This window comes from Bolinopsis microptera, chromosome 10, assembly GCF_026151205.1.
Source record: "Bolinopsis microptera isolate Bmic1 chromosome 10, MBARI_Bmic_1.0, whole genome shotgun sequence".
NCBI classification, from domain to species: Eukaryota; Metazoa; Ctenophora; class Tentaculata; order Lobata; family Bolinopsidae; genus Bolinopsis; species Bolinopsis microptera.
The window spans coordinates 2,231,003-2,282,059 of record NC_087081.1 but is presented as its reverse complement, the minus strand read 5'-3'; the positions used below and the strand labels follow the sequence as shown (position 1 = coordinate 2,282,059).

The 51,057-nt window shown below is 36.2% G+C and overlaps 4 protein-coding genes and 1 non-coding gene across 5 annotated transcripts; 3 read left to right on the top strand and 2 right to left on the bottom strand.

Annotated features, from left to right (window-relative positions):
* The first annotated feature begins 424 nt into the window (after positions 1 to 424).
* LOC134822407 (sulfotransferase 1C2-like) lies at positions 425 to 1,428 on the top strand. Its single transcript, XM_063833453.1, has one exon. It carries the CDS (start codon positions 477 to 479, stop codon positions 1,362 to 1,364), a length of 888 nt encoding a protein of 295 aa, XP_063689523.1. The 5' UTR covers positions 425 to 476; the 3' UTR covers positions 1,365 to 1,428.
* A 3,024-nt stretch (positions 1,429 to 4,452) lies between these two features.
* On the top strand, positions 4,453 to 5,340 carry LOC134822219 (sulfotransferase 1A2-like). The gene has a single exon (XM_063833126.1). The coding sequence runs from the start codon at positions 4,453 to 4,455 to the stop codon at positions 5,338 to 5,340; it is 888 nt and encodes a 295-aa protein (XP_063689196.1).
* Positions 5,341 to 11,269: 5,929 nt separating this feature from the next.
* On the top strand, positions 11,270 to 12,157 carry LOC134822218 (sulfotransferase 1C2-like). Its single transcript, XM_063833125.1, has one exon. It carries the CDS (start codon positions 11,270 to 11,272, stop codon positions 12,155 to 12,157), a length of 888 nt encoding a protein of 295 aa, XP_063689195.1.
* Positions 12,158 to 22,951: 10,794 nt separating this feature from the next.
* On the bottom strand, positions 22,952 to 35,525 carry LOC134821978 (sodium- and chloride-dependent transporter XTRP3-like). The gene is made up of 16 exons (XM_063832813.1): positions 35,420 to 35,525; positions 31,483 to 31,589; positions 31,281 to 31,362; positions 28,871 to 28,983; positions 28,184 to 28,281; positions 27,856 to 27,948; positions 27,520 to 27,655; positions 26,632 to 26,742; positions 26,318 to 26,451; positions 25,440 to 25,545; positions 25,021 to 25,112; positions 24,784 to 24,896; positions 24,420 to 24,579; positions 24,093 to 24,270; positions 23,673 to 23,836; positions 22,952 to 23,464 (listed from the first exon to the last, which is right to left on the bottom strand). Exons 1-16 carry the CDS (start codon positions 35,505 to 35,507, stop codon positions 23,347 to 23,349), a joined length of 1,893 nt encoding a protein of 630 aa, XP_063688883.1. The 5' UTR covers positions 35,508 to 35,525; the 3' UTR covers positions 22,952 to 23,346.
* Positions 25,180 to 25,268, bottom strand: Trnay-gua (transfer RNA tyrosine (anticodon GUA)). The gene is given in 2 exon segments: positions 25,180 to 25,215; positions 25,232 to 25,268. It is a non-coding gene; the product is annotated as a tRNA-Tyr (tRNA).
* Positions 35,526 to 51,057: the final 15,532 nt, after the last annotated feature.

Below are 51,057 nucleotides of genomic sequence, written 5' to 3'. Positions count from 1 at the left end.
GGCACGTCCCCGGCACCCGGAAATTACAGCTTCGAAAAGTACCATATATTTGTAATAAAAATGTAAGGAATATAAATTCTATGGGTAGGACGTGAAATTAACTTTAAGAGGAGAAATAGGATACAAATTGAATCATATAATCAAGTTTTCAGTGTTATTGTTTGGAAACGCGTAGCATATTCCTACGTGATCGTGTTTATGAGAAATAATACCGATTATGCATAATCTGATTTAGATATCTAGAAAAAAACTTTTTCTTCTTACAAGGTCCTTGGTTTATTCTGCTTTTGACGATATTTCAGTTTGAACTTTGAATAGTGCTGCCGTATTACTGCTGCGTTAATAAATAGTATTATAAATATGTATTGCAAATTGCAATTTTATTTCTAAAAGGTTCTTTAAGATGTTACTCTCAAATATTACAGAAAGCTCGACATTCGATCCAACACCTGCAAAACTACAAAAATTAAAGAGTTATGAATGGTCCTCCCCCTTTCGGAAAGCACGACATATTCCCAAACCAAGTTTATAACAACATTGCAGTGCCTCCAAACTGCCCACCTGAAAGATGTGCTGCTCTCCATACTGAGGCTTTTACACCTCGACCTGACGACATTGTGGTGTCCACATTCGCCAAAAGTGGCACCACTTGGCTCCAAAACATGGTGTACAATCTTGTGGGTTGCCCCAACGGACCCATAGTCCGGATTACTGAGACAGTTCCTTGGTTACAGGATTCATGGTCAGTAAAGTTGGAGGATATTGAGAAGATGAAGGGACCCCGAGTGTTCAAGACTCATGATTACTGGAGCTGGATGCCGGAGAAGTTGAGGGATACAGCTCGTTTTATTTACTGCTCCAGAAATCCTAAAGACCAAGCCGTGTCATACTTTCATCACATGAAAACTCTGGAGAAAATCTATGGTAAAATATGTGCTGAGATGACATTCAATGAGTATTTTGATCAGATTTACACCAAAAAAGATGTGGCCGAATTTGGTATGTGGGAAGATCACAATATAGAATGGCTCGAACAGTCAGCTAGAAAAAACATCCTGTTTGTAACTTATGAAGATCTGAGGGAAGACACTGAAAGGGAGTTAAGAAAAATGATAGAATTTCTGGGTCTATCTGTGGACGAGGAAATAATTGCCGAGACTCTCAAACAGGGTGGGTTTAAGCACATGCAAAAGAGCAGCAATCTGAACTACTCTTGGGCTACTGAAGGTTCGAAGACAGGATTGGTACGAAAAGGTCAGGTTGGAGGGTGGGCCGAATATTTGAGAGAAAAGCAATCTGCTTATTTTGATGGACCAATTAAAAGGGTTATTGAAGCTGGTGGTAACGTGAGGTGTAACCTCTAAGAGTTATAAACTCGAGAATTTATGTACATCGAATCTTTGCATGGCAAATGATCTGCAACTTGATCAGAACATATTGTTTTACAAAATTATACATGAAGTATGAAGTAATGTGGTATAAATTAAAAATTCCCAACAGTTGTGTTTTTATGTTATCGATAATATTGTGTCTTTTAAGGGTAAGTTGAAGAACTATTTCAATTTGTATGATCAGTTATAGCCTGGTTAGGCTATTTCTAGTGGCTATGTCTTTTTTTGGATATTTTTTTGAGTATCCATTTTTTGTTTTTTGGTTTTAAACCAATGTGTCAATAAAATCAATTATATTGTATGTATACTTACGTATACCATTTTTTGCGACAGTTAATCTGATATTTATCTCTAGAAACACACTTTTTTAGAGATTTTACCGGCGTATCCTCTAAAAAGAAAATCATCTAATTTGTTCAATCTTAGGGAGAGGCGCCAACAGGCAAAATATGGGAGTGGCCGGAAGGTATAAGCTGAGTTGGAACTTGAAATTAATTTTTGTGGTGAATGAATCTAGGTAGCAACGGATAAAGACTCCCCAAAAATTATTCATTAACATGTTGAAATTATGAACCTGTCATGTGGTCACCGTCCTGTAAAACTAAAAGTGTTATCTGCAGCTGGGGGTGAAATAAAACCCTACGTGAGTGATCTGAAAGTGAACTGGTACACACTACACACCTAGCAGGTCGTAAAAATTATCGATACCGCAGAAATCAAATTACATTTTCCTGTAATATATATACAATATAATGACGAACACTTGTAAAACACATGTTATTGGGTTACAACGTTGAGTTTTGTGAACTGTGAGTGCGGAGCAGCGAAGGAGTCTTTATCATTGACACCATAGCAACGTTTGGCCACCTTATACATCCAAACCCAATAACTTATTTCCTACGATCTTGTTGCCTTTGGCTGACTCCAGTTATATCACGTTTAGATTTTTCCTTTCTAGTTTATGTGTATGTTACAAAATACAATTCTATTTCCACGTTTGGTAGTGAAGGTAACGATTTATTTTTTTAATTGTTCTTTTTACAAGGTTTTTAGTTTATCTTACTTTTAACACTTCATACGATGTTTTAGTTTGAACTTTGAGTGCTGCCGCAGCACTGCTGCGTAATTATTACTAGCAGGAACCCGTCTAACTCTAAAGTGGTGTCACTGTCAAGACTCAAGAGACTTAAATAATTAGTACCTATTTAATTCGCTTTTTTGACACCACTTGGGGTCCATATTTTGGGCACTAAAATTCTTATTCCTTGGCCTATTTTTATTTTTTCATGCTGATTTGAAGGCCATTAAATCTAAAGCATTTGAACCAGTCAAAAAAGTTTAAGTTGTATATCTTTTACAGTTTTTGCGGGAAGTCGTGTTAAAGTTGATGCCGTGGTGTCAGTAAAATGATACGGATATATATACATATATAATATATATCGATACCCGCCATCAGCAAAACCAACCCTGATGATTTGAGCCATACTGATGAGTCCCAATAAAACGAAAAACTGTGTCTATGGATAAATATGCTCGCCTAGTTTACTAAGCTTGAGCACTCTAGGGAATGAATAGATCTATACCGCTCAGCTTAAATGCAAAGCTCCTAACTCGTATTGAGTTTGTAGAGCAGTCTGGTACCTATGTAATTCCCTAATCATTAATGGCTTAGTGGCTCAGTGGCGTGGTTCCGGGCCAGTAATCGTAACGTTGCTGGATCGATACCCGCCATCAGCAAAACCAACCCTGATGATTTGAGCCATACTGATGAGTCCTAATAGGACGAAACACTGTGTCTATGGATATATTATATATATATATATTCTAAACAAGTTTTCCCTATAACTAAGTATATATCTTGTCAGAGTTATAACCTCATTTATTTAATGGAGTGTAAGACTTGTAAACAGTCGTATGTCGGTTATACTACCTCAAATCTCCCTAAGAGATTCTCTAACCAAAAGAGTCACATAAAGAAAGGTATAAGAAGTTGTAAATTAGTTAACCATTTTTTAGATATTGATCATGATTTAGATTTTAGTACCATAGCCTGCTATAATTCCTCACTTAGTAAGCACCTTTCTGTCATTATAGTAGACGCTTTAGTATTTGAGCCTAATATTAGTAAAGCAGACAAAGAAAAGGCTATGGAAGCTAGAGAGGGGTTCTACCAGACCCAATTGAAAACCCTTGAACGGTTTGGGGGTATGAACACCCTTGATAGTAACCATCTACTTTTTAAATCTGCCGGAGCTTAGTTTTAGTTTTAGTATATTTTGTAGATTTTATTTAGTTATACCATTATTCCAGAGACGTGCATATTACATTTTTTACTTAAGTATAAATTTTACAGGTTTTTGTTGTGATTTTAAGTAATTTTCCGAGAATCAGTTATCAGTATTTAGATAAGAGATAAGATAAGAGTACATTTTTAACGGCTTTCAGTTTCTTTTTTAAATTTCAGTTCATCAGATTTTCCCACTGCTTTTAGTTTGTATTTATTCTCAATTGTATATGATTCGTATTTGTTGTAGTTACTTTAATGATATAATTTCTCAGAATTGATGTAAATAAACGATGCAAAGACTTTCGAAGATCTAATCACAACCGCTTTTTTTTATTGTGTAGAAGTCCAGCCATGAAATATATATATATATATATATATATATATATATGTATATTGTCAGTCAGCCACAACTGTCAGTAAAACAACGCCTTGAATTCAAATGTCGGTAAAATGTACCTTTACAGTCATCCTCAAATTATTTGTTATATAGTAGTGTTGAAAGTATTAAAACTGTATAAATATATATATATTGGTATTGTTTTATACATATCATGAAACGGATCGTTTGCCCGCCAATTTGATTTGTTTCAATTGTTCGAATTATGTATATATATACATATTATACTGTCTCGCTTTATATATTAATATGGTAAGATTGTAAATTTGCATTGCAATTTAATTTCTGAAAAGTTCATTCTAAAATATTACAGAAAGCTCGATAAGTTGATATCATATTCGATCCAACATCTGTAAAACTACAAAAATTAAAGAGTTATGAATGATCCTCCCCCTTTTGGAAAGCACGACATATTCCCAAACCAAGTTTATAACAACATTGCAGTGCCTCCATTCTGCCCACCTGAAAGATATGCTGCTCTCCACACTGAGGCTTTTACACCTCGACCTGACGACATTGTGGTGTCCACATTCGCCAAAAGTGGCACCACTTGGCTCCAAAACATGGTGTACAATCTTGTGGGTTGCCCCAACGGACCCATAGTCCGGATTACTGAGACAGTTCCTTGGTTACAGGATTCATGGTCAGTAAAGTTGGAGGATATTGAGAATATGAAGGGACCCCGAGTGTTCAAGACTCATGATTACTGGAGCTGGATGCCGGAGAAGTTGAGGGATACAGCTCGTTTTATTTACTGCTCCAGAAATCCTAAAGACCAAGCCGTGTCATACTTTCATCACATGAAAACTCTGGAGAAAATCTATGGTAAAATATGTGCTGAGATGACATTCAATGAGTATTTTGATCAGATTTACACCAAAAAAGATGTGGCCGAATTTGGAATGTGGGAAGATCACAATATAGAATGGCTCGAACAGTCAGCTAGAAAAAACATCCTGTTTGTAACTTATGAAGATCTGAGGGAAGACACTGAAAGGGAATTAAGAAAAATGGTAGAATTTCTGGGTCTATCTGTGGACGAGGAAAGAATTGCCGAGACTCTCAAACAGGGTGGGTTTAAGCACATGCAAAAGAGCAGCAATCTGAACTACTCTTGGGCTACTGAAGGTTCGAAGACAGGATTGGTACGAAAAGGTCAGTTTGGAGGGTGGGCCGAATATTTGAGTGAAGAGCAATCTGCTTATTTTGATGGACCAATTAAAAGGGTTATTGAAGCTGGTGGTAACGTGAGGTGTAACCTCTAAGAGTTATAAACTCGAGAATTTATGCACATCGAATCTTTGCATGGCAAATGATCTGCAACTTGATCAGAACATATAGTTTTACAAAATTATACATGAAGTATGAAGTAATGTGGTAAAAATTAGAAATTCCCAACAGTTGTGTTTTTATGTTATCGATAATATTGTGTCTTTTAAGGATAAGTTGAAGAACTATTTCAATTTGTATGATCAGTTATAGCCTGGTTAGGCTATTTCTAGTGGCTATGTCTTTTTTGCATATTTTTTTGAGTATTCATTTTCTGTTTTTTGGTTTTAAACCAATGTGTCAATAAAATCAATTATATTGTATGTATACTTATACCATTTTTTGCGACAGTTAATTTGATATTATCTCTTTAACATTATTTAGTATTTTTTTGATTTTATAAGACCCGTGTTTTGATTTTAATTTTCTGGTCCGATGAAGAGAAAAAGTTTTTTTGAGGAGAGCCGCTCAGACATGGGGCTGGGCACCGTATTGACATTGTGTAAATTATTTAGTTATATTTAATACAATATTTTAGGGGGGGGGGGGGGGGGGGCGCCAAATGTGGGACAATTTGGAAAAACTTAACTACGGTACTACTAGTACTACTAGAAAAACTGCGCGTTTGCTCTAGAAACACACTTTTTTAGAGATTTTACCGGCGTATCCTCTAAAAAGAAAATCATCTAATTTGTTCAATCTTAGGGAGAGGCACCATCAGGGAAAAATATGGGAGTGGCCGGAAGGTAGCTGAGTTGGAACTTGAAATTAATTTTGGTGGTGAATGAATCTAGGTAGCAACGGATAAAAACTCCCCAAAAATCATTCATTAACATGTTGAAATTATGAACCTCATGTCATGTGGTCACAGTCCTGTAAAACTAAAAGTGTTATCTGCAGCTGGGGGTGAAATAAAACCATACGTGAGTGATCTGAAAGTGAACTGGTACACACCGAGCAGGTCGTAAAAATTATCGATACCGCAGAAATCAAATTACATTTTCCTGTAATGACGAACACTTGTAAAACACATGTTATTGGGTTACAACGTTGAGTTTTGTGAACTGTGAGTGCGGAGCAGCGAAGGAGTCGTTATCATTGACACCATAGCAACGTTTGGCCACCTTATACATCCAAACCCAATAACTTATTTCCTACGATCTTGTTGCCATTCATGGCTGACTTCAGTAATTATATCACGTTTAGATTGTTCCTTTTTAGTTTATGTGTATGTTACAAAATAAAATTCTATTTCCACGTTTGGTAGTGAGGGTAACTATTTATTTTCTTAATTGTTCTTTTTACAAGGTTTTTAGTTTTTTGTTTTGCTCTTATGAGTGGGTCAATCATTTATTTTTAATTGTAGTTGACGAAATGAGAGTCTCCACTCAGTGTGTTAAAACATAATTCTTTGTCGACGTTTCGGCTACATGCCTTTGTCATAAACAGGACGCACTGAAAACTTACATAGCTGCAAAGATACAATGTTAAAATAATCTATTAATACTACGAAATATAACAACAAAAATAACATCTTGAAACCCAACAAAGATCACAAATTTTTCCAAAAGAAACATAAAATATAACGGCTAAAAGAATCCACACCGCAACAAGCCGTGAACAATTCCTCATAGTACTACAAACATTTTACCAAGATAGCTCCTTCATAAAACTGAGTAATCAAAAATTATCTAGGTTATCTAGGTTAATAAGTTCAATATTACATTAACTTCCAAGTATATACTCAGACAAATGAGTATTTATTTCTGGGTTTTCACGTTTTATTAGAACCGACTGCAGTCGGTTCTAATAAAACGTGAAAACCCAGAAATAAATACTCATTTGTCTGAGTATATACTTGGAAGTTAATGTAATATTGAACTTATTAACCTAGATAACCTAGATAATTTTTGATTACTCAGTTTTATGAAGGAGCTATCTTGGTAAAATGTTTGTAGTACTATGAGGAATTGTTCACGGCTTGTTGCGGTGTGGATTCTTTTAGCCGTTATATTTTATGTTTCTTTTGGAAAAATTTGTGATCTTTGTTGGGTTTCAAGATGTTATTTTTGTTGTTATATTTCGTAGTATTAATAGATTATTTTAACATTGTATCTTTGCAGCTATGTAAGTTTTCAGTACGTCCTGTTTATGACAAAGGCATGTAGCCGAAACGTCGACAAAGAATTATGTTTTAACACACTGAGTGGAGACTCTCATTTCGTCAACTACAATTAAAAATAAAAGTTTTTAGTTTATCTTACTTTTAACACTTCAGACGATATTTTAGTTTGAACTTTGAGTGCTGCCGCAGCACTGCTGCGTAATTATTACTAGCAGGAACCCGTCTAACTCTAAGGTGGTGTCACTGTCAAGACTCAAGAGACTTAAATAATTAATACCTATTTAATTCGCGTTTTTGACACCACTTGGGGTTCATATTTTGGGCACTCAAATTCTTATTCCTTGGCCTATTTTTATTTTTTCATGCTGATTTGAAGGCCATTAAATTTAAAGCATTTAAACCAGTCAAAAAGTTTAAGTTGTATATCTTTTACGGTTTTTGCGGAAAGTCGTGTTAAAGATAATGCCGTGGTGTCAGTAAAATGATACGGATATATATATACATATATAATATTAATATATATCGATACCCGCCATCAGCAAAACCAACCCTGATGATTTGAGCCATACTGAATACTGATGAGTCCCAATAGGACGAAACACTGTGTCTATGGATAAATATGCTCGCCTAGTTTACTAAGCTTGAGCACTCTAGGGAATGAATAGATCTACCGCTCAGCTTAAATGCAAAGCTCCTAACTCGTATTGAGTTTGTAGAGCACTGTGGTACCTATGTAATTCCCTAATCATTAATGGCTTGGTGGCTTGCAGTGGCGTGGTTCCGGGCCAGTAATCGTAAGGTTGCTGGATCGATACCCGCCATCAGCAAACCAACCCTGATGATTTGAGCCATACTGATGAGTCCTAATAGGACGAAACACTGTGTCTATGGATATATATACTTTCAACACTACTATATAACAAATAAGTTGAGGATGACTGTAAAGGTATATTTTACCGACATTTGAAGTCAAGGCGTTGTTTTACTGATAGTTGTGGCTGACTAATAATATATATATATATATAGATGAGTACACTACTCTCACAAGCATCTCGAGTCTCTCGGTGATCCTGCCTCCACACCACACTCAGTCTGGACTCCCTTCCGGCCGACCGAACTATTTTCCTAATATCTCCTAATATAACTTTGATCGAACAAGCCTAAATTCATGATGCACTATAAACTTGATTGAGACAGAAATTTTAGACAATTTATCTGCTTACGTGTAATTTCAAACTCTTATCAGTTACCATGTCTTTTATCTAATTTTTATCAGCAGATTTATAAATCTGCTGTTCATTTGTAGTTATTACCTTGCTAGTTATGAGTAAATTTTTGCCTTCCATCAATTGAGTGCAGCTTTCAGTTTTAAAATTTTCAGTTTATTCAGATTTTTCTATATTGCAAATTTTTAATAAATCATGTTCAGATTATGGTGATAATGGATGTAAAGGTACTTCAACCGAATTAACAATCCAACCGTGTGTATGACGTGTCCCAGTAGCCAATCATAATATATATATATATATATAAAATATCTAGTAAGGGATAAAGTCTGCAGACGTGCTTCAGTAGGAAGCACAGTTAACAATTTTAAGACCAGATGGCAGAACCACAAATCACATATTAGGAAAGCGGTTAGGAGTTGTGAAATTTCTTGTCATTTTAACGATAACCAGTTTCATAATCTTACCAAAGAGCCCTTAAAAACGTTTGATAATGAGTTATCCGATCAGATAGAGGTTATTATTTTTGATAAGCTAGATTTTATAAAATGTTTAACCCTAGAAGATAGAAGTAGAGTTGCTAAAGAAAGAGAATCATTTTGGCAAAACCAGCTTATGACCCTCAGTGATTTTGGAGGACTTAATAAACGTAGCTGCTCTTAATGAAATAAAAAATTGACCTTTATATGATATGTTTTAATATTTAATGTTTCCACAGACACTTGCATTTTGTTGTTTACTTTCACCTCTGCATCTTTTGTTTATATCTTATGATTGAATGAGACGTACCCACAAAATTCCCATCTATGGCTTAGTGGCTCAGTTGGTTAATCCGGGCCTGGTATTGCTTGAGGTACCAGGTTCGATTCCCGACTCTGCCACTAGCCGTGGGGTGAGCGTCGTCGACGCTCAGCTAAGGATCCTGAGTGGTCTATGTATTGATCTATTTTTGTCATGTTTTTAATTTACTTCATAGAACAGTTATTTTAATAAACTTGCTTTCAGAATGAGACATGTAAAGATTACACAATCGATAGCTTAATGTGAATTTCGTGTTTTACTGTTTCACTGAATGTCTCAAATATATATATATGAACCAGACGCTGCAATATTGCCGGCTGTTCGGGAGGCTGACAACGCAGGGTGCCATGCCTGTGGAAAATGCTATGTTTGTAAGCAAAGTTTCCTGTCCCCTTGTTCCAAATTTAGTAGTCACCATTCCAAACAAGTTTTCCCTATTACTAAATATATAACTTGTCAGAGTAATAACCTTATTTATTTAATGGAGTGTAGAACTTGTAAACAGTCGTATGTAGGATATACTACTTCTAATCTCCCTAAGAGATTTTCTAATCATAAGAGAGTAAGAGCCACATTAAGAAAGGTATCAGGAGTTGTAAGTTAGTAAATCACTTTTTAGATATTGATCATGATTTAGATTTTAGTTCAGTAGCCTTATATAACTCTTCACTTAATACGCACCTTTCTGTTATTATAGTGGACGCTCTAGAATTTAAACCTGAAATAAGTAAAGCAGATAGGGAAAAGGCCATGGAAGCTAGAGAGGGGTTCTACCAGACCCAATTGAAAACCCTTGAGCGTTATGGGGGTATGAACACCCTCGATAGTAACCACATCCTTTTTAAATCCGCTGGAGCTTAGTGTTTAGTTTATTTATTTTATTTAACATGATCTTAGCCTATAAACCCGTGTTTAGTTTACAATATTGCTATCAGAGACGTGTTATATTCATCACTATTTTAATATTTTTACTGCTTGATTCAGAGAAATCTAGCTTTTTCCGAGAAACTAATCTTTAATAGATTTGATAAGATGTAGATGTACTCAGCCATTCTTTTCGTTTGATTATCACTCAGTATTTTTTAGTTTTGTACCGTTTTGAGTTACATAGTTTTGTACGTATTCCTAAGACTTGTTTTCCTTTCCTAGTTTGTAAGTTATTTTAAAGATTTGTGTATATTCCAGTTGCTTTTAGAACAATTTTATCTCAGATAACGATGTTTAATAAAATGATGCAAAGAACTATTTCGAAGATCTAATCAACACCGACTTTTAATGTGTAGGAGTACAGCAACAAAATATATATATATCTAATCAACACCAACTTTTAATGTGTAGGAGTACAGCAACGAAATATATATATACATACATATATATGTATATTGTCAGTCAGCCACAACTGTCAGTAAAACAACGCCTTGACTTCAAATGTCGGTAAAATGTACCTTCACAGTCATCCTCAAATTATTTGTTATATTGTAGTGTTGAAAGTATTAAAACTGTATAATTATATATATATTGGTATTGTTTTATACATATCATGAAACGGATCGTTTGCCCGCCAATTTGATTTGTTTCAATTATTCGAATTATATATGTATATAAAGATATAATATACATATACCGTCTTGCTTTATATATTAATATGGTAAGATTGTAAATTTGCATTGCAATTTAATTTCTGAAAAGTTCATTCTAAAATATTACAGAAAGCTCGATAAGTTGATATCATATTCGATCCAACACCTGTAAAACTACAAAAATTAAAGAGTTATGAATGGTCCTCCCCCTTTCAGAAAGCACGACATATTCCCAAACCAAGTTTATAACAACATTGCAGTGCCTCCAAACTGCCCACCTGAAAGATATGCTGCTCTCCATACTGAGGCTTTTACACCTCGACCTGACGACATTGTGGTGTCCACATTCGCCAAAAGTGGCACCACTTGGCTCCAAAACATGGTGTACAATCTTGTGGGTTGCCCCAACGGACCCATAGTCCGGATTACTGAGACAGTTCCTTGGTTACAGGATTCATGGTCAGTAAAGTTGGAGGATATTGAGAAGATGAAGGGACCCCGAGTGTTCAAGACTCATGATTACTGGAGCTGGATGCCGGAGAAGTTGAGGGATACAGCTCGTTTTATTTACTGCTCCAGAAACCCTAAAGACCAAGCCGTGTCATACTTTCATCACATGAAAACTCTGGAGAAAATCTATGGTAAAATATGTGCTGAGATGACATTTAATGAGTATTTTGATCAGATTTACACCAAAAAAGATGTGGCCGAATTTGGTATGTGGGAAGATCACAATATAGAATGGCTCGAACAGTCAGCTAGAAAAAACATCCTGTTTGTAACTTATGAAGATCTGAGGGAAGACACTGAAAGGGAGTTAAGAAAAATGGTAGAATTTCTGGGTCTATCTGTGGACGAGGAAATAATTGCTGAGACTCTCAAACAAGGTGGGTTCGAGCACATGCAAAAGAGCAACAATCTGAACTATTCTTGGGTTACTGAAGGTTCGAAGACTGGATTTGTACGAAAAGGACAAGTGGGAGGGAGGGCCGAATATTTGAGTGAAGAACAATCTGCTTATTTTGATGGACCAATTAAAAGGGTTATTGAAGCTGGTGGTAACGTGAGATGTAACCTTTGAGAGTTATAAACTCGAGAATTTATGTACATCGATACTATTACTAGAGTCTTTGCATAACAAATGATTTGTTACTTGATCATGAAGTAATTTGGATACTTGTATAACAGACAGTCTAGTTCTACACAATACGCATGATATAGAAACTCTATAAAAGTATAATGGAGATTGGAGCTCCATTTTTAAGATTTCAGCCCGTTGCGACGAACCGCTTATAATCGCTAAAAAAATCAATTATATGCGGCGGTTTAAAAAAAAAGCGCTCTTAAATCGCTTAATAAGCGATTATCAGCCCTGATCAGAAAATTTCATTTGTGGGAACCTGCCGTTAGTACTTACGCCTGATATTTGGATTTGATTTACGTTAAATAATTGATGATTCAATTTTAGACCTTTTGATTAATGAAATGTATTGATTAATGAAATGTATTGATCAATGAAATGTATTGATTAATGAAATGTATTGATTAATTAAATGTATTGATTAATGAAATTTACTAATTCAAAATATACCTGTCTGCTTTCCTTTCTGACTCTCTGTAAGGTGGGAAGATAGTGGAAGATGTAGACCACTGAATTCGCAGCCGCATTTAGTGCCGGTAGAAGTAGATCTGAAAAGATTGGGACCTGTTTTAATTGTTTAAGCGTTGCCTCAAATATTTCGACTGTTTTTCGTAAATGAGTTATTATCGATTAAAGAACGTTAACTGTTTTGATATTTGATAATTCTGTCCTGATAACTAAATGATTCAGGATGTAGTGAGTCAGTACTGAGTCAGTACTAACCACTGTTTTATCTATTACTATTCTCTTTAATCAGTGCTTACTTTGTAAAGTGGAGACAAATCAATTATCGATACATTTAACTAAAGAATAAGTTTTAGATCGTCAATTCAGAAAATATCTTTGTGTTCACTCACCTGCAGCTACCCTTTCATAAGCAGGGTAGGGTGAAACATTGCTGGGAGGGTTAGGGTACTTTATCAGATAACAGAACTGAAATAATATCGTTATTTTATGTTCAATAAAAATTAAAATAAAGTGTTTACCCCTAATTCACTGGTCATTTGAATTTTAAAATCCGGTTAAATGATCAGTTTTGAAATACGTGATAAGATGGCATAATTATGTGTAATTATATTATAATATAGTTGGCATGCTCACCAAGACTCCATTCTGCAGAGAATAACCCAGGACATTGGAGACTACCAAGAGAAAAGCCGTGACCAAGGTTCTCTTTCCAGTTTCGTCAATATCGTAGCGGAACTTTGGGCTTATATTCGAGTGATTGTCAACTGATCGGAGGAGGATTGCCGAGCGATGTGACTTAACAACTGCTATCCCTGAGATTATATAATTATTAATTACATAATTACATATCCCTGAGACAGATTACACAATATAATATGGTCATGACTCATGCGAATCATAATCCAAGGTCCCATTGCTGGCTACATGGCTGCTAACCTGTTACCGCCACCACTTCATAGTAATAGTATACACTAAGTTCGCCGGTCAATGTTGGGTATAATACTCTTGTATACACTAGGTATAGTAGTACTAATAATACACTAATAGTACACACAAATGATACAGGACATGAACATCTCGTGGAGCTACAATTGTTTTAAAGCCATGTTTAAAGTACTTGAAGCACATTTAGGTTTTTATGAAAACAGAATCATTGGCATACCCAGTAAAATGTTTCCACAAATGGTTAGAAGAAATGGAACCAGCGACAGGATAAGTCGTATCCACGCGTACCAGAATATTGTGGGTGATTCGTGGTCCACAACAGCCTTCAGAATTCCTAAAATGGTTTCCGTTAAATTTTGTATGGAATAATGATTAATTGGTACCCAAGACAAAACTTATTAGGTGATTGAACTAGATACTGGTATGGAGGTTTTTATACCTGTGCAAGGATTATACGAGAAATCGTATTGCGGGGAGAAAAGGAGCGCCTCGAGACCGAGGTTGATTGCAAAACATCCCAGTATTGCCAACAGAGTTTTCCGAAATGTCAACAAATATCTGAGATTGGAAACATGTCAGCGATCAAACTTTACTGAAAATGAATTATCGACTTTATATCATCTTACCCAGATTGGGAAAAATCCCTGAAAACCACTTAAAAATCACTAAAAATCTCTTTCGCATATTTGGAAGATATAATTTAATTTAATTACCTGGATTGGAATGGGAGCAAGTGCACGAAACCTCGTATAAACGTGAACAGCAGGGTGATCAACTGCGCTATGAATGGAAACACCTAATTTAAGTTGATATGGTTAATTAGTCAGAGAGTAGATGTGCAACATACAATCACACGATGATAAACGATTTAGTTGTTTTGATTTCGCTAATTTAGATAACAACAGTAACCAATTAAACTCCACCGACCACTACAAAAATTAATAATTCAATTGAAAAACTCCACTTACGTTCATGATGAAGCCCCCTATCCTAATCCCCCAGAGCAGGAAAGGTCCAACGTTTGGTTTTCTGTGCTTAAACAACATCATACCACACGTAAATGTAGGGATTATCTGCGGAGGTAAAGTTTAGGGACATAATAAGGATATTTAAAATGTAGTTTAGGGACATAATAAGGATATCTAAGATGTAGTTTAGGGACATAATAAGGATATTTAAGATGTAGTTTAGGGACATAACAAGGATATTTAAGATGTAGTTTAGGGACATAATGAGGATATTTAAGATGTATAGTTTAGGGACATAATAAGGATATTTAAATGGTTCAAGGCGTTTATTAGTGGAATCAGTAAAATTAAGGGAGTATAATCCCAGTGGCAGATGTCCTCGTCGTATTTATAACCTAAAACATTGTTATGAAACTAGATAAATTTGTGGTTTTATTTCGAATTAATAAAGTCTAACCTGAGTAGCATCAACAGCTGCCATAGAAATGAAAAGTATCCACGTGACTTTAAGTTGCACTAATTTGTGATTTACCCCCAGTAAGATGATTGAAAAGATGTTCCCGGCGCACCCTGCTACTCCTGAAAAAGTTTTTAATCGTATTATTTTGGGTGTGTTGCAGCCACGTGACTAGAAAAGTTAATTTCACGGACGCTTGCCCCTGATTGATTTTTAAAATGAAGTATGCATGTTCAGCTCTGTGCTAACATAAAGACACAAGTCTGAATTACCTCAGATAGCTGGCTGGCTTAACATCCAACACCTGTTGCACAATATGTTGGTACAGTGTGACATTAACCTATTAACAATTTCAGAACTGACAACAGGATAAGAAGCGAACTTACCAGTTAAAATGAGGAGTAGCCCAAGTGTGACGTCTGCTTCTCTAAAGAAATAGGTCCCATCATAAAGTGAGCCGTTGTACGTTCGGTTAAAACAGGTTATCGACTCGCTCATATCTTTTACTGCTATGTCATCGATTTGTTATAATATTCGTTCAAGCCTTTAATTTATAAATAAATTAAAGCAGCTTATTAATTGGAGTGGTATATATACCACTCCAATTAATAAGCTGCTTTTGAGAGCTTATTTTGTTACACCTGCAAAATGTAGTTCTTAAAATGCTACTGTTACGAGGTGTGGGGTACTTGCCATTTAAAATGTTTAGATGGAACATATTTCACCGTGGGGAGTGTGGAGGTGTACAATATTTGTTTTGGCACGTGACAGCGATGAACCAATCAGCTTCCCGCGCTAAACAACCAACAAAATAATCAAACTAAACAACCAACAAAATAATCAAACTAAATAACAAACAAAATAATCAAAATACTCTCATGTCACTCATGATGACACCGATTAAAATTAGAATATTGACATCACTAAAATAGCAGCCTGCACCTGTAGCACTTATGCTATATAAGTAAAGTTATGAATCAGCAAGATTAACGTATGCCGACGAGTTAATTTCTAAAGTACGTCGCGTCAACATTACAAAACATCATACAGGGCACCGAACATCAACTCTGGGGAAGTAAAAGTAATTTGTAGGTTAACAATTATAATATAAATTGCCGAGATCTCGAATAAAAACCCTCAACTATTTGTTCTGCAGATACGCAGTAAAAGAAATGAAATTGCAGTGATCCGCAAGGATAAAGAGTCGAAGTTACTGTTAACTGGCACTCTTAAAATTAATAGGATAACTCCGACTCTCCATATTTTAAAAGTGGAATAATTAAACTAGGCACTTGAGTTCACACAGTACTTGATGCACTAAAATTAATCAAATCAGATGTGTCCGGCTTAAACACAGAGATTAAAGCTTTAAAAAGAAAAAAGAAGCAACCTCACAAAAGACACATGTTATAGAATACAAAGAGTAGAATTTCAGATTTCAGTCCGATCGTGCCATAAAAATTAAAATAGACACGATTTGCAGAGGCCATGAGCGGCTTTTGAAATCTGAAGCCACCTACTGCTGAAAACACGGACCACAAAGAAATTAGGCTAATTTGGGGAGCTGCCATGATTGTGTCGCGAATAACCGTACTAAACCCTGAAATTTTCTTCTAAGTTCAACCACTCGAAATTTGATACGATTGGAATCCCGTGAGTGAACATATGCAATTTTATACAGTATGTCTTCTAATTCAATACCAATTCAGGTTAATAGGTATTTAATTTCTGAAATTCAAATCTTACTTATAGTATCTTTGAACTTCTTGCATTTCTTCCGTATTCTTATTATACCGGGACTGTATGAATCATTCTGGTGGTCATTTTGAATACTGGCACAATGTTGCACATAACTGCATCTCAAAAATCTGCCCACAAAAATTAAAACATTTTCGCTGAGCCTTGCACAATACAATATGAATCGGCATTATTGAAGAAAATGTGATTGAAAAAGTACAAGCTTAGACAATATAGACACGTACGTACATGAGCTCGAGTTTATTTCACTCTTTTTCAATCAATTTCGTTCGAGTAAATTTCTGATTATATATAAGTCTTATATAGTCTGACCAGAAAAAAATCATCAATGTGACTTATTCACAGTGCAATGTTTCTTTCATTCAAATTTCTGATTGTTTACACAAATCCACCAGATTACACAGTGTAATAATAAATCAAACTTTTCAATCAGCGATATAAGAACTGATTGTCGGGTACATATATAATCGTGAGTAAAATAGGCTTTGAAAACATCATGAATTATAAATCACGAATATAAATGTCTCGATGATATAACCAGATACAACAACACCAAAAATAGTTAACGATTTAGTATGTACCCCTCTATACTTGACTATGTTACTGCTGATATAAAGGCTGAAGTGATGAGGTTCATTTGGAGTGCATCGTCAGAAGGACTTGAAAAAAGCAAATATCAGCTGCTCAGTGCTCCATATTACCAAATTGTGATAGTTATAAGTGTTAGAAATAGCTTCTTTTACAGAACATTGTTTCTGTGTAATGCATTACACATTTTGGCGTGGTTAATAAGGCCTTTCTTTCTCAAGAAATGGTCGTTAAGATAAATAAGATAACATGACTTTTGATGCCACGTGAACACATATCACAGATCAATAAGACAAGATACAAGGGCAGGTCACTCTCGCAAGTTGGGATGGCCTGCGGTGCTTATCTCTAGCTGTATGGGGTTAGTCCTACGAGCCAGAGAGTGTGTATAATATACCAGCCGAATCTGTACTAAATCACAGATCAGTATGATTTAAAGATAATATAACGGGCCCTCAGATTGTTTTTAACTTGAATACGACACAGTGAAAAAGCAGCAATCTGGGAGAGCTAAGTTAATTTCAAAATTCAAAGTCGTATTAATCGAAGCTTATTTTCAGGTTTATTTCTGAAATTTCATCATTGCTTACTTACAGTCATCAGTGGACGCTCGGAGCAATTTTAATTCTAAATCGAATCTCAAAATCTTAAATGTGCACACTGCACCTCCAAAATAGATTATATTTTGAATACAATGCACATCGAAGGTGCACATTAAAGATTTTGAATATTTAAATACAAAATTTCTATATTTTTCTTTTCCAAGCCACTAATTTGATCGCAAATCTGAGCAATTCATTAAAAATTAAATAGATAGATATCACAGTTGACTGGGTAAGGGCGTAATGCATTATAAAATGGTACTGAAGCTTAACCTGTACATTATTCCAAATAAATATGGGGTTCATCTCGCCAATATACCAATAAGAAGCTGTCAGATCCTCGCTTTATATTGGAGGATAATTTGGTGTCATGACATCATCGCGGGGCCGTGAAGCTAGACCTTAATACGTATTGATTTGCTTTAAAAATTAAATGACATCTATTATAGTCCACTAACCATTATTAATACGGTGTTTGCGCCTTGCGGCTGCTCTGAACACTCCAGATCAAGTATTTTAATAATAAAATACTTGACTCGTAATATTAAGTGGACTATAATTATAGCTGTCATGTCATTTAAAGCAAATTGATACGGAAGTTTTAATATATAAATAAAGAAAAGATACGCTTTGAACAAGAAATACGCATTGGAAACTGTCGCAAAGTGCACGTCTAGCCAACTGCCATTATTTCAGCAGTATTTTGAACTAGGTTACTGATATTACGATCGATCGAATTTGGAATTTTATGACAAAGTTTGGCGACTGATTTATACAAGTATTGGCGTGAATGACGTCAAAATGGCGATCATGCCGTTTCGCCAAAGCGTCAGGTAAAATGAGCCAAGAGGAAAATATAACTGCTGCTACATTCTGACAGGTTTATTAAAAGGTTCACCCTTTTCCTCTCTAAATGACCAATATTCTTCCGCGTTAATGACAAATATTTCTCATTTTAATGGCAAGAATCCCCTGTTTATTAATGAAACATATTTGCATACATTCTTTTATTGCACATGTCAATGTATTTCAAAATGATTCCTGACACATGGCTCACTTTTTTTCCCGCAAAGGTATAGCAATGAGTTTTATTGAAACTTGATGTGTATGTCATATGTGTAGAACTAGAACTAGAAGAATTGAAATATTTGGGTATAAGACATAGTCGACATTTTAGTAAACAATGTTTATATCATAAAATTATTCCACTATTTTTAAATCTTATTTTCTGCAAACCTTTTCGTGATTTTGTACGTGACTCATCATTCCTACAACACTACAATCTTCGATCATTAAATTAAAAGTATTTCCCTTGAAAGAGATTTCCTTAGAACGAACGGGAAAAAATGTTTGCGATATGGCTAATTAATTTAAAAAATTGTGAGAGCTTGTAGTCTGCTGGATAAAGTTTGTATAGTCAAAGCGACTAAATTTATTTGTTGCTACCTTATAAAAATGCCTTCGGGATTGATCTACTGAAAATTTCGGTCAAAAACATATTGTATACAAATTCACGCGGATTTTCCACATTTGTACTACTAATTAGTACTAGTGAACAATTTACGTGTATGACTGTAGCACCGAATTGACTACCATTGCTATACATATAAACGATTGGTTGAATTAATATTCAAATTAAAAGAGCAAAAAGCTGTCCAGTGTCTGAGAGGGCAAAATAGGCAGAACAAAAAATATGGGAACTAATCGATATTGCACATTTGCACCATTTAAATGGCCGGGGAAGTAATAAATAGTATTGTAGCTAAACAGATATACTAACTGTATTTAATATTAAAAGCTTTATAACGGTGAGCGATAAATACGCATCATGAATTTAGCCGGTACTCAATATGATCACCTAATAAGGATGATAGGTGTCACTGTTCATGGTAACTGATTATTACATGAAGGACCGGCGATTGGTTTTAATTTTATAATCATGTTTAGGTTGTTATATTTAGATTTCAACAACAGTGCTTGTAGGATCAACGGTTCCTCCGCATGACGCCCACACACAGTCTGGCTTTTCTGATAATCTGACATCGAGGAACTGGAAAGATAAATGTCTAGAACATAGGGATCGTTTTGCAAATATGACGCACGCACTCCTTTAGACACGCCTTTAGAGGGGGGATCAAGAGGCATCCCCATCGCGATACCCATTCCATTGGCAAATTCGGTCAAAATCGGTCAAAATCAAAAAATAGATATTTCTGATACCATATAATAATAAAGCGCTAATACTCTATAAGGGGTTGTTCGCGTATTGTAGCGCGATGCGTTACTGTGCCGCGCCGCGCACTTAATAAGGCTTCTCTGGCTATAGATCGGCGAAATGCGCTACTGTCATGTGCCGCGCCGAGCTGCCATGAATTGACATCGTCAATTAATTCACGTATTACGTAATCAGCCCAGGGGGGGGGGGAGGGAGTTACATTATCTTAAATTTATATTGGAAAATGATCTCGACAAGAAATTTCGAATGGTTATTAAAAGTGGTTTACTGTATAACTATATTAATCTTTTTTATATTATATATAATTATTACTCATCTAATCATTACCTGCCCTATACTTATAGCTTCCACTTGCATAACCTCATTATTTCTTATCCTTCATGTAAATGAGTTTGGTCTCAGTAATCATCTTTCTACCACATACAACAAGAGCTTGTAACCAGCACCACCGACAAAGGATACTCTGAATCTCAACAACTCAGAAGATACTGTCTGCCACAATCATAGCACATAGAGTCGGGCAAACTCTAATCACAGGTTAGTCAGTCAGCCCACACTCTGTTGATATCTCTTTAGGGAGTTTTCAGGTTTCTCAACCTTTCCTAGTTGAGTGTGTCCCACAACCAAGCACACTGCCTAGAAGTCCGGCGTTATGTTTTATAATGATCCTGGACCTAAGTGGCAAGCTGCTCTATATCAACAAAATTCGATCAATTTATACTGCAGCTATTGGACACGGAGATTGGAAAGTGCAATGTTCTTAATATAAGTATTTACTGTCTGGTCATGGTGTCTCACCTTTGGTTGAATAATTTCCCCATACTTCAATCGGGTTTATTAAACGATTTGGATGACTAAACAATTTGGATTTAAATAGTAATTAGTATTTCCATAACGATTATATATCAGATTCGGGTATTGAACGCATTTACTGTTGCAGGTTACTACACGTAATTGTATACCTCTCTCGTGCACGCGAAGCGTGCACTCCGCCCGGGGTTGCAACGTGTCAAATTTACTGCAACTGAAGTTGGCACAAGACATTGGAAGGTACTGGAAGTGGAAGTAAGATATCGAGAGAAATTGAAAGCTTCAAAAAATAGAATATGGCCAAACTACAAACATGGCTCCATTTGCTGTCCTATTTTCATATATGTATATGCTTTATATATAAGCTTTCCTGGGTTTCCTAGACCAAAGCCGCCGCATGTTCGTGAATCGTGATGATCGAAAAAATAAATTTTAAATTTAAGAAATAAATAAGTAAAAGCTAATTTAATTAGCTTTTATTTATTTATTTCTTAAATAATTACGACACAAGGTGCAGATGACAAGAAACATTTATTTAGCTATGTTAATGTATAATTAAGTGTAACATTAACGTACTCTGTCATTGACAAAGTCATGTAACCGAATAAGACTAAAAGCTAATATAGTAATAAACTACAATATTTGATATATATAGTTGTTTAAACGGTAATTGTCAGACATCCAAGAACGTGTCGGTCGCGGTTCAACATATTCAAGTAATTTGCAGTTGCATGCTCGCTTGTAGCACCGCGGAAAATACTATGTACTAGGAGTAGGAGTATTATATAGCGCCGACATTTAAGAATCAATTCACACGATTTGGGAACAACTAAAGAAGTAGGATTAGGAACCATTAACATTTCAAATTTACAAATAAGTTTTTATAACTACAATTCGTCGCAGGATCTTTTTCCACTTATAGCTTGAGCTGTCTCTAGATAAACAATTTGCTGCAAAAATCGTTTAGACTGCTCATTATTGCAGCAGTTAAACTAATTTGCTACGGCCACGAATTTAGTGAACATGGTGCAGTATACCTATATATATATAATTTTGAAGTTAAGTATGGTGTATTACTTGGTAGATATATAGATAGGATTTTTTAAATAGACCGAGGAAGCAAGTTTTGCACTATTTAACGAAATTAGCGCTAAAAACCATCCTACAGTCGGCACGCGCGGCTCACTCACACTGTCGATGGCGCACTACCTATAATTAACCCACATCACATGTTCAATATTAACAGGCCGGCGTTAACAGGGCGGCGCTCAGCCGCTGTCATTACGCCATCTTGTCATTTTTAATTATGAACAATAAGCGGAAGCCTGGGATCTTGAAGTTGAGGTAAATGCTTACTAATACTATAACTATAAAAATAAAAAGCTGGCTAATGAATTTCGACTTTTGGTGTAATTCCATTTCAATTTTAAGCATTTATAGCTAGTACCAGTAGTACTAGTAGACAGTAGTACTAGTATGTAGTAGCCGCTTAACTTTATAGATATGGATTCTGGTGCGGAGGTGAGGCATATTTTTTGACACGTGACATGGCGATTAACCAATTAGCGTCCAATATTGATCGGCCAAAACTCAGAATCACAGTCACTTTTTCATAAAAATATTAGCTTAAAATAACATCAAATATATCTAATGTACATAATCTTACAAATACAAGACGTGCACCCTAACTTTTTTCCGTTGGTTTCAAGTTTAGGGCCGACTCCACGCGTGAGCGCGTTAGCGCGGTGGCTAAATTCATCACGCTTGGCGATGTCTCACGCGTTAAACGCGTGATTGGTACTGTCGAATCGGGCCAATAATTTTACAAGTATGGGACTTAATAATGAATTATTCATTGAATAACTGCATACATAAATATGTGCATTCATAAAAGTTGTGACATCCATTCGGCGTACCATTAACGCTATAAGTATAATAGTCCCAAAAATTGATATGTCTCAGCTCAAAATAGAAATTATAAACCATTTGATCGTCTTAATCGTTGCCGACTGCATATTGCATTAAAGGTAGGGTCACGGAATGTTTATTATAATGCTGAATAACTTGGTCGTGTCCGACATCTACAAAGATATCAATTATAAATTATAATAGTCCTTAAAATGACATCTGATTACGTCATGGTGGATTTGACTGCTGTGAAGAGAGTTGACACTCTGTAGTAAGTGTTGTATTGCTATAAGGGCGTGATCACTGATCAGGGTCCTGGATCAGTAGCAAGTAGGGCTGTAATTCTTCAGATTCTTTTATAGAGTACCTCAAAGTTTTCTCAGAATTGTTTAGAGTACCTCGTTCTCCTCCGGGCAGGATTCCAAGTTAGCTTGGACCTGTTCCTCATTTGTAGTGTTGGGATATATGTGACCGTAGAGAGCTCCCAGGGGGAGGGTTAGCAGTGGTCTGTGGGGGGATTTGTGTTAAAAGTGGAAACAATGTTTGGAGAAGAAATAATGTCAGTAAACTTTAGGAAGATGTATAACTCACACGAGGAGGAACAACTTGTTAAACGGAGACACATTTTATATTTGAAGGAGAATAAACTCATTCCATTTATACACTTGAAGGGAGAAAAGGGAGAAAAAGGAATCAAAAAGAAGAAAAAACTCACGTCAGAAGAAAAAAGAGAGCAGCTACGATACCCTCCGTTGGCAGTTTAGAACTGACTTGCCACTCTTTGTAGTCTATACCATAGTTAAAGTTGGTCATGTTTCCAGTTAAATTATAATCAGCTGAGCCGTTATTTGTCTCTAACATTGAGCCGTTTTCACTTGCCTGTAAATGGTTGTCATGTAAATGCAATTTATCATTCAAAGTGCCCGTTGGGTAATTCTATCAACATTCATTTTCTGGTTAGAATTTAACTTCAAGGTTATTCATTCAAAAATTTAATTATAATTGCAGTAAATATTGGCACTTTCTACTTCTTATCAAAACGTAGTGTAACATAGAAGCAAGAGTCGTGGCAGTTGGCTAGCTAGTATGTGGCCGTGAGTATAAAACTCTAGAAAAAATCTACCAAAGGACGTACCAGTCCACTATTAATCCCCGCACAGCCAATAAACTGACTGTAAGACATGTCCCCAAAGTAGGAGAATAGCGAGAAGCCGATGAGGATGAGCAGGACCAAGGGAGACAGCACCACCCAACATATCTGCCAGTACCATCCTATCTGGTACCCTGTCTTCTCTTTCACTTCTCTCGTGAACCTGCAGGGCAGTTAGAAGGAAGTGTAAGGTACAGCAGTGAGAATTGAACTCAGATCATCAGGATATTTAGCCATTAGACCACCGAAAAAATTTTTAGCGGATGCTAAAATAACATAAAGTGTTCCACTATTTACAGGGTTTAATCTAACCTGTGTATACCGTAGAACCATACAATGGAGACTATCTCTCCCAAAGCAACGAACAACAGGGGGATGGAGACCGCCCAGGTGTCCATCAGGTTAACAATGTACTGTCCACCGTTAGTAGCTGTAGGCAGGGCCAGGAGGAACATAAGGAAACACACACATGCTGAAAGTAATGGAGGGTGTATTCGTGATATATTGTATATCCCTGACCGATGTATAATGTATAATGTATATAGTATAAGGATATGTGTACATTATACAATATACATAATACTATAATACATTGTACATGAGTTTTCGATATTTAGAGTTAAAACTAATTATGATAGTAGTATCAGTAATAGCAGTGAAAAGAACCTGAACTAACCGTTGACACCGTGTTTCTTAATCCTCTTCAAAACGGGGATTTCTTCTCTGAGTTGATGCAACATACTCTCCATCAAGCCGAACAAACTGTCCAATCCAAGTAGCAGCAACATACTGATTACATAATTAGTTAATTGGCATATCAATTACATAATCAGTTATATATTAATTGATTACGCAATTCATTATGGATAATATTGATTTGAATCACCCTGTCAATAAAAAATAATACTTTCACCTGTAAAACAAGACGGCCCACAAAGGCGAGATGTGCATGTTGGCCACTGCTTCAGCTATCGCTACAAATGCCAAACCTGGCCCTGAGCCAAGCTGAAAACATGTAATATGTGTAAGAGCTAAAAATAGATACGTTTTACTAATCAAAATCATCAAAATATCCTCCGAACCAGATTTGAACTGGTGACCTAAGGATTACTTTGGGGATACCATTACAGTCCTCCGCTCTGCCAACTGAGCTACCAGAGGTTACGTGCAATGGAAATTTATATATATCAAAAAAATTACGAGAATTTTGGCACTGATCATATTTCCTTTAATTAAATATAACTGCAAATTTATAAAGCTTATCATTTAATCCATTAACTAATTAACCAATCAATTAACTAATTAACCAATCAATTAACCTCTTTCATTTACCTGATCAAAGTCTGCACCTGTCATGTGTTTTCGGTAGCCTACAATGCTGAAGATGACAAACCCTCCCAATATTGATGTAGAGCAGTTTACCACCGTGATGATGATGCTGGAATAAATTCACATTTTATTTAATTCGCACATCACTAAGGTAATGGGACTACTGTGGACCCTCCACAGTCCACCGGCCAAACCTTGTTAGCAAAGCCGCAGTCAAAGCTCGGTGAACGGTAGTTGAAAGCGCTTAAGGGACATAAGTCAAAGTGGTAGAGCAACACTCCACCTCTGCCTGATCCAGAAGATTTCACCATTTTACCTTCACACAGACATCGAACATGTAACGAGGTGAGGATCAGACCTCGTTGTTAAATTCGCAGTTCGCACATCAGATGTTGGGTGTTGGCTCATGCAGTTCTGAGACACGGACAAAAGGAAATCGCGGCGTGTACGGAATCACGATTTTCCCATTATTTGCGACAAATTTTATGTATAGTTTAATGTATAGCCTGTTAAAAATCGCGGTATCGCGATTTTTGGCCAAAATAATCGCGAAATCCTTTTGTCCATGTTCTGAGATGATTGGCTTACACTATATACGAGTATATATATAACTGCTGCCTCTCAATTTCTAACTTTGAATTTTTCGTCACCATGACTTTTCGTGGTGGTTGTACTATTATTATTCGGACTTTTACTTTTTACTTAAAATTTTTAAATTAATATTCATAGTAATTAATATGATAACTCATGAATAATAATTACGCTGAATTCTGAGCAAATATCCTTGAATATTGTATTACATGGAAGCAAAATTGTGCCATTAAATTTGTATCTCTATAATAGCTTATGAGTTATGATAATGACGTGAACTGTTATCTAACCTGTCTCTGATGACGTTGTCGCAGTTTTTGGTAAAGGAGGCGAATGACACGATAGCACCAAACCCAATACCAAGAGAGTAGAATATCTGCGAGGCTGCATCCGACCATAGACTTAGGTCTAACAGCTTTTTTGCCTATGAGCATTTTAGTGAGGCGGTGAAATGTGAATATCATTGTTATATACAGCTATAAAGACACCTTATAAACAAGGGACAGAAATTACGAAGTTCCATACGGTTCTACTCTGCATTAACATCATGTTTTATGATTTATACAGCATAGAGACGGGATACAACAAGGGAAGAGTAACTTACATCCGGCTTGAGGAAGTACATGATACCATCCTTTGCTCCATCCAGGGTGGCCCCGCGGAACAGAAGGATTATCAGTACCACATACGGGGCTGTTGCTGAGAAATATACCACCTGAGGAGACATAGGTTTCTAGCTTATCTCGCCTGTACAAAACTAACAATAGTGTGAAATATATTTTATTGTAAGACGAAATTGAGGGCATACAGCTGCAATTTTATTATAGATCCGATCGGTGTGAATTGATCTATTCAAGATTAATAAGATATTCAATAGGAATTTAAACTAATCGCTCATCCAACATGATTATTCAGGTAAGCATACAATATCGCTACAGAAAAGATGAGAGAGCTCTTTAGATCAAGATTTAAGAAGGATCATTTAAAGAATCATTCGAAGAATCATTCGAAGAACCATAGTGATCATTTAGAGTGGGTTGCTTTTGGAACTTTCCAGTTTCCACTCCCTACTTGGATTCACCTTTATCTTTCTGATCACTTTTACATATTCATATTTATCTCGCTCATGACAAATCTATGTCATTCTTGGCTGATGCTGGCATACTTACAAACCTACGTAGCCGTTTTAACCGTTCATCTTTAAGTTCCCCTTCATTTCCGATTCCCTTTATCATCTTAACGAATGAATTCTTATAAACATCGAGAGACGCATTATATAGGCCCCATTCCTTGTTAATAATCGCGTCCAATTAAATAAATGAAAATTAAGTATCTGAAATAGGTATTCAACTTCACGAATAACATTTTAATACCACACTAATTCTCGTTGTTTTTGGCTCTCAGTCAAATATGCTAATTCCATGTTCAATGTTGCAAAACAGAAATTAATTAGTACAATTAGTGGATTAGTAATTATTACGTGTTATATTACCTTTCCAGAGCTCTTGATTCCTCTAGAAATACAGATGAAGATGGTGACCCAGGAGATGATCAAACAGACCACTAAAGTTGGGTTGAAGGAACCCAGTTCACGGATATCAGGAGACAGCCGCAAGTGTTCGTAATACCTAATTAGATTGAATTGAGTAATTTAGCAGTTAATTAATTAAGTGTGAAGTAAGTAAATATATAAGAGATCCAATTTTATTTAACTGACAATAAACTTAATGTTTGTTCAAGTTATTTGACTTTATTTGCTGAGTAAAACTTTAAATTTAAACACTTATGTTAAGTTTAAAGCACTTCACTATGCCACAAGTATCCATACCAGTAGTATTGAGTCTTGTCTTCCAGACAGCAGATATGATCCGTCTTACACTCTGACCAAGGTAAGGGATTCACGAAGGACTCGAACAAGTATCTGACAAGTTATTTTTAGGTTAGCAACTCCTTATCTTTACAAAAAGTACCTGCAAAGTTATTTTTAATTGAGAAAATTGAACTTCTTATCAGTTCCTACTTTATCATCGCCGATCAGTTATAATGATCTTTATTCGAGGTTTATTCTAGTAGTAGTTACTGTCTCTGCACTGAATATGTGAAATGCATTGCCATTTTGACAACTTCATTCCACAATAATCTAAACATGTTCTCACCTTATAATCCACATGATAATAGAGTTGTAGTAAACAGCACACAGGAAACACACTGTGATAGTACACCAGCCCACTCCAACCAACCCCTTCTTGATGTGCTGAAAACATTGTTAATGTTAGTGCTGATCTTTGAATAAGGCGGATTTATTTGCTGGTTAATGGATATTATGACTACTTCTGGGAGCTAGCGAACTGTATCGGTCTTGGTGACCGAGATTTGCTGACTGGTTGCAGCAGTGACCAATGAAAACCAAGTACGTATATAAACGATTCCTGTACGACATACAGCAGTTGTCAGTTGTCAAAATTGGTTCCCTTTTCGTACTGACTTACTGATTCAGGGATGAAATCTAAAGTGGTGCGATCAGGCAATTCTCAACGACATATTTAAGCTACGACATTTGATCGATTACTATTAATTTTGTTCATAGAATATCATATTGTTGATAATCTAATTTATGAATTATAGAACAAATAAATCAAAGTTCAAATGGAAAGTTCAGCTTCAAGTTTTATACTATAGCAATTAAACTAAAGCAATTTATGAATTATAATATTATCGATTAAACTAAAGCAATTTATGAATTATAATATTATCGATTAAACTAAAGCAATTTATGAATTATAATAATGATCACTAATAGTTACTAATAATTACTAATAATTTTCACATTTGAAGTCACTCACCCTCATACTACCACTAACACTCTTCTTAAAGTGATTACCGATGTGAAGTTCTAGACAAAAGAGTGGCAGACCCTCAATAATCACCATCACCACGTACGCGAACAGGAACGCACCTGGTCAAATTAGAGGGAGGAGTTTTTAAGTTAATTGAAAGTTCAGTTTTATAATTCAAGTTATTGACCCTCTGATGAAAATATTAGCCGAACTGCCATCACGCAAGAACCTTTTTAATTTACCATATATCCGTTTTCCGGTTTTATAGCTTAAAATATGTCAAGACCATATTTTTTGTCGTTCATGAATCGACAATCGTACCTTGAAATTTCGAATATTCTGTTCGTACAATAAAAATTTGGTAACAATCGAAATGAATAAAGACTATTTTATCAAATTAAATAGAAAATAGTTATCTCAATAGACAATGTCGCGACAAGTTAATTGATATTTTAATTAGCTCCTCGAAAACAGAAAAGGGTTAGATAAACATCTGTTTGGTTTGATGGATCAACTTGAAAATAATTTTGATTCTTGACTCAATGTTGAATTCATGTATGTATATTTGGCAGAAAATAATACCAATTTGCTTCCCTTATAAAGTAAATCGAGTAGGGTAACATAAAATTTTTTAATTTCAGTTCATCCATCAATAAACACATAATCAAAACTTTCATCAAATTCCGTACAATTTCATAAACACAGAACAGGAATTTAGCTCATCCCCTAGCAGCAACGTTATTCAATTTAGCCAGTAGCCTACCCAAAGTAAACATCTCTTCCCGACAATGAATGAAAATGCTCGCAGCGTTCTTATCTGATAACATAATCTTCTTAACAAGCCACTGAAAAGTGTCAAGAAAGAAGCACCCCCAAGAGTTGGGACTATCCAGGCAGTGCACGTCCTTGCCCATAGTGAAGCGTGAGTGGAGAGTGCTTCCTGTGTCATCTACTCTGAGTGTGTGGATAAAGAACCCAGCGTAGACTCGTCCTATGGGAGTCAGATGAGCGTGGACTTTTCCGGATAGGATCAGTTCTACACCCTGTGTTTTTAGGACGTCACAATCTTTCCCAACACACGGATCGTGGAAGAATATATCTAGCTTGTTCATTTTGTCTCCAACTCTCTCTTTAACCCTGTGAATCTTACCCTGTCTGCCAACAAGGGAGCTGCTTGCTTCGTAGGTGTCATGATCCAACCAAACACCATATTCATGATCCTTTGGATGCCACCACTTATACATATCTGAACAATTAACAGTTTCAAACCAGTTCCTCAACATACCCCCTGAAATACCTGACATATCGGTATCTACAGCTACATACCAGTAGTTTCCTCCTACTTTTGTTATTGTGTCACCGTTAAGTATCCAACTTTCAGGTTCCTCATAGTCATTACTTTCTTGTGCAACAGCCTTGGGAACTTGCACATCTCCCAACATTACCAAACTATCTAACCCGTATTCGTAGTTGGAAGAGTTTTGTTTTATTTCCTTCTCGCCACATTGATCAGGTAAGCTGAAAAAGGTTCGCTCGATGTCTTTAGCCATTTCTTGGTAGCAGAATCCGATGTAGATAATGATAACCATTCCCACTGCAAACATGAAGTATTGGCTAAGCGTGGTTGTGGCGTCCTCCATTAGCTGTTCTTGTTCCTTTTTCAGTTCCACTGCTTCCTTCTTCTTAGCTGCTGATGCAGCCTTTTTCCGGTTCATTGCTAGAGTGGAGTCCATTGTTTTTAAAACCTTGTGAAATCGATTGTGCTTTAAATCTTCCGAGAGCCACTCTTGAGCTACTTTTAAACTTTTTAAACAAAGTAAAAAATGCAAAAGGATTGCAGACAGCAGTGTGTCCGAACCAGCTGATACTTTAAAACTACAATATATTACACAGGAATCAGGATTCAGGATGTAATATGCATAATATTAAGAAGAAACACGAAACTGCAATATTAACGTACGTACAGTTTACAATGTACATGCGAAATAAAAATGATCAGCTAGATAGGTATAAAGTTACAAACCAACATGGTGCGACAAATAATGCAAATGTTAAGCCAGCCTGTCATAGAACAAATTGGAACAATTATCTGAGCAAGTGTGGGCTTTACATGTGCAAAGTGCAAACCAGTAAAGGTACTAATGTATCACAATAATACTGCACATCCGCCCAAAATAACTAGCCCCAAGAATGCTTACAGCCCTAGAAATGTATGTGGAAATCGCATAGCAAACAGAAAATGTATTATTTGTTAAAGAAGAAATTTTTTTTCCGGAATAATATGTTAACAGATATTATCCATATGAAGCGCTGTTCCTGCAACACCAGCGATAACCATATCATTGATGACAATCGGATGAATTTACTTATACTTATTGCTTAGTAAATTTTATTTTAAATAAATTGGTTTACTTACCTCCGCCGTGTTTCTGACATAGGTAAGGAAATCTCCATATGTTACCAATACCAACTGCAAACCCAATCAGTGAAAGAATATACTGAAAAGATAACCAATTAATCAATTATCAAATCATGATTTAATCAATAAAAAGGATCATACGATTGAAAATAAACGAGTTGTGACAGATAAAATAGATAAACTGATAGCGATTATTCACCTCTGACTTGCTCCCCCATTCCTCCTGCTTATCGACCTGCTTTACATTCTTCTTAACGAAGCTTGCTCGGTTCTTAAATTGATTGAACCGAGCATTTCGTCCTGTTGCTGAAAAAGTTGAGGATCGAACATACTTCTTCTTACAGTTACTAATAGTTAATTTAGACCGTTTAAAAGCTTGGTATGGTTGTTCAAAAAAATGGCGAGTTTGCACACGTTGGTTCTGGAAAACAAGTTTAGTTACCAGTTACCAGTTTATAGTTACCAGTTACCAGTTTATAGTTACCAGTTTATAGTTACCAGTTATTGCAAAGTAGTTAAACATTATGGATTGTTCGAATCATTCATCAAATTCCTGATTATAAGATGTGTCCAAGGATAACACGGACACAGCTCAATTTCGATAACAACACGAATGTACTACACACTTAGACAACTATTTTCGAAATATTTCTGAGTAGTTTAGAACTAAAAAACAGGTGTCCGATACCGCAGAAAAATGCAGCCATATAGTATAGTTATTGTCGTAATTATAGCACCGTAGTTCAGGATTACATAGCACTCAGCACTGTAAGCAGGAGTTAAACACGTCTGTCAGTAGGTTATGGTAATGGACTATTATAGTTCACTGCAGTGCGACAAATATTGCTGATTAAAATTGGATTTTAGGCTGTTAAGCTTTATTTACTTATCACGCGCCACTTATCACGCGCCACTTATCACGCGTTAAATATCACGCGTTACTTACCGTTAGAACCGCTCATCTGCAAAAGATACTCAACACGAAGATCTCGCTTGTGATTTTGTACCATATTAAACTTTTGGTTATGGCTCAGATCTATTCGTTTCGATGGACGATGTCCAGGACCAAATTTACTATTATGAGAATGCTGCTTTATTTCACTCATACTCAGGGGTCTGGCCGGTGTATCATGTAATACTATGGACTGCATGTTCAGGTGATCACACGTTCGCAACAACTTATAGTTATCGGACAACTCACCAACCAACCAACTAAATACTAACAGCCGGTTATTGTCATATAAATAAAAGTCGGAAGAATTTAATTTCTTCAACCAACAATATCGAAAGATCATGACTTGAAATCAAGGCATGCGCTGGCGGATTATTATAATATATTGTTAGGGCATTATAATTCTATTATATATTTGTATCGTTATCATATAGATCAAAAATATAGGATATGTCTAGAACAATGAAATAGAATGCATTGATTAATTGTAAGTATCGATGGCACGAATATTGATGTTGATATCAACTTTTACATCACAATACGTTCTATTTACCGATGAGTCAATGACGAAACTTAGATTGTAAATCTCTAATTATAGCTATTGTTAGTCAACAACGCCAAACATTCTTTGCCAATAACTGATTTTTTATAGTTGAATTATTTAACTGTAAGTATGGCTATGATTATTGAGGAGACTGCATATCAATCGGAGATTTATCAGATTCAAAATATTTTCAAATCGCTCACCATACACTGCATACATGATAAAAGGGAAGTTTGTGTCTTCTTGGTCTCATTCGTTCTTTCTCACATAATCTCACATCTCTCAACTTGAATGAGGTGATTATAATACCATCGCACGCATATCAGAACTTGTACTTTCGGCTGGTAACGAATCTTTATTTGTTTATTCACTTTGCGTTAACGAATCTATTGTTTTCATTAAGAAATCGATAACACTGTCCATTTTAAAAATGGGATTTCGAAAGTTGTCAGAAAAAAGAAGCTATAGATATAATCTAGAACTGCGTTACATTTACAGGACTTGCAGATCAGAAGAGTGCTATAAAAGCAATTAGATTAAAGTAATTATGAAGCACACTCAGAATAAAATTAAGAGGCACTATAAATGCAAAATTAAGTCTTTATTGTGAGAATTGAAATTGAGCCGAGTTATGTAGGAATTAAAACTTAGATAACAGCGACAAAGCAACAACAAAAAACCAAGCGATAAACTGACATGCAAAGCAGTCTAGCTGTGAAAAGCAGTGCCAAAATATTCGAAGCCATAAAAAATCAAAGCAAAACTTAAATGATAGAAATTCGAGACGTGAAATAATGATGCTAATATTAGACTTACCGTGTCTCCCTAAGAGACGTGAAATAATGACGCTAATATTAGACTTACCGTGTCTCCCTAAGAGACGTGAAATAATGACGCTAATATTAGACTTACCGTGTCTCCCTAAGAGACGTGAAATAATGACGCTAATATTAGACTTACCGTGTCTCCCTAAGAGACGTGAAATAATGACGCTAATATTAGACTTACCGTGTCTCCCTAAGAGACGTGAAATAATGACGCTAATATTAGACTTACCGTGTCTCCCTAAGAGACGTGAAATAATGACGCTAATATTAGACTTACCGTGTCTCCCTAAGAGACGTGAAATAATGACGCTAATATTAGACTTACCGTGTCTCCCTAAGAGACGTGAAATAATGACGCTAATATTAGACTTACCGTGTCTCCCTAAGAGACGTGAAATAATGACGCTAATATTAGACTTACCGTGTCTCCCTAAGAGACGTGAAATAATGACGCTAATATTAGACTTACCGTGTCTCCCTAAGAGACGTGAAATAATGACGCTAATATTAGACTTACCGTGTCTCCCTAAGAGACGTGAAATAATGACGCTAATATTAGACTTACCGTGTCTCCCTAAGAGACGTGAAATAATGACGCTAATATTAGACTTACCGTGTCTCCCTAAGAGACGTGAAATAATGACGCTAATATTAGACTTACCGTGTCTCCCTAAGAGACGTGAAATAATGACGCTAATATTAGACTTACCGTGTCTCCCTAAGAGACGTGAAATAATGACGCTAATATTAGACTTACCGTGTCTCCCTAAGAGACGTGAAATAATGACGCTAATATTAGACTTACCGTGTCTCCCTAAGAGACGTGAAATAATGACGCTAATATTAGACTTACCGTGTCTCCCTAAGAGACGTGAAATAATGACGCTAATATTAGACTTACCGTGTCTCCCTAAGAGACGTGAAATAATGACGCTAATATTAGACTTACCGTGTCTCCCTAAGAGACGTGAAATAATGACGCTAATATTAGACTTACCGTGTCTCCCTAAGAGACGTGAAATAATGACGCTAATATTAGACTTACCGTGTCTCCCTAAGAGACGTGAAATAATGACGCTAATATTAGACTTACCGTGTCTCCCTAAGAGACGTGAAATAATGACGCTAATATTAGACTTACCGTGTCTCCCTAAGAGACGTGAAATAATGACGCTAATATTAGACTTACCGTGTCTCCCTAAGAGACGTGAAATAATGACGCTAATATTAGACTTACCGTGTCTCCCTAAGAGACGTGAAATAATGACGCTAATATTAGACTTACCGTGTCTCCCTAAGAGACGTGAAATAATGACGCTAATATTAGACTTACCGTGTCTCCCTAAGAGACGTGAAATAATGACGCTAATATTAGACTTACCGTGTCTCCCTAAGAGACGTGAAATAATGACGCTAATATTAGACTTACCGTGTCTCCCTAAGAGACGTGAAATAATGACGCTAATATTAGACTTACCGTGTCTCCCTAAGAGACGTGAAATAATGACGCTAATATTAGACTTACCGTGTCTCCCTAAGAGACGTGAAATAATGACGCTAATATTAGACTTACCGTGTCTCCCTAAGAGACGTGAAATAATGACGCTAATATTAGACTTACCGTGTCTCCCTAAGAGACGTGAAATAATGACGCTAATATTAGACTTACCGTGTCTCCCTAAGAGACGTGAAATAATGACGCTAATATTAGACTTACCGTGTCTCCCTAAGAGACGTGAAATAATGACGCTAATATTAGACTTACCGTGTCTCCCTAAGAGACGTGAAATAATGACGCTAATATTAGACTTACCGTGTCTCCCTAGGTTGTTGAAGAAATCAATCCCGGCAGTCCTAGAAGCACTAGGCCTGCCAGCACCATTAACAGCAGCACTAATCATTGCACTAGAAGTAAATAAAGTCGAGGTAACACCAGCAATCCAGTTATTCTGCGTACAAAACTATAAACAAGCAATAAGCATCCCACACGAAGAATTATACTGGCTGGTGGTTTCCCAGTGAGAGCTGATAATATAACTTTATATAACTACTCTAGAAATACTGGCTGGTGGTTTCCCAGTGAGAGCTGATAATATAACTTTATATAACTACTCTAGAAATACTGGCTGGTGGTTTCCCAGTGAGAGCTGATAATATAACTTTATATAACTACTCTAGAAATACTGGCTGGTGGTTTCCCAGTGAGAGCTGATAATATAACTTTATATAACTACTCTAGAAATACTGGCTGGTGGTTTCCCAGTGAGAGCTGATAATATAACTTTATATAACTACTCTAGAAATACTGGCTGGTGGTTTCACAGTGAGAGCTGATAATATAACTTTATATAACTACTCTAGAAATACTGGCTGGTGGTTTCCCAGTGAGAGCTGATAATATAACTTTATATAACTACTCTAGAAATACTGGCTGGTGGTTTCCCAGTGAGAGCTGATAATATAACTTTATATAACTACTCTAGAAATACTGGCTGGTGGTTTCCCAGTGAGAGCTGATAATATAACTTTATATAACTACTCTAGAAATACTGGCTGGTGGTTTCACAGTGAGAGCTGATAATATAACTTTATATAACTACTCTAGAAATACTGGCTGGTGGTTTCACAGTGAGAGCTGATAATATAACTTTATATAACTACTCTAGAAATACTGGCTGGTGGTTTCACAGTGAGAGCTGATAATATAACTTTATATAACTACTCTAGAAATACTGGCTGGTGGTTTCCCAGTGAGAGCTGATAATATAACTTTATATAACTACTCTAGAAATACTGGCTGGTGGTTTCCCAGTGAGAGCTGATAATATAACTTTATATAACTACTCTAGAAATACTGGCTGGTGGTTTCCCAGTGAGAGCTGATAATATAACTTTATATAACTACTCTAGAAATACTGGCTGGTGGTTTCACAGTGAGAGCTGATAATATAACTTTATATAACTACTCTAGAAATACTGGCTGGTGGTTTCACAGTGAGAGCTGATAATATAACTTTATATAACTACTCTAGAAATACTGGCTGGTGGTTTCCCAGTGAGAGCTGATATTATAACTTTATATAACTACTCTAGAAATACTGGCTGGTGGTTTCCCAGTGAGAGCTATGTTATAAGGAACCATGCCTACTCTCCCATGAAACCCGCACTGGGTTATTACATTGTGACTTGTACTGGGGTTAGAAAATGGGCGCTCACTTTGCAAATTATCACTGACATTAGAGATGCCACTACGTCCGGTTAGTTTTGGCTCCTATAGTTCTATTATAATGTGTGTACAGTCATGAATGTCTCAGTCTAATATATGCCCTGGTGTGAAGCAATAGTATGGTATAACTATGAGCTAAACGGTTGTTTTCTTGAATTTAACATCATGGTACGTGTGGTATGGTGAGCATGGCTTATTAAGTCGGGGTTAGAACGATTTAATGTAATGAACCTATATAATTATCCTGACCTGCAGTTCATCATATTGTGCAGATTTGTGATGCTAACAGTAACAGTCAGCAAAACAAACAATGGTTTAAAGTTGACCTGAATCTAAACCGAAAGCACCTAAGGTTTTCTTAACACAACAATAAAAGAAATCATTTAGGAACAGTACTGGGACGGGAATGTCCCCCTCAACATTTTAACCCCTTGGTTTAGGTTAACTACTAACTAGGTTATGTTGAAGAATTGATAATCTGTCGATGAACAATTAACGTAAGGTTAACGCAAGGTTGGCACACTTCTAAGCGTTACTTAAGGCACGATTAAGGCACGGTAAAGACACTTTTGTCATTAGAATTAGAATTATGATCGTCCAAACGGCAAACACAGTTAGCGGAGGACGGCTTTGTTGCTAAACAACAAAGACGATGGAAGATTAAACGGGGGAAGAGGCTGGCGCCGTTCAGTAACCAAACAACCAATTATATTGAATTTCGCCCCTGATTTTGCCGGCCCTAGTGTGGTCGATGTTGGCATGACTACTAGTACTACTGGCAAAGGTCAAGGACGAACTACGACAAATTGAAAGAACGGGTTCCAATATAATCTGTAAGATATACATAATGGCTATAAGTTAAAGTAGTTAAAATATATAAATAGACTGACTGGTTTAATAGGCGTGCGGGTGAGTTGTGTGTACAATTTCGTCATATTATTATTATTAAACTGTAAATGTTGCATATAATACATGGCAGACTGTTATAATCCAACTGTTAATCCAACTGTTTACTGTGTCCATATATAATTGAGCTGGAAACACCCATGAAAGTGTGAATTAGGTTGGAAGCGATGAAATTGTTAAAGAGTCAGTCAATCTGACGGTAATGTTAAGCTTTGCAACCGAACCAATAACCATAAAGCAAATAAGCCGGCCAAGGCGTGCATTTCCAAACCACAAATATCATTTCTGGCTACAATTTTGACACTACCGTGAAAATGTTGTCAAGAGTAGACAGTGACATACTTAGCCGGCAAAACACCAAATAAAGTGGATTGGAAGACGAGAAATTGTGCATATATTTAATTTGTTTCATTACCCGACTGAAAGGTGTGCAGTAGCTGCATTGCACATGCAGCCAGTCAAGAGAGAAAGTAGTACAATTTTTATAGGCAAAATTAGTAATCGATTTATAGCCTGTATCCTGGAAAAGCTTGAGGAAGTCACATTTTTAAAGTTTTACAAGTTTACACGTTTTTAAGGTGTTACAAGTTTTACAAAAATATATTGCAAAGTAGAGATAATGTACGAGACCAAGAACAGGCAATGATAGAACCAAAAAAACCGACAAAAGCGATGCCGATGAACAAATGAATTCTCGTACATACTGGAAAAGTGGTAAATGAAGTGACGATAAATTAGCGCAAGAAAATAAGCAGCACTAATACTTGAGCTAAAATTAACGATGCAACGGCCGGTTAAATACCGATTCAAAAGTTTTTTATAGCCTTGGTGTATCCTGTTCTTGCTGACAAGTTTCCCATTTAATTAAAGTAAATTCATTTTGCTCTTTTCATTGATTATCTCAAAAATTAAGATGTCAAGTGATCAATCAACTTATTGATATATGGAATTGTGATGGTGATGCAGATTGTAATTGTGTAATTCTTTTAGTCACTAAAATGCATGGCACAAAGCCAAGATTTAAGTTATTTGCGGCACTAATTTATTTCGTGGTTATTGGCATTATTGGTAAAATTAGGAACAAACAAAACTGTTGTTGATATGAAAAAATAATTGCAAAAAATAGAGCAAAATCCCGAAATGGCCGATAAATTTTGACAACGTCTGAAATTGCAGTCATACTCATTATATACCTGTGGCCTCCCGGTCGCGCACGTACGCTTTTTCCTCAGCTACAAATACGTATAGTACATTATAATCTACAACTATAAGTATATAGGATCGAGACGATAATTGTAGACGTTGAACTAGACTTATTGACTCTAATTCCAGAGTGTCTAAGTATAACTGCCATGAATAAATATCTAGATTTTAAAAAAACCGAGAAATCTCAGCTTACTCTAATCGTATTAACTTTAAGATTTAGACCTACTGGTTACTATGTCACATATTACAACGAGACTTTATAATATAAGCAAATTATCCATAATACTGACACACTACGGTATAAACTACGATATAAACAAAGCTGGATCGGTCAACTAGACGCGGCGTGGGATGAACCGCTATCCAGTGCACTACAGCAACACTAACACTCCGCAAGCAATACTATAACTAATACTTTGAGATCATGAGTATAGCACAACTCCGCAAGCAATACAATACAACGCACAATATTCATAATATCCCGTTATCCCGGTTAGCTAGTTATCCTTATTACAGAGCCAAACTGGCTTTTGGAAATGCGTCATGATCGTCATGAGTGAAGCTACACTTTTTGCTTTTACAGAATGACCGAGGTGTTAATTTAGTGCATGTTCCGTGGTTGCATATAACTACTAACTAGACTAAATAACAGTCTTTATATAAAAATATAAGTTGTCTGGGGCAATTTTGCCCGAATATTAAATTTAACCACGTACGTATTTACGATTAATTGACATTTACAGTAAAACTACTCGAGTAACTGAGCAAAGGGGTTGATTTAAATACACCACGTACTAATTACAGACAAATAAGAGCACTGTTTCTAATGGAGTAGTGGGACTTTCAGGCACCAAATCTACAAGTGCAGCATATTAAACTACCCTGTACTTATTGGCATAACATCAAATGCCACATTGCCAAAAATGACTGCTATCCTACAGGCACGGTGTCTTCTGCCCTAGGTATGCTATAGCTATAACATTAAAGGCATAACATAATTTAATCTCAATCAACTAATTATATCAATATATTACAATATCAATCATACTTGACGGGCATATATCTCGGGATCCTCGTATATATTTTCTTCAGTATACATGTCTTCCTGGTTATGATCACGTGGCCCCGGAGTCTCACGTTGGGTCTCCATGACACCCCGTAGTGTCGTTATAACTCCACTTGAAACTGAGGAGACGTTAGATAAAAAGCTCTGATTCGTATCGGATACGCCTGATGAGCGTCTCGATCGTGCAGAATTTGAGTTTTCTATTTGATAGCGTGTATCTTCAGCTGGTATAACACCGGAACTTGTAGCCCCCAATCTTACTTCCATTAAAGCGTCATATGTTGAGGAATCAGTCACTGATTCTGATATAACACCGTTTGTTGGATCACGTGACGTAGCGTGATCACGTGACGTAGCGTTATCACGTGACGTAGCGTGATCACGTGACGTAGCGTTATCACGTGACGTAGCGTGATCACGTGACGTAGCGTTATCACGTGACGTAGCGTTATCACGTGACGTAGCGTTATCACGTGACGTAGCGTGATCACGTGACGTAGCGTGATCACGTGACGTAGCGTGATCACGTGAGGTAACGAGATCATGTGACGTAGCGTAATCACGTGAGGTAACGAGATCATGTGGTATGTTGGGAGGTGTTTGGTTGTTGTGGTCTCTTGATGAGGAGGGAGAGTTTGAGGAAGGCACGGCACCATGATAAACTCTCTCTATCTCTCGAACCTGTGCTAAAATGTCCTCATACCTGTAGGTTTTAACTATAAGTATGGTAATGTAGGCTCGCTGTCCGAGATTATATTAATGATTGTGAATGTTAAGGTTACAACTTACATCACAACATATCATAAATGGATATGAATGCATTTTAATTTTAATCTATAAAATTAGTGATCAGAGTTTATGTTTATTTCGTGATAAAATTCTAACTTGGGAGGCGGGGTTTGTTCTTTGTAGGGTGGCAGCTGATCTAAGTCATCGAAATCGTTAGGGTGATCATTACTTATATTCCTCGATAAACCAAACATTGTCAGTCCATTTTCTCGCCCCGTATTGAGTCCCTGATCAAATTGGGGAAATAAAACACCGATGCTTTTACACGTTTTTTTTGTAAAACCTTTAAATAATAAAATATACTTTGAAGATTTGATACGGAAATAATTTTTGATTCATTATCATACACAGTGAACACACCCTATTTTGGATACTAGCGTTGTGTCTGATATGAGCACAGAAAGCAATTATCGCCAGAATTATCGCCAACAGAATTATCGCCAAGATGTACACCATATCATTAACACTCGTTGCACCCGTGCCTGTAGGAAAGACGAATTTTGAATTCGTATCCCCGGTTGTAACAACGCCACTCAAAATTCAAATATATCTCAGTTCAGTTTGTAACGTAGTTTTATATTAACAGAAAACAATGTAACAGAGTCGATGTATTTTAATGTTGCCATGGGGTGGCAAGTCCCCATACATCGTAGCCCGGTAGTTTCATTGCGTCTTAATATGATAGTAATACTATAACCAAATTAGGCATCAAAACTAAATTAATTATTTTAATCTAATTTGATTAATTATTATAATTTAATTTGATTAATTATTATAATCTAATTTAATTAATTATAATAATCTAATTTAATTAATTATTATAACTAATTTGATTAATTATTATAATCTAATTTAATTAATTATAATAATCTAATTTAATTAATTATTATAATCTAATTTAATTTATTATTATAATTCATTTACCATCACCTCCTCTAGGACAACACATCCTAATACCCAAGTTGTCTGTACAACATTCCTCCGTGACCTCATCACAGCACCTGGTTAATTTAGTTTAGAATAATAAGATGCAGTATTGTTAGGAACTTGGCACTGTACAGTATATAACTTTATCAATTATTAAAAACTTATATTTCATGATTTATTCCCGGACGGCTCCAGCTCAACCCAAACTAATTCCACATTAACCAGCATATTGACTTCAAACCATCTAGCGGCACCTCCCCAACGAATTCATCCAGACAACCCTTTTAAGTAACAACCTTCACTCTTCACAGCCAACCAATCACATTCGAGAACCACGAATCAAATGACCATATGACTCTTCTTTCACCTACATAGCCGTCCGTGGGTCTGATTGTAAATACGTCCAATTATTAGGAGATCTGTAACAGACGCATGCAATCCGTGGATCTGTTTGTAAATAGATCCAATTTTATCATCAGATCTGTAACATACGCAACAATTTGAATTCAGTTCCAGTACTACTAAAATTCCTTTGCTGACTTTGATTCCCAAAAAAGTCAACCTAATTTAACGCGTTTCACTTTGAACCCAACAACTAAATAAGTACCTGACTAGTCCTCTAGATGCCGGTAAATTACAACCTCTACAGTCTTATATATCGCTTTGCAATTGCACTTATAATTTTATTCATCCTGTGTTTTGGGATTTCGATTCCACCCCAGAAACAATATGATGCAGTATTATTAGGAACTTGGCACCATCGTCGTCAGTTTTATCTGCCAACACCATCGCAAGATGTTTATCCTCTGACTCGCTTGATCAATGATCATACTTCATAGCCGATCAAATTTAAATTCAGACTATTATTAAGACAGGTACACTGTTCTGTGTGTCTAACGGCATCAATAAGAACATTAGTTCAACTATAAAAAACAAAGTTGCTATACGGTAGTTATTGGAAAGACTATAAATTGAGAAAACTGACAAACAGGAAGAGTTAACAATAGTTTGATGAGGTGCCTATTTGGATCAGAAAGAAGACGGTGAAAAACTGAGCTCTATGCGGGAAAATAGATAGTCGTGGCATTTTTGTGGGTTGCCATGAAGCAGCCAGAGCTTGAGTTATTGAAAACTTGGAGGTTGTTTCATGAGGTGGCCCATTATTTGGATCTCATGCGTTCACTAGTAAACTCTGCCGGGAAATTGTTTATTTTTCCTATTTTGGCACGAGACGAATGAGCCCATTTGTTGATATGAAGTATGGCAGAACGACTGCCAGGTCCCAGCCTACGCCCTACTCAAAGTGTGTGCAGTTATCGGCTGTTAGGATGACAAGCGAAAAGCATATAAGTACAGGAAAATGAATCAGCTGCGACCTCCGTGTTGATGATATTTTTTTTACGTTCTCTAATCTCTGAAGCTTATTTTGAACTTGAATTTCGATTCTGAAAAATTTTATCATAGTTTTTAATTGTTATCCGGTCATGATATACGTTTTCTTTTATCATGCATATATGGTAGCACAAATCTAAGCATTGTCTAAGTCACTATCTGCCCTAGATAGCGTCAAAAATATTAAGCTTAAAATCGAAATCCCATTCCAAAATGAAAGGTTTACCATTCTGCTATTATCGGAGGTTTAATACGCTGATTTATTATAAAGCTAGCGACAATGTTAGTGACTCTTCTGGTTATCCTCACTCTTGGTCTGACAAGTGCAGAAAATTATACGGGAAAATGTAAAAATATGAACAAAAAGATAACGACTATGATAAAAAAAGTTGGAAAACACAAAGAAAGCTTTTGAAGAAAAATGTGCCGTAGGAAGTATGATAAAATTTTATATTTCTCCCACAGGCTTTAAGTTTTACATAATAAATCGACTTTAATAATTGAAGTTAAACTGAATTAATTAGGGAGTATGAAGTAGGGAGTTGAGTGATTATTTTTCTGTTGACTAAATTAAAACCATACTTTCAGTTGATGGAGGGTGGAGTGACTACAACGACTGGGGTGCTTGCTCAGCAGGTTGTGGAAAAGGGACACAGACCCGGTCCAAAACCTGCAATAACCCACCTCCAGCCAGCGGTGGAAAAGATTGTGGTGGTGAAGCAGTTGAATCGAAGGAATGCATGATTGCTGAATGCCCTGGTACTAAACCATAAACTAAACTTTATAACTTATAAGTGGCATTTCTTAAATTTGAATTGTTAAAAATTAAATATGCACAAAATATTCGCACTGAATATACGCATGATGTGCACTAAATATACAAGCATTAATTTGAATGCCCACTATTATAGTTTAACAATTAACACCTTTAACAAAACTTGTACCCCAGCAATATGTGGGTGGGGTGAAGGTTACCAGTGCGACAAGAAAACTGCCTGTTCATATTCTTGTTACAGTGGACAATGCTGGAGAGGATGCAACGGTTAGTTTGATGATACTTAATTTGAGATAATTTAATTTCAATCTCTTGTACCCTCAGTAGATATAATATAAGTAAAGTCCTCGTCACTTGTTTGGTATGATATAAGTAAAGTTCTCGTCACTTAATTAAACCAGTAGCGGTCGCCGTTCCGCAAGTGCTGTGGGTAATTTGAGTACGTTGAGTACGTTGAGTGCTAAATTTTGTACAGTTCCCCAGGTTTATAATATAACGAATAATTTATTTGGGTGTTCAAGAATCGTTCAGAGCATGGTACATGTGTTTGTAAGATAAATATTACCCATTGAAGCTAATAGCTTTCAAAGTTCTTATTGTATGGAATTATACATATGAAGCAAGTAGAGGAATCCACCCTTCGAATGTATATGAGTCGTTATTTCATGTTGAACCCGGATGGGTAACTTTGATAGTTGATATTAGATCATCAGAAGCATCCACTCAGTGCCTACTATAGTAATCACGTGAGCATATTCCTTGCTGTATAGCACATTATTTCATGCGGAATAGCGTGTTAGCCCATGATAATTTCGTCACAGATCAAACTTAACACACCCTATAGAGTTAAGCTATGATAACGTCGTACTGAGGTACACTAAAATTCAATATAAATAGAGGGCTCTTTCCCTCCCTCCCACATTTCTTATTTGCTCCATTCTACACAGAGCTGCCGATCTTAAAGACCTCTAACGAGTTGATGATCTTTAGGGACCTACTCTCTCTCTCTCCCTCTCAGATCTCTATATGTTGCAGTGGAAGCTCTTCTTACCTCTTTATCAGAAGAGTGGAGAAGTTTGAGGACATAGCCATAGCTTTCTTAACCATTAACTTCTCTAGATTTTGTTAAAACTAAAACATTAACTTTACGTGAGTTGATCTATTTCATAAGTTTTAAAAAATTCACCGGACAAGGAGTTCTTGCAATGATAATAATTTTTGCTCTAAGAATTCTAATACAGATAACTCATATTTTTACAAGTTTTTATTTCAAATAAATTCATACGAGAAGGAGTTGTGTGCTACAGCGTTTTCAGGATGCTGCAGTGTTTTCAGGAAACTGCAGTGTTTTCAGTAAACACAAATATAAATCTAGAAGGAGCGAACGAGCTGGCTAGTGACCGCAAGCAGTGGAGAAAGATGATAGTACGACACAAACGAGAGTTCATTATTGATGCAGATCACTCGAATGATTGATGAGAGCTGATCAAGTTGAAGTACAAGTGAGTAAGTTGTGAGTTGTTTGCGAGCTCAGCAGTATAAAGCTCTGATAAACCCAACTTACACCTCACCTATAAACTTATATTCTAACTATTTTATATCTTATTTATCTACAATTCAGCTAGATTTTATCTTTCTAACCTTCCAAAAGGTTAAAAATGTCATATGTTGCTCATATCAATCTATCAGCCCTATGCTACAGCAAAATTGTTGATACTTGAAGCTTAAATATTTACGTTTACAAAACTCAAACATATTTAAAAATTGCTGTGATATGGTTGATGCTAACGGCTCGTTAAGAGAGATCTAAGCCCATCTCCAGTGTCATGAGTTAGCTATATCACAAATTGGGGTTGGCTCTCAAGAAAAGACGGAATCAGGAGAGCATTCTCTCCACCCGTGTCAATGTATGTGGGGACTCCCACTAAAATGAGTTATGTTACGTACAGCGATGATGTTAGAGACCTTCTCTATATCCATCTCTAATATACTGAAGTACTAAGTGCTGTCCTCACTCTCTATCAGAGGAGAGGTCTGAGGACACAACTCTGTTAATCATAGTTTGCGTTTACAAAACTCAAAAATATTTAAAAATTGCTGTGATATGGTTGATGCTAACGACTCGTTAAGAGAGATCTAAGCCCATCTCCAGTGTCATGAGTCAGCTATATCACAGATTGGGGTTGGCTCTCAAGAAAAGACGGAATCAGGAGAGCATTCTCTCCACCCGTGTCAAATGTATGTGGGGACTCCCACTAAAATGTGTTATGTAACGTACAGCGATGATCTTAGAGTTAGAGACCTTTTCATGTCCAATCTGTAATTATACACTAGGTGTTAGTTTCACTCTATCAGAGTAGAAGTCTAGATGGATAAAACTATGATAATTATAGTTCACTGTAACGTTAGTATACCAAGTTTAGAAAACAAACAAGTGATACACAGTGTTTAATGATGAAGCTAAACAAATATCAAGTACACATCATAAAATAAAATGTAATATTTCACATGCGTTAGGTCAAAAGAGCAAGTTAGTGTTTAATTCATAATCTAAATCCATCAAGTCTTTGAGTCAAATATCTAGCTTTTGCAAGAGAACAGTATCTGTAGCGATGTAACTTAAAACAGCTCGGATTATCGAGTTGTGTTGGGTAATTGAAGTCAAACAGAGAATAAACATCAATAACTTCAGTATCTGGTAGGTTTCTAGCAAAGAAACAACGTTCATTTTCCCCTGCACAGTAAATTCTACAATGCTGTATCTCTTCAAGTATTTTAGGATATACCGCTGCAGGGAGACAACAACTCTCGTTATCGGTTGGTGAAAAACCATTCAAATGTCGCTGAGAGAACTTTGCTATTTTCATCTCATCCGGATTCAGGTACATGGTCTCTGGATTCTTGAATTGAAAATGCTGTTCCTGCTCATTGGGAAATATGAGAGTGAGTTCTCTGAGTATAAATCCTCCATTCTGAGTAGTGAAACCCTCAGTAGCTGCGATAACGAATTCAAAGTTCATATTTTAGAAATGACACAATGTTTTCACGACAGAGCCTTTATTGAATGCGACATGTGATTATCATGTGAAAGGGAACTCATTACTAGGATTAACATGTCTTGAGCGACTGGGGAAGTATCGGCGCAAATTCATGAGGCGATATCCAATGTTCCGTTCAGATTCTTGCAACCCCATCTTTTTTCACTTTCTTAAAAGCTCTGTCTATGAATGAATGGTTGAATTCGTTAATGTACCGTCCGTAGAATACAATTTCTGCTGAACACATTTGCAACCACAACCGACCAGCGTTGATATAATTATTTTTGTCTTTCGAAGGGTCATCACAGTGAGGTAAAAGCTCTTGCACCTGATCGTAATAAACTTCTATGTCCGTTAACATGGGTCCTCTTACTTCCTCAAAGTGAATTTGCAGTTTCTCTAAAAGTCCACGTTGATGACAAATGTGTAACAGAGGGCTTTTTATTTTTGATTCACACGCTGAGCACTTGAGAACAGACATTTGTTCACATTTTCGAGCAATCTGCTCAGCAAGAAACCCCAAGTATACATCATGAAAATAGTTCATAGCTGCCGATTCTAAAGTGCTGATCAAGAAGTGAGCAGTGTCAACAGATTCAACTGTTTTTAAAACTCATAGTCGTAAATGTAATAGAGTAGATTTTGATATAAAATCGAGTCCATATTGCTACAGTTTGCAAAGAGATGTTCTTGAGCAATAGTTAACTTGCAGTTGTGGTAGAGGTCCAGGTAACAACATGGCTGAGTGTCCAAGAAAACACGCTTGAAAAAGGATTCCATAATAAATTCATAAATATATTTTCCAGGGCAAATATGTCTTTTTCTATTTTCTTGCAAACAATATCGACAAAGCCTGTTCTTTCTGGTATTGACATCGTGATCTTGTGCATAATTTTTTATGATGACTTCGATCTTTGCACTTTGAGCATCTGCTTCCATTTTTTGAGTAGTGTCCATACATTGACAGCAAAAAGAGAGGAGCAGCAAAGTCCATTATGAATTTTAAGAAATGAAGCTGTTTCCCACTTCTCCTGTTTATATATCCATTTTTTTATTTGAATCTCTGGAACAATTAAAACACAACTCTACTGAATCGACTTGTAAAATTCATACACAATCTTATCATTTTTTTCATAATCTTTGGTATATTCATTTAAAAAATCCTCATAATCTAAACCCAAAGATTTAACATAAAGAAAATGAATACAGAAAAATCTACATGCAACGCTATTCCATCCTTGTACTCTAGTTGTGCTATAAGTTATTTGATCAAATGGTTCAACAATGTCTCTGTAATGTTTTGGTAGGGTAGCATCCTCCCAATCACGTCCAAAGCTGTCAAAGAATGAGATCTTTTCTCCTTCAACAAACCATGCATTCCAATGCTGTCCCGTTTTATCGTGTTCATCAGTATTTGTAATAAAAGCGTATGTTTTCTTTTTGGTTCTTAGAGCAATACATGAGGGGTAGGTTCCAATATAATATTTTTTAGTCACACTGTTTTCTTCAAGGATTCTGTTTATTTCCAATGTTGATAGAGGCTTCATATCACAAGTAGAAACAACACTGACAAGTATATGCTAGAAATGATAGACTGATGAATCTCTAGCTGCTTTTATTACTCGATTATTCTGACCATACGATCGGCATCAATTTGAAGTTGACGGTCAAAGACTGCATATACTATGAGAATTAAATCCTCTGGTATATCCTCAATTCCCAGATCAATTTCAAGGTAGGTCGATGCTTTCTCTTGGAGATTTAAATGTCTCTCTGTCAAGCTGCTTCTGTCAGCACCAAAACTCATTCCAACCATAAAGTTCAGATGAAAGTTTGTGCTATCAATCAGACAATTTCCCTTAGACTCCTTTCCAATGGTACGATAAAGCTGTCTAAAATATTCTCCAAAGTCACTATATACATAGTTGTGATCCCCAAGCTTATCAATAGTACCCACCTCCAGTGGATCATTGAAGTATGGCACACCATTGCGGTAAAATTGAAATTTCTTGAATCCATGGAATATAAATGGATTTGTGTTTGTCCGTCCATCAAAATCTCTGCTCTTTTGCAGTGTAAAAATTGCATATGGAGGTAAAGTGTCAGAGAAAACATCAGACATTCTGATAATTTTACTGTGCTGTGTTACAGGTCTGATTATTATTTCAGGCCTTGAAATGAAATATGGGATAGGCTCTTTCTGAAGTCTCTCTTCAATGAGATCGTGTATTTCATCTCGTACTCTGTAGTATGTTGCAAGTATGTAGCAATCTTCAAGCAGAATACTATAACCATGAACATCATCACCACAAAGAAGCAAAAACTCATCTTTGTTTTTTGTTAAACTTAACCGTAACTTCATATTGGTTGGAAGACACTTCAGAGTATTAAGCAGAGGGCATTGAAATTTAGAATTTAGAGTAAGACTCTGTCCTCGATTGACCAGAGCACTGCGTTTGCTTGCAGCAGGGTTCGCATCAGTTGGAATCCAATTATTTACTGTGTTGGATATAAAATTTTCCAAAGCCACCTCCAATTCATCGCCAGACAATCCCGAGGTAGCTAACACACTTCTTTGCGCTTCTATTAACAAAGCTTTTGGAAGGGATGAAGCATTCCAAAAGGCTTCTTTTTTCGTCTCGATCGCATCCTCTCCGCCCTCCATATCTTCAATTACCATATCATCAAATGCGTTCTTATGACTTTCATCCCACTTCCAAAACAATCGTAAGTCTTCTTCAGACTTTTTAGACACCCCCTCATCCATTAGAAACGCTTCGTTATACAAAAGAAAATCTTCCCGATTTTTTTCTGAATTTAGAGCGGTGTTGAAAAATGTTTGATAGGCATAGGCGTTCTTCATACTCTGACATAGCTCCGTACGATCAGAACAGATTACAGAAACTTCGCCCCAGAGACTGTTTGCGAGATTATTTATTATGGAAACATTCTTATTCGGTTTTGGAAAGTCCCCACCATCTTTCTGTAGTTTTAACTTGGTAACGATATGCAAATCTGTGAGGAGACCCTTTGGTTGGGGAGGGAGAGTAAAATTGATGGGTCCATCATTGAATAAATTAGTAACTGGCCATACTTTCAAATCATAAGTTTCTTCAATAGAAACCTGTGTAGGACGATCGTTCCATAGTAGCAAGGAAGATGAAACAGATTCAGAACTATTTACAAACTTTGCCATTTCTTTGATTTTCTTCTCTTTTTATGGGGTCTATGGACAACAGTATTTTTTATTTCTGTTGGATTGATACGATTGGAAAGTTTAGTAATCTCTTTAGCTCCACGTTTTGCTCCAGCAGTGATTAACTCTTTTCCAGCAGCTATAGCGATTGGTTTTGAAGCCTTGGCTATTCCTTTTATACCACTGCTTATCAGAGGTATTGCTTGTTTCAGAAGGGCGCCGAACCAATTTCCCAATCCCTCACCTTGCATTCCGTAAATGTAGCGATCCATTTCAACAGCACCACCCTTTTGCACGAATACAGAGCGATATGCTCCACTTTTTAGAGTTTCTGGTTTGAAAATTTCCATGGTTGCAACTTGTGTAGAATTATCAAGCTCTGATTTTATCACCTTTTTATAGGTCGGATGCTGAGCGAAATAACAGTCTTGAAATTCGGGTTGAACTTGATGAACTGTCCTTTTATATCTCGAAGTTCAATCAAAATTGTTGAAAATTGCTTTATGTTGATTGGCACATAGTCTGGGTGTGTTGGTTCATAGAGTGACCACTGAGGCGCAGTTTTAATCGGTACCATACCCAGGTTTCGGGACAATTTACCATTTATGTAGGAATTCTCAATAATGTTTGCATAAACAAATCCAGGAAAATCGCTGCAGTAAAAGTCGTTATCATTTATCGTAAATCTATCTGAATACTGATCTTCATGCACTCCCATGAGCGTCCAAGGAGTGTCCTTTACCCCCTCTATAACCAGGTATAGATTAGTGATTTCGATATTGATAATACTATATTGCTTGTCTGTAGTGGCAAGCATTGCATCTCTCTTCTTTGCAAGTTGTAGCTTTTCTCTTATCAAGTTGGAAATCACCCGACACATTGTAAATACTGAGCTGTAGCTTCCTTCAGGAACAATTACCATTGAAGGTT

Bases quoted from the DNA above. Each gene is read 5' to 3' on its own strand.
- LOC134822407 (XM_063833453.1), top strand. From the start codon at position 477: ATGAATGGTCCTCCCCCTTTCGGAAAGCACGACATATTCCCAAACCAA.
- LOC134821978 (XM_063832813.1), bottom strand. From the start codon at position 35,507: ATGATTAGTGCTGCTGTTAATGGTGCTGGCAGGCCTAGTGCTTCTAGG. The intron at 27,656-27,855 runs GTATGGATACTT...CAATCTAATTAG, and splicing joins GACAAGACTCAATACTACTG to GTATTACGAACACTTGCGGC. The intron at 24,271-24,419 runs GTTAGATTAAAC...ACTGCCCTGCAG, and splicing joins TGGTTCTACGGTATACACAG to GTTCACGAGAGAAGTGAAAG.
- LOC134822218 (XM_063833125.1), top strand. From the start codon at position 11,270: ATGAATGGTCCTCCCCCTTTCAGAAAGCACGACATATTCCCAAACCAA.
- LOC134822219 (XM_063833126.1), top strand. From the start codon at position 4,453: ATGAATGATCCTCCCCCTTTTGGAAAGCACGACATATTCCCAAACCAA.